Consider the following 72,089-nt stretch of genomic DNA (forward strand, 5'->3'; position numbering starts at 1 on the left):
TCCAATGAATCAGATTGACTTTTAAAAACTTTATTTTTATTAGTATTTAAGACATTTTTATACATAGAGGGCTGTAAAACAACAGATAAAGTGAGCGATGTTTATGATTAATTGAAATGTTTTAACCATGCCAGAGAATATTTCAACATACATTTTTAAACAAAAGAACTTGGTATCTAGAAAGCCTTCATGGCCAAACACAAAACTCTTAGGGCCGGATTCACAAAAGGATTTAGGTACTTCATTGACCCTGTAGGGGCCTAAATCCCAGTATCAGGTCCCACTGGAATTCACAAACCCCCCACTCAGCTGCCTCCAAACACTAGGCATCTAAACTCACTTAGCACCTATATTTTTGCAGTAAAAGTTCCGTAGGCACCTATGTTTCTACAGACTGCAGCCCCACTCCAGGCATCAAGATGCCCAAGCCCCAGAGCAAACCACAAACTGGAAGAACATTGTGTTCCTCTATCTAAATTGCCTCTGGGGCCCAATCTGGTAAGCATGCTCAGAGCTCACCTACCAGATTGGACCATATAGACAAGCTTACCCCAAATAGCAAGGGCGGGGAGGACAACCTCCCTCATAACCTTGAGCTCAGCTTAGGGTACTTTCCTGGGATGTGCAAGACCCCCAGTTCAAGTCCCTTTTTTGCTTGAGGAAGAAAAGGGATTTGAACAGGGATTTCAGTTACATGCCCTAGCTACTGAGCTACGGGATATTCTGATATGGGGCTCCTTCAGTCTCTCCTGTTGAAGTTGTTTCACTGTGAATAAATAAAAAGTCACTGAAGCAGAGTGACTGGACCCTGGATCTCTCACCTCCCAAGCAAATGCGCTGATCACTAGGCTACAGAGTCATTCTCATACTTGCTTGCTGTCTCTCTCTCGCCCAGTGATTCTTTCACTATTTATCCATAATACCAAGAGAGGGTTTTCAACTGGGAATCCCAAGCAGAGGGAAGTGCCTCTCTGCAACTGGATTTAGATGACTCGCTTTGAGAGAGTGGGTGAGTCTTAGCACATACCCACTTGGCTTGGCGTCTCCCTTAGCTATATTAGGTGAGCATACTGGCTTATGTGAATCCCATTCTCAGGTTTGGCTTACACTATGTAAAACCCCTAGCCACCCAGTTAGCTCCTGTGACCGAGTGCATCCCTGGAGCTCGAGGCCATGAGCAGATACACCAGCCCGGTGAACCCGGCTGTGTTCCCACACCTCACCATGGTGGCTGCTGGCCATTGGCATGTTCTTCACTGCCTGGTTCTTTGTCTATGAAGTGACTTCCACTACACACTATTGTAATAATCTTTGTTCAAAACATGCCTTGTGAGGTATCATCTGAAAACTAATAACTTGCTGGTCAATATCATTGTGAAATGTATATAGCAACATTATATGTAAAGTTATAAACATAATATATGAATATAAGCTGAATTCATGACAGAAGTGTGTTTACCAGATAAGTCTGGGGAGTGAGTAAACCTATTTCTCAAAGACAAACGATAAGTTGACATCTCTAGCCAACAGTCATTGAAGCTGATGGGCAATCACCTGTCAAGTGGCCATCCTTTGGCAAAGAAGTGGGGGTGGATGTCACGGAGCCCCCGGGCAATGCTCTGGAACTGCTCCCCACAAAGCCAGTCAGGACTTTAGGGAGCCTCCTCTCCCTTGGAGCAGACTGTCTTCAGGGCAAGAAGCTCACACGGCTTCTCCTCCTGGGTCTCTCCTTGGAGCATTCAGCATATGCCCCTATGTGCGCTTCCCACAGCAAGTCCGCCCAGGCGGGGTCCTGGGGAAGCCACAGGGTCCTGCACCCCCAATTCACAGTCAGAAGTGACTCTTAGCCAGCCAGTAAAATAGAGGTTTATTAGATGATTGGAACACGGTCTAAAACAGAGCCTGTAGGTACAAAGAACAAGACCCCTCCACCGGGTCCATTCTGGGGCCCAGCGAGGCAGACCCCCACATCTGCACTTCACTCCTCATCCCCAGCGAGCCGCAAATTGAAACCCCCTCCAGCCCCTCCTTTCTGGCCTTTGTCTCTTTCCCGGGCCAGGAGGTCACCTGATCTCTTTGTCTCTAACACCTTCAGTTGACACCTTTGCAGAGGAGAGGCCCAGGCCATCAGTTGCTAGGAGACAAGAGTGTCGGGCACTTATGTACACTGGCCCTTTGCTCTGCAGCAACCATACACCCTTATCCCACCACCTAGATACTTAAGAACTGCATAGGGGAAACTGAGGCACCCACACAGTATTCAGAGAAAACATTAAGAACATTCCCAGTTTGTCACAAACCAGATCTGCATCTTTGAAAACAACAGAATGGGACCTCTTTCATCACCAGACTCTATGTGTCCATCCTCAAAGTAAGAATGAACTTTATCTAGGGGTAACCCTCAGGAAAATGCATTTCAAATGATGACTGAATATAAAAGGGAGTGGTAAAACCCCCAAGTTTTCCCTCCCTAGCCATCTCTCTCTTTTTCACCTAAGATGACAAAATAAACAGCCTATGCACTTCAAGAGCAGATCCTCATCTGAGAATTTGTTCAGCAATGTTACTGGGAACCTCTAGCAAGAATTTCACCTTGAATTAAGTCTAGTTTGTTAAGTTTAAAAAGCATTTTATCTTTTTTCTCTTGTAACCATTTCTGACTTTAATGCTTGTACTCACTTAAAATCTCTTTGTAGTTAGATGAACTTGTTTTATTCTTTAATCAAAATTAATCCAGTGTTGTGAGCTGTGTGGGTAACTCCATTTAGGGTAGCAAACTGTTGCATATTGATCCCTTTAGAGGGGCAAAAGACCTAATATACCTGGACTGTCCAGGAGAGGGCTGGGCAGTGCAGAACACATTTTTAGGTGGAAATTCAGGATTGGGAGTATGTTGGGGTCACCCTGCAAGTGGTGGAAGCCAAAGTGTGACTAGTGTTTGCTAACAGGCTGCTGAGGTCAGAGTTGCTGGACCCCTGTGAGATGTAGTTAAGCCAACCTAAGCTCAGGTGTAGACACTACTAGGTGGACAAGAATTCTTCCATCCACCTAGTTATTGCCTCTCAAGGGGGTAGATTTACTGCAGCAACAGAAAACCCCCTTCTGTCAATGTAATAAGGGTCTACACTGCAGTGCTTCAACGGCATAGCTGTGCCAATGTAGTGCCTGTAATGTAGACATACCATCAGGCTCCCATCTCTCCCAATTCATTGTATAGGAAGCCTCGGTAGCCAACCCAGGCTTAGTGAATCACAGTGATTTTCTAGGTGCCTAAATTTCTTTGTGAATCTATCCCTTAGTAACAATTGCAGGTACACCATTATTGCATAGGAGAGGGGAAGCAACTAGTTTACTTGATACTAGAGATCACAGGCCTGGTCCAGAAAGTTTGCTATATCTGGATATAGGGTTTTGGTTTAAGCCCATTTCTCTTTAATATGACTAGCATTCTTGGAGTTTGAACAAAAGTGCTCTGTAATAATGTGCATGCAGGTTACACACCGATGGTTATCACTGGATTTACATAAATGTCTGTGCTTGTTTGCAATATACAATTATCAGAAATTCCTGAGTTACATCTTGTGTTAAGGAAAAGAATATTGACCCAAAAAAGTGGGGAGGCAAAGGGAAACAAAAATAATCTTCTTGCTCGTTGTTTGAGTCCTTAGTAAGATTTTTATTATCCGCTGATCTTTTGCAGAAGTTAAGTAGGCAGCTTTAAATCTCAAAAGGCTTTGTTATCATGATTCACTCACTGCTGGGTAGTAAACAGGGGCACCATCTCTGCTCCTTCATCCATATTGTTTTTCAACCGGAAAGTCCTCAATTCTACTTAAAGTTCTGGCACTCAAACCAATAAAATGAAGATTCCCCCCCTTCAGATTCAAGGGTTGTTTTTGTTCTGGTAGCTCAAGGAATCTGTGCTTTATCCATCACATTAGATACAGTCACTATTATAGTCCTCCCTGGTGTGCCACGGCCATTCCTATTGTGCAGTAGAATTCTGCACCATTTTTCTGTGCATTGGGGATCTCCTTCGATATTTAGTTATAGCAATAGAATAAGCAAGGTTTCCACAAATTTTAATAGTTCTGGGAGCTCTCTTGCTGCTGGTATGCCTAGGAATCTCAGATTCTATGACACTGTGACCTGATTTGGTTTTCCAAAGTTTCTATTCAACGTTCTAAAAAAATCCTACTTTCAGTTAAGATTTGAGGCTTGGAAGTATTCTCTTTCAATGTATTAAAACAGTCTTTACCTCCTCCTCTAGCCCTGTAATGCAGTGCTTTGTTCCAAAAACTTTCCCATCCAGGTTTTGTATGCAAGAGGTAAAGGCTTCAATCTTCCTTCTCAGGGATATCAGAGGTCTGCAAAGCATGAAGTCTTGCTAATATTTGCTTAAATAACACATGCATTAGTTTGTCCTGCTCCAGGACAGGAATCAAGTTACACATCACTTACATAAATGGCACCAACAGCTCACTTGACAAATTATCTATATGTTTTAGACTTAAGCATTTTCAAAACACCCTCCAAACAGTTTCTATTTCAGTGCGGCAAAATCTCTGTGTTTGTTCCAGTTCAGCAGTTGATTTAACTGCAATAAAACTGTTGTAACTGGAGAAGCTGATGGAGCAGTCTGAATATAAGTCATTCAGTAACTAATGATTAATTATTTGCTAACAAATTCACAAATAGATAACTAATGATAATTAATCCTTGAATTATCAGGGTGAAGTTCTCTTCTACATTTCAGAGTGGTAGCTGTGTTAGTCTGTATCAGCAAAAAAAAACAAGGAGTACTTGTGGCACCTTAGAGACTAACAAATTTATTTGGGCATAAGCTTTCATGGCCTAAAACCCACTTCAACAGATGCATGCAGTGGAATATACAGTAGGAAGATATATATACACAGAAAACATGAAAAAATGGGTATTGCCATTCCAACTCTAACAAAACTAATCAATTAAGGTGGGCTATTATCAGCAGGAGGGGAAAAAAATTGTGATAAGCAGGATGGCCCATTTCCAACAGTTGACATGAAGGTGTGAGTAACAGTAGGGGGAAAATTAGCATGGGGAAATAGTTTTTACTTTGTGTAATGACCCATCCACTCCTAGTCTTTATTCAAGCCTAATTTAATGGTGTCCAGTTTGCAAATTAATTCCAATTCTGCAGTTTCTCATTAGAGTCTGTTTCTGAAGTTTTTTTGTTGGAGAATTGTGACTTTTAGGTCTGTAATTGAGTGACCAGGGAGATTGAAGTGTTCTCCGACTGGTTTTTGAATGTTATAATTCTTGACGTCTAATTTGTGCCCATTTATTCTTTTGTGGAGAGACTGGTTTGGCCAACGTACATGGCAGAGGGGCATTGCTGGCATATAGCACATTGGTAGATGTGCAGGTGAATGAGCCTCTGATGGTGTGGCTGATGTGATTAGGTCTTATGATGGTGCATTTGCGCCAATCCCTCAGACAGAGACAAACATCTACAAGATCTCTATCAAGCAGTCATAAAACTACAATACCCACCTGCTGAAGTGAAGAAACACATTGACAGAGCCAGAAGAATACCCCAAAGTCACCAACTACAAGACAGGCCCAACAAAGAAAGTAACAGAACCTGAGCATCTGAATCTTAGGGTATGTCTACACTACAAGAGTAGTTCGATTTAACTTAGGTCGAATTTGTGGATTCGACCTTATGAATTCGAATTTGTGTATCCATACTAAGGACACTAATTCGACTTTGTGAGTCCACACTAACGGGGCAAGCGTCGACATTGGAAGTGGTGCATTCTGGGCAGCTATCCCACAGTTCCCGCAGTCCCCGCTTCCCATTGGAATGCTGGGTAGAGCCCCCAATGCCTGCTGGGGGAAAAATGTGTCAAGGGTGGTTTTGGGTAACTGTTGTCATTCAACCGTCAGTCCCGCCCTCTCTCCCTGAAAGCGCCGGCGGGAAATCTGTTACCGCACTTTTCTGGTCAGTGACAGCGCGGACGCCACAGCACTGCGAGCATGGAGCCCGCTGCGATCATCGCTGCACTTATGGCCGTTGTCAACTCCTCGCACCTTATCGTCCACCTCTTCCACAGTCAGCTGCTGAGAAATCGGGTGAGGAGGCTCCGGCAGCGCGGTGAGGACATGAAGTGTCAGAGTGGCACAGACCTCTCACAAAGCACGGGATCCCGTGCCGCGGAGATCATGGTGGCAATGGGTCACGTTCATGCTATGGGACGGCGATTCTGGGTCCGGGAAACAAGCACGGACTGGTGGGACCGCATAGTGCTGCAGGTCTGGGATGAATCACAGTGGCTGCGAAACTTCAGGATGCGTAAGGGCACTTTCCTTGAACTGTGTGACTTGCTGGCCCCTGCCCTGAAGTGCCAGGACACCCGGATGCGAGCAGCCCTGACTGTGCAGAAGCGAGTGGCCATAGCCCTCTGGAAACTTGCCACGCCAGACAGCTACCAGTCAGTAGCGAACCACTTTGGCGTGGGCAAATCTACCGTGGGGGTTGCTGTGATGCAAGTAGCCCACGCAATCGTTGACCTACTGCTCTCAAAGGTAGTGACCCTGGGAAACGTCCAGGTCGTCATAGATGGCTTCGCCGCGATGGGATTCCCAAACTGCGGTGGGGCTATAGATGGCACTCACATCCCTATCCTGGGACCGGCCCACCAGGCCAGCCAGTATATTAGCCGAAAGGGCTACTTTTCAATGGTGCTGCAAGCACTGGTGGACCATAGGGGACGTTTTACCAACATCTACGTCGGGTGGCCGGGCAAGGTTCATGACGCGCGTGTTTTCAGGAACTCTGGTCTGTTTAGACGCCTGCAGGAAGGTAGTTTCTTCCCGGACCACAAAATAACTGTTGGGGATGTGGAGATGCCTACAGTGATCCTCGGGGACCCAGCCTACCCGCTAATGCCCTAGCTCATGAAGCCCTATACAGGCGCCCTGGACAGTGACAAGGAGCTCTTCAACTACCGGCTGAGCAAGTGCAGAATGGTGGTGGAGTGTGCTTTCGGACGTCTCAAGGGGAGATGGAGAAGCTTAATGACTCGCTCGGATCTCAGCGAAACCAATATCCCCATTGTTATTGCAGCTTGCTGTGTGCTCCACAATCTCTGTGAGAGCAAGGGGGAGACCTTTATGGCGGGATGGGAGGTTGAGGCAAATCGCCTGGCTGCTGATTACGCTCAGCCAGACACCCGTGCGATTAGAAGAGCCCAGCGGGAAGCACTGTGCATCCGGGAGGCTTTGAAAGCTAGGTTCCTCAGAGAGCAGGGTAACCTATGACTGTCCAGTCTCTTTACAGAGAAGCTGAACCTGTCCCTGTTTCAGTTACTATTCACTTTTTTCAGCGGTTACATACCCCGTTCACCAGGTTTCCCCCCTTCCAACAGACGTTTAAAAATAAAGTTATTGGAACATTTTTAATTAACAAAGTTTTCTTTACTAACGAATTTGCGTTCAAGGGTTCAAACAGGGACACAGACTGTGGTGGGTACAGTGTGCAGTGATGTACAGACCGCTTCTACACTCGAGGACTGACAGGCTCCTGCTCCTACAGTGGTCTCTGGGGGGAGGACGGTTACAGGAGGGTGTGCAGGAAGGGGTGGGTTTGCAGGAAGGGGTGAGGGGTGTGTGGGAAGGATGAGTAGGTGTGGGGGGATGATGGCTCTGGCTGGGGCTCAGGGCATCGGAGAGGTTCATGGCTAGGGTGGAAGGGCATGGTAAGGGCAGCCTGCCTTGCCATTTGTGGATGCCAGGCGCTCGGACCCTGGGGCAACATACACCTCCCAGACTGACCTGGGGCAGCAGACACCTCCCAGAGTGACCCGGGTGCCTAGTGACTGCACTCTGTGTGTGACCTGCTGTTGATCCTGCCCCCATGTCTGTACCCTGTTAATGGTGGCTGTCCTATGCAATTAACAAACCCCTCCCCCCCTTCACACAAAGAAACATGACAGAAACAGTAATGAACAGCAAACTATTTTTAATACTCAACTACACAGTTGGGGGATGAAACTGGGATTTGGGATTGGGTGAGCCAGGAAGGGAAGCAATTCTCATACTTTAGGGAATGAGAGCTGTTTGGTACATGAGCGCTCTGCTGGGGTGGAGTGACAGTTTTCACGGCCCCTAGCGCCCCTCCTTCTTGTGATTTTGGGTGAGGGGGGGACAGGACTTTGTGGCGGGGGAGGGCGGTTGCAGATACAGTTCAGGGGGGCTCTCTGCTCCTGCCTGTGGTCCTGCAGAACATCCACAAGGCGCCGGAGCGTGTCCGTTTGCTCCCTCATTAGTCCAAGCAGCGTTTGAGTCGCCTGCTGGTCTTCCTGCCGCCACCTGTCCTCCCGTTCGCTGTGTGAGCGCTGCTGCTGAGAGAGGGTCTCCCTCCACTGGCTCTGCTGGGCCGCCTCGGCTCTGGAGCAGGCCATCAGTTCAGCGAACATCTCGTCCCGAGTCTTTTTCTTTCGCCGCCTAATGTGCGCCAGCCTCTGTGAGGGGGATGCCGGGGCAGTTCGGGAAAGAGCCGCAGCTGTGTGATGGGAAAAAGGAAGTGATTTCCTTGCAAAGATACATGTTTGCGAACACTGAACACAGTCTAGTCTGTTTCTGTGAACAAGACCATACAGGGCACCTAATCTCATGTGCTCTCAGGACAAGTTCGAATTTTCGGCATTCGCTTTCATTGCCTGGGGTCTTGCACTGGAGATCGGACAAGCGGAGCAGGACAACAGAATCCGTGTAGCAGCCAGGCCTGGTAAGCCGTAAACTTTAGGCTGCTTAACAGTTAATGGATAGCAGTGCCCTCCTGCTGCAGGCAATCTGGAAAGCATAAAGTCTGACCCTGTTCCAGCCCCTCGCAGCTGTCCCCGGGAAAGATCCCTGTATGCTTTTCCTCTGCAGCCTCCACCACGTGGCTGTTAAACGACGGTCATTGTTATGCAAAGGAAAAGTCAAGCATTCACAATAGTAACATTACAGTAATTCCCCTAATTAGATGCAGCAGTCGCGGAGCGAGATCACCCTGAGGCGGGTCAGCAGGAGAAACAGAGAGCGCATGCTGTATGAATCCCTATGCTCCCATGCTGGTCGAGGCAATGCTCCCACTATACCTCAGGATGGCCTGGCGCGGAAGAGTGTGCTTCCACGGAGCACCCAATAAGGCACCTCTCCCCAGGAACCTCCTGCGGAGGCTTTTTGAGTACCTCTATGAGAGCTTCGTGGAACTGTCCCAAGAGGATTTCTGTTCGATCCCTATATGCATTGACCTTCTTTTCATATAGTTTTTATTCCTGTTTTTTAAAAAATAAATGTTTACATGTTTATAGCACTTACCGACTGATCCTTCCCCTGATTCAGAGTCTGGGTTAACGGCCGGGGAGGGTTGGTAGGGGATCTCTGTGAGGGTGATGAAGAGATCCTGGCTGTCGGGGAAAGCAGTATTGTAAGCGCTGTCGCCTGCCTCGTCCTCCACAAACCCTTCCTCATCTTCCCCATCCGCGAACATCGCCGAAGAACTGCCCGTCGACACTATCCCATCCTCAGAGTCCACGGTCACTGGTGGGGCAGTGGTGGCAGACCCACCGAGAATGGCATGCAGTGCCTCGTAGAAGCGGCATGTCTGGGGCTGGGCTCCGGAGCACCCGTTTGCCGCTTTGATTTTTTGGTAGCCTTGTCTCAGGTCCTTGATTTTCACGCGGCACTGCATTGCATCCCGGCTGTATCCTCTGAGTGCCATGGCTTTGGAGACCTTCTCGTAGGTCTTTGCATTCCGTTTTTTGGAGCGCAGCTCCGAAAGCACAGACTCATCGCCCCACACAGTGATCAGATCCAAGACTTCCCGGTCAGTCCATGCTGGGGCCCTCTTTCTACTCTGAGATTGCATGGACTCCTCTGCTGGAGAGCTCTGCATCGCTGCCAGTGCTGCTGAGCTCGCCACGATGTCCAACCAGGAATTGAGATTCAAACTGGCCAGACAGGAAAAGGAATTCAAATTTTCCCGGGGCTTTTCCTGTATGGCTGATCAGAACATCTGAGCTCGGACTGCTGTCCAGAGCGTCAACACAGTGGTGCACTGTAGGATAGCTCCCGGAGCTACTAAGTTCGATTTGCATCCACACCTAGCCTAATTCGACATAGCCATGTCGAATTTAGCGCTACTCCCCTCGTCGGGGTGGAGTACCGAATTCGAACTAAAGAGCCCTCTAGGTCGAATTAAATGGCTTCCTGGTGTGGACGGGTGCGCGGTTAATTCGAATTAACGCTGCTAAATTCGAATTAAAGTCCTAGTGTAGACCAGGCCTTAGTGCTTTTGTGGGGAAGGGCCTGTGTGACTTGGTGCAGGAACCTGGACACCAAATAAGGGTCAGCTATTCTCTTAACATAGGGGAAGACTGAGGACTCGGCATTGTCCAGGGTAGGTGTTGGGCTTTTACCCCAGAGGGGGTGGTCTGCAGGCCAGGTGGGGGCTGATCACACTGGGCAGGTCACCCCAAAGGCTGTACTGGTGGGTCATGTCTTTCAGTCTGGCTTGTCTGCGGGGGGGCGGGCGCTGCTGTAGCCATGGTGCAGGGGGCAAGACTGGCAGGGGGGCTCCAGGACACCGCACTCGGCGGAGCGGGTCGCAACGGACTCCTGGTCCCGGCCCGGCCTCGCCTCAGCTTCCCCTCCCCGGCCTTGCGCCCCCTCTTCTTCCCCTTCCCGTTAAGGCTGGAGCTCACACTGCGAGGCTCTTGCACACTAGCCAATCAGCAGCCCCCTTGCGCAGCCCCCACAAACCCCCGGCCAATAGGAGGGACGCCTTCCACTCGCCCCGAAGCCAATCAGGAGCAGGAACTGGCTCTGCGCTGTTGATTTGGCAGGACGGGCAGTCAATGGGTGGCTTCACATCCCGCTGCCCGCCCCGCCCATTCCCCGCCTCCCTCCTTGCCCCGTTGCCCTGGAACCCGCTGTAAATATCCCGAGACGGGCGGCGGCCCCTTTAAGCGCCGCGCAGCCCGGGCCCGCCAACCGCCTGGGGGGTCGGCTTGGGAGGGGCTGCGGCGCGGAGGCGGCGGCACTAGGTACCGGGCGGGGGCCGGGCAGCGCCGCGTATGGACCCGGCTTCATTGCAAGGGGCGGGGGCTGGGATGGGGGGGTGATAGGGGAGGGCTGGGAGTGTGGCGAGGGTGGGGGTCGGCGAAGGGGGTGTGGGGGATGGGAAGGGCCGGAAGCGGTGGGGAGGGAGTTAGGATTGGGGAGGGGCTTGAGGGGCTGGTTGTGGGGAGGAGGAGTAAGGGGGCTTGAGGGGAAGAGGGAGGGGGCTGGGAATGGATGTGGGGAGGGGGGTTGAGGAGAGGGGGCTGGGAGTGGGGAGGAGGGGTAAGGGGGCTTGAGGGGAGAAGGGAGGGGCTTGGGGGTCAAGGCTGCTGATTTTCCATCAGCACCGTCACTAGCTGGGATAACAACCGCTTCCTTGTGTTTCATGTCTGTCTGTCCCTTGCTGTGCCCAGAACTCTTCAGGCCTAGGTCGGCATTTACTAGTCATCAACTATTTACAGGGTGTCTCCTCACTAATTTTTTGTGCCTAACATTAGTCTTGCAGAGAGTTCCTATGAAAACAAAATAGCCCAAAGCCTGTGATCCTCAACTCTGGGTCCAAATTTTAAGAATACTGTCATCAGTTTTGTGGTCCAAATATTACCTCTTTATAACTTTTTATAATGTGGAATGATGTAATGCTTAAATTCACCATTTCATTGTTTTGGGTGGTGGGGAAGGGTGTTTTTGTGTGCAATACCCAGAAAGGCTATTGAGCAATTCCCAGAGATACCTATTCCTGTTGACGTAATTGACGAGGCTGATACACAGACATGTTTGGCATGAGACTGTGGGAATCCTGAATTATCTTGCCCTTTCTGGGGGGGTTTCTGTGTGAAATCTAAAAGCTGAACCACTAAAATATTCTCAGTTCCTTTTTTTTTAACTGTTGTAGAAAAATGCATTATGAATGATGGCCCCTGCTTGCTAAAAATGAATGCCAAGAGCTCATGCTCTGAACATGAGGATAAAAAAGATTTGGAAAGGAGCCAACAGTTTTACCTCTAACTACCAAAAAGTTCTTCCCTGTTAAAATGAACATTCTTTGAGAAAAATCTGAAGAACAACTGTGATTTGAGAAATGGGAGAAAGAACAAGGAGCTTGGATTCTGACCATGACAGAACGTCAGATGGTGATAAAAATAGCAACTCCTACTATTCAGATGAAGATAATGCATCTCATGCCTCTGACCGATCACTTACACTAAGCTCTCAGTCTACAAGCCATGGGAAAAAAGATCACAAAACGGAGACTTTGAGTAGCCTTGTGCATTACCAGAGTAAGTAGATCACAAAACATGGCACCCTGAAACAGTCTACTAGTGTCAGTTGTATTTTAAACTTTGAGGGAAGAAAATATAAATTGTTTTATGTTTGATAAGTGGTCTGTAACTTTTAGTTTGATAACTGAAATGAGCCTTTGTCTATAAAATTCTGCTAAACTTAATTTTAGAATTATTTATTTTTTCTGACAAGAAATAAAAAGACAAGTGAATTCTGCCCTGGTCCCATCCTCTAATTGCAACAGAACTTCAGATCTGCTTATGTTCCAAAGGTTGTCATTGGATTTCTTGAAGCAAACCCTTGTTATACAGTATATATAATACTTAAATCCAGGGAAGAATATTTATAATTTCTTAGACAAAATGTCCCAAGATCTTTATTATGGATATCTGTTTTACTAGACTTTCCACTGTAGTTGTATACAGTGTGTTCTTTCTCAAAAGAAATATTCATATTCCCATCCTTGGAGCTTCAAAAACAAAAGTGCTTTATCTGATTACTCTCCAAAGTTAAAATTCATTCCACTCCCATCTCCCTTACCAACACATCCCCCACCTCAATCCCCTTGGGTAAACTGCTTTGCTGACTGGGATTGTGGAGGTAATGGAACTTCCTCCCCACTAGGCTGACCAGACAGCAAGTGTGAAAAATCAGGACGGGGGTGGGGTAATAGGAGCCTATATAAGAAAAAGACCCCAAAAATCGGGACTGTCTCTATAAAATCGGGACATCTGGTCACGCTACTCCCCACCCAGCAAGAAGTGAGAATAGTTCTGTGACTCCTAAGGTGGATAATGACTGAACAGCCTCTATGCTGAGTTTTGGCTGCTTATACTGAGCCATCACACACAATTTCCAGTTTAAGTTATAATATATCCTGTCTTTCTAAAAGATATACTCTATCTCAACCAGAATTTGAGTCTGACAGTTTCTTTGACCCCCCTGGTCTGCTCAAGGAGTGCCCTCTTAAGTCTCAGGACTCTAGCCTTTGCGTCTCTCTGGGCAGAGACCTGCATCCCTCTCCCTTCTGACTGGGGTTTTAGGCTGCAGCCCCCTGCACTTTACTGTGATTATTCCAGCAGGCCTGACTGGAATCCAGCACCTGTGCTTTGCTTTCTCTCAAAGGGGCTATGGACGGTGTATGCAAGTGGCTGCAAATAATGAAAGCAAAGTACTTTTATTTAAGGACAAAAGCAATGCAGAGAAAACACACAAAAAATAAAAGGTCTAAACACATACTTAAGCCTGCCTCAGTCATGTGCAGACCCTTGTCTCTCCAGCCTTTCAGCAAGGTTTGGACAAAGGTTCATGTCTGTTGATTGGAACAAAATGAGGGCCTCCAGTTAGTTCACGCGTTGTCTTTATACCCTAGACTGTCTTTTGAATTCTCAATTCTCCCTAGCTGTGATACTTCTTTCAAGTTGTTTACTTGTCCCAGGATTTGTATTAATCACCCTCCGACACACTGATTTTTAGTTTCTTGCTTTCGCAGATAAGTTTTTATGAGTGATACGATAGTATCACAAAGATACAGATAACATTCATAAAGTCTGTATAACAGTTACCAAATATATTGTATGTGGTACTATTTGTCACAATGGGCTTGATGCAGGAATCACTCGGTGAAATTCTGTGACCTTTGTTATGCAAGAGGTCTGACTAGATCATAATGAGGCCTCAAATCAATGAAATGCCCATGGATCATGGCTTCAACCCCTCTTTCTTTGTTGGCCTATTTGGCGCTGACATGGTGCTCAATACAGTTGTGCTAAGGAGTGTCAAGTCCCCCTGCCTGTTTGTATGTTAGCTTCGCATGTAGGTCTCTGGGAAACAAAATTGCCATGGTTTTGTTGCAATGGAGAAAAGAGGGTGGATGTTCGGGTTTTGTGGCAAAAACTGAATGTATCTGTTGACATGAAGACATACATGTCAAATGTCTTTCAGAAATGGCAGGATCACCACACCAACCTTTCGTTCCCAGTTTTATACAGATGGTCAGAAGTGCAAAACCATATGTGAGACTCTTGAGTGCTTCATATGGATTGGAAAATAAAATCTATATTGGTAGATTTATCTGAACCATTAAATAGGTTGAAGCGGGGGGGGGGAGGGGTAGCCCTGTGGTATAATTATTACCTAACCCTTTTGTAGCTGAATGTAATGTGCCAAATCCTCTCCATTAAAGGAAAACTGAGTATTGTATATGATTAAGCTATGGAAAACTGAGTTTCAGATAGACTCATCCAATAATATTTCTCTGTGTGTGAAATGCTTAGTGGAAACTAAGAAAAGATTTAAAAGCTGCTGTTTTGCCATAGAATGCTATCTGTAGAATAGAGGAGATACAATAAGTGCCAAAAGGAAAATAGAGGAGCTAGTGCATGCTCCCTCTTAGCTAATACCTGATTTGTGTACTGTAGTGTTTCTGTTGTATACCAGTCTCATGATTCCGAAGCTGCAATGGCAGGTATAAGATGGCATCCAATATGTTGCTTCTAAAGGCTATTCTGCATTAGTTCAGTAATAACTGCATATATTCAGTTCTCTAAATGACAGTTTTTCTATGAGTTATTTGCCTTATGCAGTATGATTATGGTTTGAGCTATGCAAAAAGACCAAAGCTAAGCTTTTTATATATGTGTGTGTGTGTATATATGTGTGTATATGTATGTGTGTGTATATATATTTATATATACTAATTGTATTTTGTATATATTAAAATTTATATATATATATATATACCTACACTAATCCCAAATCACTTTAAAATATTATCTGTATGTTGTATATATGAAACACGCATACAAATAATATTTTAAATTAATTGGGTTTAGTATCTATTAATACTAAAATGAGAATGCTCCTTGGAAAATAACATGTGACAGAACTAAAATTTATCAGGGAAGAACAAATTTTCATAAGATTTAGAACTTTTTTTTCTAACTGCAATGAACCCATTGTTATCGTCTTTATGGCAAGTACAGTAACAGGTTTCCAGAAATACTATATATGTATCTAATAAAATTTGAATGTATCTAATAAAATTGCTGCATGCCTGCTACAAAACTAGCTGAAGCTCTAGTGATCACCATTTTAAATGTGTACAGAGATACAGTATTTCTATTTAAACACTTATAATGAAATCTGAAATTAATGAACAAAAATATAACTACAACAGATGATTACTTTATAATTTCATTCTGATGGTTGCAAGAAGCATAATTGGTTTCAAAGTCAGAGTAAGAAGAAAATCAAAGTATATAGCAGCTTTGCAGTGTATCGTAAGCATAAATCTCTATTTTGTAGCTATGAAAATGAGAATAAACATTTTTGTGTTTGATTTCTCTAAAGAAAACCACCATGACGTAGGTACTGTACAAAAATCTCTCAGACGAAAAGGGCTTTATTTCAAGGAAGATGCCTGCTTAAATAGAAAAAAATAACAATGGGCTTTGCTGAGTTCCTTACAGTAAAATCTGCTTTTTTTTTAAGCCACTAAGAAACCAGTTTCCAAATATGCACCAGCCAAAAGAGGGAGAAGGTGGGGTTTTCGCTCCCAGAGCCTCAGTAGGGATTCTCCTGCAAAAGATATAGATCTTGTTACAAAAAGGGTTCTTTCTGCCAGACTGCTAAAAATCAATGAGCTTCGGAACGAACTAACTGAACTCCACATCAAACTAGATGAGCTGCAGAAAGAAAACAGGGCACTGAAGAGGCTTCAGTACAGGCAGGAGAAAGCCTTGAATAAGTTTGAAGATACAGAAAATGAAATCTCTCAGCTCCTCGCTCGACATAACAATGAGATTAGAATATTAAGGGAGCGCTTACGAAAATCTCAAGAGAGAGAACGCACAACTGAAAGAAGACTGAAAGATTCAGAGGATGAACTGTACAGGACAAAAAATTCTTTGCAAAAATTGAAAAAGCTTTCTGAAGATAAGCACTTAGCTGAACGAGATGAACTGGCAAAGAAGCTAGCCTCAGCAGAGAACAGACTGGATGAGAGTGAGAAAAGAATTAAGGTGAGAAAACGTTCCTGACCTCCCCCACCCACTTTTTTTTTTTAATTTAACAATTTAATTTAACAAATTGAGTAGGAATGTTTCTTTCCAGTATGAGCGTCATACATTAACTTGTATTATCCATTTTATAGCAGTAGGGTGAATGGAAAATAGTTTCTATTGCAAATAAGTAACACCATGTAAATTTTGTACATGACTATGCACAATCATTTTACAATCTGTGCAGTACACTGTATGTGTTTATTAATAATGTTGTTTACTGGTATGTTTTATCTTGTGTGTTTTATATTATAGACTTGGCATTTTTAACCTAGATGCTAATCAATTTAGCAATAACTTCCAGAAAGTTATGCAGCTAATTTAATTTTTCATAATCTAGTTTATGCTGCTTGACTAGGTAGCGTGTGTAAGAGGAGGATCCTCACGGATTTTAGAGGATATTATGCTGAAGTTCTACAAAATACATTATATTTTTTTAAAACAAATCCTCTTGAAAACTAATACAACTCAGCATCCATGCAATGTTTGGTTATTCTGTATAGGCTGGCTGTGGAGTCAGCCTCAAAAAGTTATCATAATTTTGTTCAAAGTTATCTCATGGTATAGATACATGTATAGTAGGTATTTATTTTAGGAATTTTGTGCATAATGTTTGCATCCTAGTCAGCAAAACTATATAGCCATGGGAAAGAAAAAGAGCCCTTTTAAGTCAAAACTATTTTTATATTGGGCCTGTAACATTATAAGAGTAACGTAACTGTCTGCCAGTTGTGTGTGTGGTGTTCGTTTTTGCCTGGTATTTATACTCATATTTGACTGTGTTAAGATGGAGTTAAGGTTGAGTGCCTATGTAGGAAATTTAAGGTAAAAAAAATTACAGAGATGGTATAATTTATTTTTAAAATAAAACAACCCAAGCAGCATAAACCTAGGAAATTCAAGACTTAGGTTAAATTTAAGTGAAATCCAAATATGTCAAGGTATGGAAATGTAGAGTTGGGAACCCAAACAACATTAGTTCTGCACTGTAATGTTACCATACTATAACCAGATATTTTCCAGTTCTGGGCACCACATTTCAGGAAAGATGTGGACAAATTGGCGAAAGTCCACAGATAAAAGATAAATACAAATGATTAAACTTGACCTGTGATGGAAAATTGAAAAAAACTGTGTTTGTTTAGGCTGGAGAAGAGAAAGGGGGGACATAACAGTTTTCAAGTACAGAAAAGGTGGTTACAAGGAGAAGGGAGAAAAATTCTTCTTGTTAACCTCTGAGAACAGGACAAGACCGAATGGGCTTAAATTGCAGCAAGGGAGGTTTAGGTTGGACATTAGGAAAAACTTCCTAACTGTCAGGGTAGTTAGGCAATTCATTCCAGTGCTTAGGGAGGTTGTGGAATTTCCATCATTAGAGGTTTTTAAGAGCAGGTTAGACAAACACCTGTCAAGGTGGTCTACATAATACTTAGTCCTGCCTTGAGTGCAGGGGACTGGACAAGATGACCTCTAGAGGTCCCTACCAGTCCAATGATTCTATGGTTTACAATTAAGGCATTTTAGCACTTGTGATCCCATATGAGATAAGTGATTTTTTTTTCTTAAAAGGCACTCTGGATATTTTTCTACTTCCTCACAGTGTCATCATATGCTGTTCATGTTAAACAGCTATCACAAGGACAGGGTCCCCAAAAATTAAACCTTCACTAAAAATGGTTAAAGGAAGGTTGAGAAATCTCTGTGAGGATGTCGTCTCCTCCTCCCCCTCCTTATTCCTATCCCAGTTTTTCATGGGGATGTTCTTTTATTTCTAATATGCCAGTTTGAGAGCCCTCTGTTGGGTCACCTGGCCTCTGTGTCCAATAGCATACAGAATCTGGGAGGTATTGTGAATGCCCAGTGCCTCCTCAGAGTTATCTCCCTGTATGTGGGTGAAGTGAGGTTGGGCACCAACCAAAGCTGGTGTGGCTGTCCCCTCTGGTTAACATCTGGATTTTATCAAGTTGCTGTGGACACAAAGTTAAATGGCCTCTGTACCACACTAGAGGCAGAGTCAGGTTTGACCCTCAAATAGTATTTTTATATATTTTGTTTATTTTAAAAAATTGGTGCTTTTTTAAACATTCCATTATCATATGAACTGCAGGATTTGGAGAAAAGCCTTGAGCTGAATAACAGCAGTTTCCAGCGACAACTGCAATCTGAGAAAAAAAAGGTACATGAGGCCCAAGAAGAAAATAAAGCTCTCCAAGAAGAGCTTCAACAACTAAATCAAAAGCTAAAGGTAAAAATTATGTACTGTAGTATTAAAATCCAGCCATTTTAAGGCATTTTTAGCTGTGAGAGTACTTTATTATTGAAATATTTCAAGTTTATTTTAATCATTCCTTGCAAAATTAACTTCATTTTTCTCCATATGGGTTCACTCTCTCTTTTTAAACTTAATCTCCTAAACTCTGATTCTGGAATACCTGTATGAAAGGGAATGTGCTGATGTCAGTCATCCTCATGTATCATTTGCATTAGGTAGGAAAAGGATAGGTCAGGTACACAATCAGAAATCACTGCTACACTGTAAGCTGTACAGAAAACTAAGGGCTGGATTTTTAAAATTATACCTGCAAATAAGTACATGCAATTTAATATGCCTAAATTGCATATGCAATTACTGTAGCTGTGCACATAGATTAATTGCATATGCATACTGGCAATGGGCATGCATTGTTACTTTATCTGCACAAGCAATTATTTGCTCATTTTAGGCGTACAAGTTCTAAAATTAGGCTATAAGAATCATTGTTTTAAAAATCATAATGCCCGGTGTTATTTAGTACTTCCTTAGTCATACTTCCTGAAAGAGAAGCTGCAAGTTCAGATTTGGACCAAAATATAGATTGTGTAGAAAGGTTTCATGAAACCTATGGTTGATAGAAATGTTTCCATGACTTGTAGTTCAACTGGAAGAAGTTGTTTTTAAATAGCTAAACACCATGGGAGGATATAAAAGTGAAATTGATTTAAGTAATGTTAACTGCCCAGTCTGAGAGAAATTCAAAGTAACTGGCATGTACTGTGAAAAGTAAATAGGATTTTTAAAACTTTCATTTTCAGTAATATAAAGTGCTACCAGTAAAGTTAAACTTGCTAGTTTCAAATAAATGGGTCTTAAGTTGACAGTGTTCCTTTAAAGAAGACTAGGATACCTTGAAAAATACATTCATGAACAGAAGAATCCCAGCACTATTTATTAACTAAATTCAGTATTCCTGGTTAGGCAACATTTATTTCTATGTTCTTTTTAGTAAGAGCCATGTGAGGGGAATATATCCCTGTATTGTATGTGGCTTAAGGCAAAAAAAATGGCATTTTTCTCACAATTGCATCAATTTTAATCTCTGCATTGCTCCAAAGATAATCTTTATGGCTCCAGTTCAGCAAGATATTTAAGCACTGAAGTCAAAGGGACTACTCATATACTTACATAAGCATGTACTATCTACCTTGTTGAAACAGGGCCTATATCCCCAAGGCTGACCATCACACAAATTATGGTACGGTAACTCCTCACTTAAAGTCATCCCAGTTAATGTTTCGTTGTTACATTGCTGATCAATTAGAGAACATCCTCATTTAAAGTTGCACAATGCTCCCGTATAACGTTGTTTGGCAGCTGCCTGCATTGTCCACTGCTTGCAGAAAGAGTAGCCCGTTGGAGCTAGCTGGTGAGGGCTTGGAACCAGGGTGGACTGAGAGCCCCCCCATCAGCTTCCTGCTCCCCTAAGTTCCCTGTGCGGCAGCTGCCCAGCAGGCTATCAATTGCCAGCAGTTCAGGTGTCCCTGCTCCCACTGCCATGTGCTGCTCCTGCCCTTTGCCTTGGAGCTGCTCTTGGGATCCTCCTGCTTGCTGTGCTGGGTGTGGGGGGGAATATCAGGGTGTTCGCCCCCCCCCACTCCTGCCCCCTGCTAACTGCATTTCCATAGAGTGGGGGTGGCGGGACACAACAGGGCTCAGGATGGAGGGAGCGTGCTCGCAGCAGCTTCTGTCTCAACTTCCTAACCTACTTAAAAAGGCAATCTACTTAGAGTGGTTCAACGTACTTAAAGGGGTAATGCATATATCTCTCTCTCACACAGGGTGTGTGTGTCTGTCTCTGTCTGCCATGCTGTCTCCCCTCCCTCCATTTGTGCTGCCTTGTAGAGTATAAGGCTACATTAACAACAATGTGCTAACCCTTGAGGGCTCAGCCAAGTTCTAGTTTATCATTTAGCAGTAAGGCAGTCCCTGGGAAATATCCCACCTTCTTCCACCCTCTGACTTCACCACCTCAACCAAGCTTCATAATCATCATTGCTGTGTACAGTATTAAATTGTTTGTTTAAAACTTATACTGTGTGTGTGTATGGATGGATAGATATAAAAATAGTCTTTTGTCTGGTAAAAAAAAATCCCTGGAACCTAGCCCCGCCCCCCCCATTTACATTAATTCTTATGGGGAAATTGGATTCGCTTAACATCATTTCACTTAAAGTCGCATTTTTCAGGAACATAACAACGTTAAGCGGGGAGTCACTGTACTTGCATTTTCCATATCCTCTGCTGTGTTCTCTTTCTGAACAATACACCCAGGGCCAATTCTGACAATGCTGCCAAAGCTGTAATGTAGCGGATCCTGCTTTTCAGAGTTACTGCCCGGTCCACTAGCAGGTAGTAATGCTAATGTGATTTTTTTTTTTTTTTACTTAGTATAATACAAAAAATTAACATGGTAGGCACATGCATCTGTAATTTAGCTTTCTAAAATGTTAAGCACCTTTGTATGAACATATTGGCCTTCAGTTTTATCTTAGCTAAGTTCAAAGATACAGTACTAAATGTGAGAGAGTATTTCGGCAATTAGTTGATTTTTGAGAGGGGAGGAAACCATGTACTAGAAATGTGATTTAAAGAATTGAACGGTCTCTTTAAACATTGTGCTGAATAATCAAGGACCTTATTCAATCAATGAAGAATGAACTATATATATAATTTTCCCTTAAACTGCATAGTTGCTTAGCCTTGCCACAATTTATTTCAATGGCTGTTAAATATAAGTTGATGTAACTTTATTAATTTAACTCTACTGTCTCTACCTCATTCATTATCAGGAAAAAGAGAGAGAACTTGATGCAAAAAATATATATGCTAACCGTATGTTGAAGCCATCACCTAAAAAAGAAACGGATGTTACACAAAGAAAAAAAGGTAATTTTAAAAAAAGGATATAAACAGAAAAGCTACTACCAAATAGACTATTATTTTTTCAGTGTTCAAGCCATTAAATGTTTGTTTCATTTTGACCCTTTCAGGTCCTGTCCCAGGCTGTGGAGTTCTTTACTTTCTGTAAAACACAGCAGTCAAAACAACCAATGACATGCATTGTAATTTTTATTTGACTGTCCCTCTAATAATAGTACAATGAAGCCACCTTACCCCCAACAAAAGAACTAGGGATGTCTGCTCTCAATTCAGCAGTTTACATTTATCCCAAATGTTCATGGGGGGAGGGGAAAAGGGCTTTGTTTAGAAATAGTTTGCTATTAAATCACAACTAGTAATCAAGCAGGTAGCTTGATTATAATTAGACCCACTGGAAGTATGTACCATTGTCATTCCACATGACTGTGTGGATTTAGGGGTTTCTCTGAATTTTTGCTAATTCCAGTTTGTAGAGCAGAATTTAAGTATGCATTGAAAAAAGTAGTACAGTCCATCTGACTGAAGATAATTTTTCAAATGCAAATCAGTGTACTGATATCTTCCTGAATCTGCTGGCAGACTGAAAACTTGTTTTACTTGTGTATATAGGGCCAGATGCACTCATACTGAATCAGTAAGATTACTCACCAGGAGTAAGGCAAGCAGTCTTTTCTGTGTCATTTTAAGCAGGTTTTGATGTCAATACTTTTAAACTATTTTATGGCTGATCCCTTTAATGGAAATATCCTGCTATTACGCATCATCCAGTGTACTTAAGTTAATCTGAAAGGTTATTCCACAGAGACAAGGTTGCAAGTCTCAAAAATGCAAGCAATAGACTATGCTGTAATATTAAAATTGATCCTTCTAGAGAAACAAAAAGACCATCTGTGAGGGAGGGGAAATAGACAAAATTTAGACCATTGGCAGATTGTGGGGGGAAAGTATCCAAGGGGGATATTTTTAGACAATTTAGTAGATTTAAATAACTCATTATTTGTGGATATATTAAAATATCTTCAGACTTTTCCAAACACTTTCCCAGAATCTCGGGAAAGCTCCTTAGAATTTGGCAGTATTTCCCACAGGTTCCCATTGGCCCTAATTATGAAGTACTTTGACGTTAAGATACTTCCAGAAACATGTAACTCTTTGTTTTGTGTTGATTTATTTTTTGTCCTTTCATGTAATTGTTTTTTGCTCCAAAATTTCACCAAAATGGATATAGAATTTTCTTTCTTTCTTTCTTTTTTTCTTAGAGATCAGCCACAATAAAAACAAAAACAAACAAACAAAAAAACCCTGCTGATCCTCACTAGATCAGGGTGCTTTTATGTATTCTTCTAAGTTATAGGAATACTATTAGCTCCTAGGTATAAATTCATAAGAAGCAAAGATGACAATTTTTTTCTTTAATTTTGGGTTTCTTTTTATTTGTGAATATTCTGAATTACAAAAAAATATAAAATTTGACTTGCTTTGTTTTTGTATATATTTATTACAGCCACTAGCCAGAATACTAAAAAAGGAATCCAGACTACAAAAGGAGTACAGACTAGTGGGTATTTCTCACCAATAGAATTTCCTCCACCACCAGAGTTTGTTTCTGTTTATGTAACAGATCAGAAAGAAGAGGAGACACTTCTCAGACTGGTGAGTTATTTTATAGTTCCAAATAATCCACTTAAGAAGCCAAATTTCCTAAGGTCTAATTTATATTTTAGGAAAGACATCCTCATATCTTAGGAAAATGATTAGACTCTCAGATAGACAAAATTACGGTTTTCCATGACCCTGTTTACATTTCACTTTCCTCTGAATCCTGTTGACTATCGTTAACTTGCTCTGCTTCTTTTATTACCTTTTATCACTTCACTGTAATCCCTACTGATTTGACATTTTGGTTTCTTTCTCCTTCTCCGTTTCTAGTCTAGATATTTGAGCAGTCTCTTGTTCTCAGTATTTTTGCTGAGCCGTAATTATGGTTTACTTTTAAGTTCCAGCCTTCTTCCACAATCATGGATTTTAGTGCTTCGTCCCATTGCACTAGTGTCCAAATCCTGCTCCCCTATGTAAAGCATGAAATATATTTGTTATCTTTATCCCAATGTTTTTTGCTGTTAACATCTTCATTATAAAATAGTATCTCACTGATTTTTTAATACTTTTGAGCCATAAGACTAAAATTCAAGTGAAGTGTAAGGTGATATTAGTTCACCTCCTCAGATCTACTTGCACTCACTGTACAAATGTTTAAAGGGTATGAGAATTGTAACTTATGCACAGAGGAGCTGCAAGAAGGTGTACGTTAAGTAAGGTAGAGACTACCAAGTCTGCTGTAAATTCCATAGCTGTAGAATCATGGAATATATTGGACTTGCTTAAAAGTGAAATATCCACAAGGCTCTCCTGTTTGTTTCCCTCCCTACATTTGTAATATGTTCTTTCTAATTGTGGGAAGCTAAGTTTAAAAAAAGTGTAACTTTTAGCTTAGGAAGCATTGAGATTCATGGTCATTCTGATCTCTTCCTGAAGGAAATTCCATATTTGGAAAGCCTTGTTTCCTCATTCACAGGTTTTTATCCTTGTGGTTAACCATTCTGTTAGTTCAGAAGAAAGTAATGATTTAAAAAGTCATGATGTCAGAGAGAGAAGTGGTTCCCTAAAGTTGCTTGGATCAATTTCAAGGAGTTTTGATTACCAGGACTGAAATCTTGAATATGTCTCTCTGTACAGCTGGGAATCAGTTCAGCAGGTAGCACATTAGGCTGGTGCTCTTGGGAGGCCTATGTTGCTGTTTTCTATAACAGCTGAAGCTTTTTCAGAGTTGGCAGTTTGATTCCTAGGTCTTTAGTTCTAAAATCTTCTTCTCCGTTATCTATAATCTTTGGTGTAAGAGTCCTTTAAAATGTGCATCCGATGAAGTGGGTATTCACCCACAAGCTTCCGACAAAGTGGGTATTCACCCACGAAAGCTCATGCTCCAATATGTCAGTTAGTCTATAAGGTGCCACAGGACTCTTTGCTGCTTTTACAGATCCAGACTAACACGGCTACCCCTCTGATACTTTAAAATGTAGTAGATTTGGGTGATCTGCCTTGGCCAGGGGTTGGCAACCTTCGGCACGCGGCCCATCAGGATAATCCGCTGGCAGGCCGCGAGACATTTTGTTTGCATTGACCGTCTGTAGGCACAGCCCCCCCAGCTTCCAGTGACCAGGGTTTGCCGTTCCCAGCCAATGGACCAGAACTTCATTGTGCTAGGCGCTATACAAACACAGAACAAATAAATTTTAGTATGAAGCATTACAGGATGCAGGTTCTATTAAAGATGTCATACAAAATCAAGTTGATGATTTGCAAGTACTTAAGACCATGTTAGGTCTGATAAGAGTTTTAGGGCCATTTCCCCAGCTGAGGTAAACTGGAGTGGCTTCATTGAAGTCCTTAATATCATTCCAATTCAGAAGATTTTGTGTTTAACAATAAACAAAAAAAGCTGTTGCAGAAATTTTCTATCACGCTTTCTTTTATCAATTTACATCAGGAACAGGAAACTCAGAAAAAAGGATGGAAAGAACAAGCAGAGCATCTAAGTCAAGAACGGAACAGGGAGAGAGAGGAGAAAATGAAACATGACCAAGAACTGCAGGCTTTAGAGGAGAAAGCCCAGAAACTATGTGACGGTAAGAAAACTGTGGCTACTGCCAAGCTGGAAAATCTAGACAAAACAAAATACCAATCAAACGAGGCCTATAACACTTCTCTTGAAAACAACAAATTGATTCTGGAAAAGGAAAACCACTAAAAAGGATAAATGATTTAACATGAACAAGGTCAAAACAGAAAATATTAAGGGATACAAAGTAACCTCTTTCCTGTGCCCTGCTATTGCTGCCCCAAGACAAGGCTTCAAAGCCAAATACCAACTGTGGAGAATCAGAGCTGAAAAAAATATCCATGAAAAAAGTCAGTGGACAGTTTGCACTGACTGAGAATCTGCCCCCTGGTGTCTTGGGGTAAAATAGTCCTAATAGTAGCACTCTCGTCCACCTTACTGTAAAAATAAGATTATTTTTTTCACTAGCATTCCCCATTGAAATTCAGCTTCCTACTTCTCTTTCATAGTGGAGATGCTATGCCATATATAGATGAAAAATATTAACTGTTGCAGTTTGTTTTCATAAGCTTGGTATAAAGTACAGTACAAGTTAGTGCTGTCACCACTGAGGTCCATGTCCCAGCTCTTCAGAGAGGATTCCTGATCAGGGGGATCTGTTCTGTACACGTGTATCAGGTTGTTCTTGTTACAATCTGAACCTACCTTAAATCTTCATATTCAGACAGGACAATTATTTTTTGGACGGGTAAATATTCAGAAAATTGCCTTTTTGTGTGTGCATGCAACTTTGTGTGTACAATCACTTGGCCACAAACTCTTATATCCATTGTGTATGCAGTTCATATGCGGAAGGACCTGATTTCCCCCCCCCCCCCCCCTTACACCTCATGTAGCCATTTATACCTGTGAAAAGTGGTGTGTGCTGTTTTTGTAAATAATCGTTTATGTTCACTTGATGGTGCACAGAAAGCTTGTGCAGAGGTGTTTTCAACACACACTATGGCCTGTAGACACGCAAGTGAGGAAGAGGTAATATTTTAAATTGCTCCCTACTGTAGGAAAATTTAAAAACAAACAATTGAAAATTATTACTTATTTTGTATTTTGTTATCCAGTTGGCTTTGCAGTAGCACTTCAGAAAACAAGTACCGGTATATTCCAAAGTTGTCTTGAAGTCAGTGATGTTAACAGAGAAATATAAAGCACTCTGTCAATTAGAGTTATTAAAATCAATGATGTTATATTCATCTCTGTACAAACACAGGACAAGGATAAAATCAGTAGAATATGAAACTACTAAAAGAGATGAATAATGCAACTACACTACAAAATTGGCATGTTGTTTTAAGTTAGGATAGAAGATTTAGCCTGTGTCTAATTGTAAATATGTTTATGAAAAATGACTTCTTTAAAAAATAAACCAGTGCTGGTTGCAAGAATTATAAAAGCTCTGTTTTTATATATTACTTAAAAAAATAAAAATTCCTTTTAAGTATTAGAAAATGTCAAATAACTTTTTAAAAAATTGCATGCAGAGTGGGAAAAAGAAGAATTTGACAGAAGGAAAAAAGAAAATAACTTTTTATTGGCTAAAGAAGAGGAGGCAAGAATTGAGTCAGAAATATATAAAACTGAAAATGAGACATACAACACTGAAAAACTAGAAGAAGACCGACAAAAAAAAGAGTTGCTGCTGGCTAAAATGTATAAAATTGACAGAGAAACTCAAAGCACTATTAGTATGAAACTTGCTTCGCAAGCACACCTCACAGATACAGCATCAAAATCTGACTCCCTAGAGAAAAAGGAGAAAACCTACCAGTTCTTAGAGACCACAGAGAAATTATTTAATGGACTTCCAGTATATGACAGTCATGATGTTATTACAAAAGCAGGAGGACAGAAGCGGCAAAATGTTAGAACCACAGATTCAAGTAATGATTTGACATTTGGTAGTTACGTACCTTCCTTTGGGAAAGGATCCGGGAGGCCAAGTTGGCTTAATCAAAAAAGTGTTGTCTTAGAAGAAAATACTAAAGAAAATACAGATTTCAATACTAAGAAAAAGTCTAATTTAATGGAGCAACTTTTTGGAACTAGTGCCAACACCATCGCTCCACCTAAAAGCAGTGACTCAAGTCCTTTGGAAGCTGACTATGATTCAGGCAGTGCTCTTCCTCCAGGCAAAAGCAATAAAGTTATAGTTAAAGATGATTTTTTTTTCAGTGAAGGAAGAAATTTTAACCCAGATAGGCACCATTTACAGCATACAACAAGCCGGCCAGCAGTTAAGGCTGTTGATTCTTTCGAAGATGAAATTGAAGAAGTAATCCTGTGATGACCACCTTTTATATAACTTGTGTGTGAAAATGCTATCCAAATATTTTAATACAGTATTTATTATATACAGATTTTAAAAGTTTCAGATATTAAAAAGCCTTATGAAGGGATGATTTCAATAGAAAAATATATAGAGAGAGGAAATATACACTGCATATTCAGATAGACCGGTCTGGCCTACTCTAACCAGTCTGGCTCCTTGTGCAGTTATATTTTTAATGCATCTTTCCTAATACAGTCCATGAAAATAAGGAGTTGCAGTGATTATTTTTTACATACCACAGCCAATAATCTTGAGGGAATTTCCTGACAGATTTCCATATAATGCAACTGAGTTTGGGTATTTGCTCACTTCTTCATTCAGGAGGTGATATTATTTCTACCTTACTCATATTCCAGTCTACTCTCTGTATGTGCATTTGCCACCATCAAATCTGTGCAACTGCCAGGGCAAATTGGTGGTTATTCCAAAAGGCCACCACTAATGCTCTTCTATGGATTTTAATGGAAGGGAAAGTAGTTGGGGAACACTTATACCTGCTTTTCTAGAGCCAAACATGACCTGTGTCACTTTTCTCACTAGTCTCTGCCTGTGGCTATGTAAAGGTCCCATGATACTTTCCACACTCTTGTCTCCTGCCAGGCTGTGCAATGCCATTATTCCACTGGGATGTTCAAACACTTCAAAGCAGATTCAGTGCAGTTAATGCAGGTCCTATATATAGCTGCTGGGTTTTGGTTGGTTGTTTGCTTTCCCCAATTGGATTAAAAATAATAACAGATAATGAGGGGAGGAAGGATAATTCAGCCTACAGTTTGGAAGGCCATGAGTTATGGCCCCATCAACCTTTTTGTTATAAGCTAGTTTTGCATGGCACATTTAAATACTGTTCTGGGAAAACCTATGCCATAGTCACACTACTCTTAATTGAAGTGGGTTTGGACTCCTGACTGAAAATAAAACATATGAACTGCTGAGAATTTAAATAATGAGTTAGGAGGAAGTTAATCAGTACATTTTAAAATAATTTCCAGAAATATTGCAAAATCTGACTATCTCCAAGTCATACAAACTTTTTTTTAAAACTGAGATGAGAACAGTGTGCATTGCTAAATATAACCTACCCAAATATTTGTGTGAGATGGCAGAAACCTTAAATTCTATAAATCCATGCTATCGGTTGACTGATTTCAGAATCTGAGAAAGTGCTCTGATATATTGGGACAAATGTGCTATAAATGAGATCTGGAATGCCTTAAATATAGAAGATTCTTATAATTTGGAGTTGTTGCTCATTCTCCCTTCATAGAAACATGTTGCCTACTGCCTATTAGAGAACTGATGCTGGAGAAACCCATAGAAGTTCTCAGTTAGCCCATTGCCTCTCCCTCTCTCCAGCCTAATTCAATCATTCCAGTTGGGTTTACAATGTGATTTAGCCCTCTGTTGTATGTACTAGTACAGTGTATACTTGTTTTATGTTCCAGGCCAGACCCCTGCTGTTGATCTAGTTTCCATGTTAAAAAAAATTATAATTGGACGGAAATAATTTCTTGAAAATTATAAATATTCAGAACTGCTAATGGGTCATCTTGTGAGTTTGTATACTTGGCTTTGTGTTTTTTCTTAATTTTTTTCAACTCTAGTAATGGACTCTGTAGTTTGATGCATAAAGCACAGTACTGTACTGTTCACAGGGAGCTTTATTATTTAATGTAAAATGCATACAAATATAAGCACAGGAGTTGGCTAATGGTGCAATGTGCTGTTATGTGAGAGAGCCTGCATTCGGGAGCAACCACTGGACTCCCACGTCAGGCAGCTGACTTAGGAAAATGGTGTGGAATATGGTGTTTTATCTGAAGGCAGCTAGTAGTGTGTTACCCTTGATGTGGAGTACCTCCCTTTGGCTATTGACATCTGCTGTCTGTGATGCATTCAGAGTGCCTCCTTGTGATGTTAGGGGAAGGCACATGTAATTTCATCTTTATGAAAAGGAACATGTAGTAAGCAGGGAATGACAGGCCATCACCTAGAATAAAGGAATAGGTGAAAAGAGAATGTAAAAGGAACTCATGCCATAGTGAGTCACAGAAGACCCTACATAGAAAACAAGTATCTCAGGATCAGCATCTTTTTCCACATCTTAACAGAATTTCTTGTCATGCAAGAAGTTGTTTGGTCCCAGATAGATCAGGCTAGAATAGATCTCTAATTGTGTCAGACTTGTGCTCAGCATAGCTGAGGAGAGAGGGAGGCAAAGGTGGCTTTAAGCCACCTTTATGTTTCCCTCATCCTCTTGGCAGCCTGGGATCACAGGAGCAAAGTGTACTCTGGTCATCCTATCTCCTTCAACCATGCGCCTAGCACGCCCCCTTCCCAAGGTGAGCCAGGAGGGTGTATCGAGGAGTCAGCTATGCTGTCTCAGCACCAGGCTAGCATTCTTCATGCCAGTGGAACTCTGACCTGCCCATTCAGAATAACTTCACAACCCTTTTTCAATACTGCAACAACACAAAGGGCTGTAACATGGGCCAGAATCTGGCCTGTCATCTCCAGCTGTGCATACATAGGGCTGATGATTTATAATCTTCAGTTCCAGCTGCCATACATAATTTTGGAGAGAACAACATTTCTTCATGAATGTCTCCAACCAAACACTTACAAAAGGTCCATGATGGATGATGAGCACATCTTCCAGTGTCTTGCGGCATTCTCAGAGGGCTGATGGAGAGGGCCATGCTCAGATGCCTGGACCCTCCTACCATGAAAAAGCAGCTTTTAACATTTTTAGTGCGAGAATAAATAATTAGTATGTGTTCGTTTAATACAAAGCAAAGAGAATTTTATAATTGAGATGTTAAATTAACATGCCATAGAGAGAGTCATTTTTAATGTTTATAAAGAGATGCTGTAGTACTGTTCTCGTGTGTATTAATTCCAGTTATATTTATTATGTAATGTCAGTTGCTTTTGTAACTTCTGATTCATTTTCTGTATAAAAATTCCAATCATAACAATCTTGATTTTTAACAAAATGGTTTTTATTAAAGAATTTGAGTAAAGTTTTTGTATGGAGATCACCTTTAGCAAACCAGTTTTCTTGACTTGTGATTTTCATGAATCTTTACGCCGATTTTCTTTGTAGCAAAATTACCAGTCATGCTTATTTACTGCATAATGTGTGTGTTTTTCAAATCTAAAGCACACACTTTACCGAATGAAACACAAAGCTAAGTAACATATACCTGAAAACAAACCAAAGGTCAAAACTTACATTGAAATCCAGGGAAAGATTCCTATTATTTCAGTGAGCTTTGGATCAGGACCTATATGAACAATTCTCTGTGCAGGGTGGCTTTTTTGAAAACAGAATCTGGTATTGAGTTATGAAATAACTATTTTTTTTCATTTCCCATTTAGAAAGTAAATTACCCACAGAGCTAGACCATGCTTGATTTCCTTCTCACTAACCAACTACCTTAGGGCCCAAATCTGCTCCATTGACTTTAATGGTGTAGGATCAGGCCTTTAGTTTGCACATCCCTTTACGCAGCTGCTCAGAATGTCAGGAAAATTCTAACTGGCTGATAGAGGTAGTCAATTTCTGTCCTGAATAACATTCCATTGTGGTGTGTGCATTGGAATCTTGTCAGGTCTTATGAGAGTTGGTTCTTCTCAGTAGCTGGATGGGAGTTACAAGAAATGGTGTTGGAGAGTAAATAGGAGTATCTCTTACCTCTAGGTGAGTACTGATGGTATCTGCATGCTGTCAGAAGGCACTGTGCTGCAGATGTTGGTTTACAACTAAGACCTAAAACAATGATGTAACTGCTGTGAGCATTAAAGAGCATATGGAACTTTTTGCTAATCCTTGGCCAATTCTAAGTCTGTAATTATATGCTGCTGAACTGAATTTGCCTGCCATTTCAGTTGGATATCCATGGTTCCTTTTCATGTTGGAGATCACTTCTTAAGATTGTGAACCTTTCATAGACATTCCCCTCTCTATTCTGAGACAAAACTCGGGCTTGATTACACTAAAAAGTATTTTACATCTGTTTTAAGAAGATGAAAATACTGTACCCTGTACACTAAAGTGAGTCGCTTAATAACATTTCCCTCCTTCCTCCTGCCCACTTTGTAGCTACAGTTCCTTGCTACACCTTCCAATTTTAGTGTTACCAGCAAACAGATTTGATTACAGTTGAAAGGAAGCAGCTACTAAGGGTGCAGAGAGGGCTCTTATTTCAAATTGACCAAAAATGTCTCTGGAAATCCTAAAGGGTGCCTTGGCTACCACCAAGCAAGAAGTATCATTGTTTATCATATAATCTACTACTGTAACAGAAACAGCTCTGCAGGGTCTGTAGAAGGGCTTTATGGAACATAATATTGTGCCCCAGTGGTTCTCATTCTCATCTTCCCTTTATGGTTCATCTACTGCGTAATGTTGCTGTGCTGTCCTAAGCAGAAACTGGGTGGCACTTTAGAGATGGCTGCATTTCACTGGTGGTGATGTGATTGCTCTTCATATTATTTTAAGTTTGTAAAGCATTCTGATGTATTTGGGGATAAAAACCACGATATCAATGTAAGTTGTTAGTAGGACAGGGGATAGCCTTTGTTTAAATAAACAAAAAACAATACAGAGATAAACACACAATGTAAATGATTGTGGACAAATTGGAGAGAGTCCAGTGGAGGGCAATGAAAATGATCAGGGGGCTGGGGCACATGACTTATGAGGAGAGACTGAGGGAACTGGGCTTGTTTAGTCTGCAGAAGAGAAGAGTGAGGGGGGATTTGATAGCAGCCTTCAACTACCTGAAGGGGGGTTCCAAAGAGGATGGAGCTCGGCTGTTCTCAGTGGTGCCAGATGACAGAACAAGGAGCAATGGCCTCAAGTTGCAGGGGGGGAGGTCTAGGTTGGATATTATGAAACACAATTTCACTAGGAGGGTGGTGAAGCACTGGAATGGGTTACCTAGGGAGGTGGTGGAATCTCCATCCTTAGAGGTTTTCAAGGCCCGGCTTGACAAAGCCCTGGCTGGGATGATTTAGTTGGGGTTGGTCCTGCTTTGAGCAGTGGGTTGGACTAGATGACCTCCTGAGGTCTCTTCCAACCCTAATCGTCTATGATTCTTCTATCAGAGGGGTAGCCGTGTTAGTCTGGATCTGTAAAAGCAACAAAGAATCCTGTGGCACCTTATAGACTAACAGACGTTTTGCAGCATGAGCTTTCGTGGGTGAATACCCACTTCTTCGGATTCTTCTATAATTTCAGATAGGTCTTTGGTGGTACCTGTCTTTCAGAGTGAGGCTTGGGTCGTCCTGTGTTTAAAAAATAATAAATTTTAAAAATTACTCTCTCATATTCTGCAGCAAAGTTCTAAAATGGAGAGCTGGCAATGTGGAATCATAGAGTTTTACACAGTACAATTGTTCTGTCTATTTTTATAATGGTAGGTTTTGTTGCCAGAATTATCTGACCTTCACTTTGTGCTGTTCCGACCTGTTCCTGTCCTGGGATGATGGCTCTGACCATAAGAAGTGTCCTGGTGATGTAATTCACATAAAATTCCCCTTTGTTAGCTCAAATTTAACTCGGTCTCATGTTTCAAATTCTCTTCTTGATTAACTGCAAAGTTTTGATGACTGCATGAATCGAACAATCACATCAGTGTACATTGTCAGCTGGGACTTTCCCGGGCTGTTGGGAAGTTGCTAGGATACTCTTAAAGTTACAATTCACTTGATTAACTGCAAACCCAGTTTGCATAAGAAATGCTTTTATATATTGTTTTGTGCCAACATAGCTCAGCTATTTACATTCAGAGCAAGCTACAGGTTAACTTCAAACTAGTTTTGCCCATTTTTGGTATGCTATTCAGCTCACATTTTTGCAAATATAGCAGCAAAAATTATGGTAACTTATCTGATGAGCACTAGTCCTTGTTTGCAATAGGAAGAGGCTGTTCCCAGTTCTTCACTGTAGCCAAGCTGTGTTTTGATATAGCAGAGAGGAGCAGCTGTAGAGAAGTGGTTGAGTTTCTCTGAACCTTGTCTGCCTATCCCCAGGATACACTAGAGCAGGAGGGAGCCTACGCCAACTTCTGCCACTGACCTAAGGTCTGTGGAGATGCAGTGGAACTCTGCTTCACTATACCTATGTTCTGCCCCTCAAAGACCACTGACATACCGGCTCCATCCCCTTATGCCGGCCATTTTGTGCTACTTGCTCAGCAGAAAGTGATCTTAATGGAGTGGAGAATCCAGTCTTCTCTTTGGGTCATACTCTGCTTCATATTCCTCCTTAAAATTAACTTTATCCCTAAATGCCTCCTATGTTTATTTCCTCATCATTAAGCTCTCTACACCCTCCCCGTCCCAGTTTTGTTTTGCTGTGCTTCTCATCCATGTTATATTGTAAGGCTTTGGGGGGGATTGATAATGTGCTGTTCTGTGTTCTGCAAATTTCATAAAAACTGGTGGCACTATGTTTGCTTAATAATAACCCTCATAATTTCACATGAGGACATATAACAGTTGCTGTTCTTCATTAGAGATCAGCTAATTGTTAGTTCTGAGTGTGCAGAAATTGTGTCTGGATTGGCAAGTGTCTGAGCTTCCTATCCTCATATAACAACCGCCAGAATCCAAACTCTCAAATGACTTAAATGAGTGCACAACTGAGGCTAAATTGGCTGAGTAGGGATGGGTCTAACTTCCAGGACTTCAGGTTTAGGCCCTTGTGGAGGAGTTTTTATTTGACTGACAATTGTCACTTTGGTGGCTTCTAATTTTGCTGCTTTAATGATTGTATGCTGGGGACATATTTTCCATACCTAAATAATCTGTCCCAAGGTCACCACAACTTTAAATAAATAATAATACTTAGGTTTTATAGAGCCTGTTTCATCTCCAAGTGCTTGGTAAATGATTTCCCCATTTCACTGCAGGCTATTTTGAAGCACAGAGCGGTGCAGTGACTTACCTCATAGTGAAACGTGGGAATAGAACCCTCTTGATTCCTAGTCCAGAGTTCCATCCACTGGAGAACATGCTTTCCTGTGAAAATATATTCGATATCCCAGTGGGGAATTCATTCAACCAATCTTAAATCCCATAATACACTGCAATTTGCAGTATTGCCTCTAGAGGAGAGAAGCTTCTTAAGAAAAAGCATGCATGAAAACAGTATGCATTTATCAGTACTTAAAGCAAACCAGACTCTTTAGCAGAAAATAAATACTGTAATTATAAAATACATCCCAATTTTTGGTAGAGATTTCATATTAAAATTGATATGGCATATCTCCCTAAGAATGCCTTACTATTTCTAACCACTGTTTTCTAAAAGCCATGTCTCTTTTAATTTGTTCAGATTGATAAGCTATATCTAGTTACGCTGGCACAGGGTCTAACCTTGCTTTGAGCAATATGCCACTTTAGCTGATAAAACATGTCATCTTGATGATACTATACCGGCAGTCAGGGGAATATTAAAAGGGCACAGGTTACTAAAAACAACATTAAAAATTCATCTTTTAGTCAAAGTGTTTAAAATGTTATAAACTTTTGTAAGTGTTAAAGTTCTTTTTGCTTTCTTTTTAACTATTCTGTCTCTTTCAGAAATCTGTATTTCCAAATATCAGTACATAAATTAGACACCAAAATCCAGACCTGATGCAAGCCCTGTCAAGTCAGTGGTAGGACTCCCCACTGGGGATTGGATCAGGCCCTCTATACCAAAATAATTGGCCTCAGCAGCACCCACCACAGCTCCTATTGAGATTAGGAGAAGAATAATCTGTATGAGTAGCAGAGCTATTTGTAAGACTCCTGCTAAAATGAATATACATGCTTGTTAGTGCTGCTTTGGTGGGGTAAATGTGCACCTACAGTGTATTTCAAGGATTTGGCCCAGTGTCTGCAATTTGGCAAATGGAATCAATGACAGCTCACACCTCTAGGGAACAGGCCCTTAAGTATACAATATAGGAGTACTTTTAAAACTTGTTAATGTAAGAGTAGATCATTCTATCAATTTTTCAAGCAGAACTCCAACTGAAGTTAATGGGGAGTTCTGCTTAAAAACAAACTGTGTGGTTGGGATCTATGATACCTTAAGTGACATTTCTCAAAAGAAAATATGCTGAAGTATATTAATGCATTGTAAAGTAACTGCAGCCTTTTGTTATGTCAGAACTGTTCCTTTTGAGACAAGAGACAAAATAGTTATAAATAAATGATTAGATTAGTATGTATTCATTCATCCATTATTCTTTTTGAGGCTGGTATATTATGATTTGCCAATCTATTTATACCTCATACAAGTTATGTATTATCTAGCTCTGGGATATAGTTTTATGAAAGATGTCGTACAAAGTAAGGGCCTAACAATGCTTCATGTGTGTAGTCCTTTAGGTTGATAATATTGCAGTTTGTCTATATCACAATTAAGTATTTAAATGATCTTTCATGACAAAAATGCAGTATAGTTTGGGGTAGGAATATTTTATTACCTAACCAATAATTTTTTGACAAAATCTATGTAGAGCTCAGATATTCTTTCTCAAATTTGGATGAAGAGTAAATCGTCTATATTTTACACACTAACTAATTATCTAAATGATTTTTCATAGATCAGGTTCTTTTGAGGAGGCTAATTTTAAGCAAAACAATCTGGAATAATTTTCCATAATGGAGTCTCTCTTTCAGTATTAGTTTATGGGCTGTATAGTATCTTGACAGTAGGAACAATATCTGTCAAGGGTCCTGTATAACATACTAGTTTCCTTTAGAGGGCACCATTGATTTCCTTGAAAACTCTTTAACCATTTGATCTTGTGGTAAAGTTTACTATCCTCATCTTGCTATTTTAAATGTGTTTATTTTAAGTTGTGTCAAAAAGCTATAGTGCTTTGGGTTAATGTGCATTCTATATTGTATGCAGGTACTTCCCATACCTCTTACACTGTGTATCAGGGTGGCCAGCCTGTGGCTCCAGAGCCACATGCGGCTTTTCAGAAGTTAATATGTGGCTCCTTTATAGGCACCGACTCTGGAAAGTTGGCGCCTGTAGCTTCAGCCCCAATGTGCTGGTGGGTACTCACTGCTCAATCCCGGGCTTTGCCACAGGCTCAGGTTGGCCACTCCTGCTGTATATGATCTCTTGGGGATTAGTTGCAATGACATTCTTTCCCATCACATGCTCCAAGGGCCAAACCCTCGGAAAAAGTGGACAGGCTACATCACTGGGCTGTGCACTCAGATAAAAGATTTCAAAAGGATTAGAAGGCTCAACTTCAAACTGTAAAAGTGGTGTGCGCCTGGGCCCTTATTTCCACTACAAAATATGGGGGAATTGCAGGTTCTTCCACCCTACCTGGAGGGCTAGTGACTCCATACAGTGCACAGACACACGGGACAACCCCTATCACTTCCCCAACCTGTGCACTATGGATACAGCTATGGGGTGGGAGGGGAATAAAGGGATCTGTTCCCCTGCCTTCTCTCTCCCCTCACCCCCCCCCTTTTTTTTTTTAAAAGTGTTGCACCACTGCTGATCACACTATTTCCCCATGCACGGAGGGCTGCCATGGAGCTTGTGCAGAGTCCTTCTGCATGGACTTTCTCCTCTCTGTCTGGGCCCAAATAGAATCATAGGACTGGAAGGGACCTCGGGAGGTCATCTAGTCCACTCCCCTGCACTCATGGCAGGACTAAGTATTACCTAGACTATCCCTCATACGTGTTTATTTAACCTGCTCTTAAAAATCTCCAGTGATGGAGATTCCACAACCTTCCTAGGCAACCTCGCTAGGCCATAGTATTTCCCCCAGTGGTCTTGGGTTTGCCTCCAAATTAGAGACGAGCAAAATGGTTAGGATGCATTAAAAAGCTTCCCTTATCCTGAGCCCTTGTTCAAAATTCACATTGAGCCTGAACTGAACTATCTCTGAGATCTGAAAACTTTGAATTTTTTTTTTCACTTCTACATGCTGCTGTATTTCCAGGTGCTGGACACAGGGCCGGATCTACATATTCCGCCGTCCCAAGCAGTCATGCGCGGGAGGCGCCCCGGAGCCCCGGGAGCAGCGGACCTCCCGCGGGCTTGACTGGTGAGGGTCCGCTAGTCGCGCGGCTCGGCTGGACCTCCCGCAGCTGCGGGCGGTTCGCTGGTCCGGCGGCTGCAGTTGAGCTGCCGCAGTCATGCCTGCGGGAGGTCCAGCCGAGCCGCGCCACCAGCGAACCATCTGCAGTGACGCCTGCGGGAGGTCCACTGGAGCCGCGGGAGGAGCGCCCCCTCCGCAGTCATGCCTGCGGCAGGTCCAGGCATCCCGGGGCTCCGGTGGACCTCCCGCAGGCGTGACTGCGGCAGGTCCGCCAGCCCAATCTGCCGCCCCTGCCGGCAAGTGCCACCCCACGCGCGTGCTTGTCGCGCTGGGGTCTGGAGCCGGCCCTGGCTAGACAGGCCCAGTGGAAATCTTGTGAGAGATCTAGTCCTGCCTGCAAGATTAATAGGCGCCCAACACTTTGAATCTGAACTATCCCAACCTCTTGTTCCCCTGCACACCAAGATTAAGAGCATTTAACGTCACTTTGCCTTTCTAAAAGAGCAGCTTTGGCAGGAGAATGGGCAAAACGAGATTGTTTTCAAAAGTGAGTAGAAACTCTTTTTGAATCCCTGAGTCTAATTATTTTTTCATTTTTCAAATTCTATTCTTTTCATGTGGTGATGTAACTAATATATTGCTGTAGCTGTGCACAGTACTCTGGCTATAAGAAACATGGACCAGGTTTTCAGAAGAGAATGCACAAAATTGTGTGCCCATTTATTAATCTAATTTGTCCATACAGTTATTGCCACTGACATCTGATAAAATAATGTTCAAGAAAAAGTCCAGTTAGATGTCTGTCACTTACTTCACATTCATCATGGTTGCTCGTGCATTTTCCTATATGCAGCTGCATAGATAAATTGCTTATAATCTGGATTTATATTTTAAACACCTATTTTACTGACTGTAATGTTGTCTTACTAGATCCAATACTCCATGCAGGGAGGGACAGTTCAGCACATCTGCGCCCCATAGCCCACCTAGTAGAACCGCTTGTTTGTAATTAAAATGGCATGTTTTATTATTTTGTTTTGAAAAATCTATACCACACCGAGTTAGGACAGGATGAGATGGGACAGGCAAAGGGGATATGGGACAGGTGGGGAAGGAAGATAGAGATGGGCACAGCCTAGTTGAGGGCTAGGGAAAAGGGATGCAGCATGAAGCAACCCAGAGGAAGCCCTGGGAGGGAGAAACCACAGCTAGAAGGGGAAGAGACCTAGTGGAAGCTCCCAACTGGGAAGGTAGGAGAACACTGACTCCCACCAAACCAAACCATCAGCTATCCCCTGCCCCGCCCTGGCTTCCTCATGTCTGCTGAGGGAGGTTTTCACCACTTTCAAATTTATCTAAATAGACCTAAAATATTGGCATGGGGGTAGCAATAGACTTTGATTCCATGAGTACGGTACAGGCTTTTCTCACACTTGTGTATGGCCTGGATGTTCCCTTTAGATCTCTGTCTCCCAAAGCTTACATTCCCATTAATGCAATATATTAAGATACAGATGCTATTTCTTCTAGAACCTTGCCTACAGACAGTTAACTTGGCTTGATTTTAAAGTCTCAGTTAAAAAAGCCAGGTTTGAAGAAAATTGGTTTAATGGTATTTTAAGGTATGAATGTTTACATTTGCATCACCCTGAACCTCAGGAAGTTGCAAATTTGAGACAATCTCAGTGTTGCCAACGCCCACAATATTTGTCATTTTTCTTAAAGTTTCAGCCCCTCCAGTCATGGGATTACATAAAAGGTTTTAGTACTCATGGAAGTGGAGAAAAGCTTGAAAATGTAAAATTTCTAAAGGCTCAAAACCCAGAGGGCAAACAAAACCCCCCAAATATATATTTTTGAATTCTTATGTTTTTTTAAAGCAATCTTGTGATTTTTGTGGGTCCTGCCTCGTGATTTTGGAATACTTGAGGTTGCCAGTAATGTGATTCTTAACTTCTAGATGATGATGAGCTTGAGACTGGCCTGTTTGTAAACTGAACACCTTATTTTGATTTAACAAAACATCTGTGGGGTGGGTACTCCAGAGGAGTGGACAAATATTATTATCCTCCTTTATCAGATAGAAAAAATAACATACAGGGCCTGATTTCTTCACTAATGCTGAGCATTTCTAGCTCCGAGAGACCTCACTGGGAGTTGTGGGTGCTACGTTGTCAGAACAACTTATCCAGAAGAGATGTAGAGCTGTACTCTAGGGGCATTCGGAATAGGATTAGGAGACGTGAGTTCCAGTCTTAGTTCCGATGCTGACCTGCTGTGTGATCTTAGACAAATGTCTCTGTACCCCAGTTTCTCCATCTGTTAAAGTGGTGATGACACTGACCTACTGCACAGAAGTGTTGGTTACCTTGTTAATATTTGTTAAGCACTCAGAGATTCTCAAGTGGAAGAAACTAAATGAATATCATTCTTTTAATAAAGACCCCTCAGAATTAAGGTAATTCCAGCTGAAGACAAGCCACGATAGAAGAAAATCAGTTCAATTATGGACAATTAGGGCCTCCAAGCTAAAATGTTTTCATTCAGTCTGTTTCAGATCCACTTAGTAAACCATGTTGCTCAGAGGCTCTTAGCACTTTCTCAGGGGAGAAGGGACAGGGCTGGCGGGAGTCGGATCTGGAACAGGGCACACTTTGGCCACTGACATCATACCCATACTGAATGCTTACCTGACATGTTCATTGCCTGTGGTGCTGCTTCAGGAGAGCAGCAGTAGCCCGTGCCTACTGTAGAGAACCAAGCCCAGCAAAGGGGATGCCAAGGGTCAGATGTGAATTAAACTTGCTTCCAGGTTCCTGCTGAGCCTTGGGCTAGTCCCCAGACTGCCTCTATGTTAATAGCAGAAATGTTATATTCCTGAGCTACAGGTGGGGGACCTAGCACAAAGGAGAGGAAATCCGATGAACGGGACCTATAGCCACAGCACAAAGGAGAAGAGAGAGGGCTGTAGGCAAGGGCAGCACTGAGCAGAGCCTTAGCCCAGGCTTGTCACCTAATTGCTGATGAGAGAGAGGCCTTCAGAAGGAAGAGGAGCAAACTTTTCTTTACTAGGTGCAGTCATGCTCTGGTCTCTTCTCCTGCTGGAAGATTGTCCAAAATATAGTGACACTTCATCTGCTGCAGTCCCCAGGCAGCTCCATTCCAATATGTCACAGGCTCTAAGGGACAGTCTGTTCTCTGTCCTTGCTACACATTTTGTCAGCCACTGGTATGTGTTGCTAATACACAGAACTGTAAATGACACTCAGTCCTGTGATTGTTGCCTAAGACTCCTGATGTCTTTCTTTTGAAATGCTGGCATTAACCAGCAGTGGGCTGTGATCCACTCAGGTTCAATGCTTTGAAACTGTTTTCCTGTCACTGTGGCCACTGCAAACTCCAGAATATTCATAATTTTATTTTTAAAGCTGACTTTCCCTACCCGAAATACAAAATCCCTGCCCTGCAACCATTCAAACACATTTCAGCCTTTAAAGGTAAGATTTAGCTGATTCAGCATCAGACACGGCAGAGGGAGTACATTGAGTGAGCACCTAATGTTACCAGCCCCTGATTAATCCAACTTGCTTTCTGCTTATTCTAATATTTTGTCTTGATGTTTTTGTCAGTTATTACAATTATTAAATGTTAACAGTTAGTGAAGAGCCCTGACTGCTTATAATGGGGCTTATGTATAATATTAAAAAAAAAGTGATCTTCTCTTGTCTGAGCCCTCTACTCCACCTGTAATGGCCAATTTATCTTGTTCACCCACTACTGTCTGGTGCCTTTTTCCTCCTTTCACTGTACTCAGGGAAAGTCCTCCCGCTCCTAATTCACCAAACCGCCACCCTTCCCACTATCAAACATAGAAATAAGTTAGTTCTCTGTACTGCCACTCTCTTCAGTTGCTGTGGCAGAGTTTAGCTGATGTAGTTAGGCCTGTGCTGGGTAGTATTCTGTACACTTTTCTGAGGACTGAAATTCTTTCCAACACATTTATGTTGTGACACTTTGCTTCTGGTATGTATAACTATTTATGTTAAGAGACAAACTCCAGTTGAATGTGTCTGTACCTTTAAAAGGTTCACCGTTTACTGGGTGTATTTCCAGTATCCCATCCTTTTCTCTTTGCAGATTCTTCTTTTCCTTCTCTCTCTTCATCACTTTGGAAATCTTCCAATGAACCTCAGTCCTAATCTGGATCACCCTGCTACTCTAGACTTGAGCCCTAACACAGCCAAGTAATGCACCTCACTCAGGACTTGCAAAACCTCATGATATTCCAGTCTCCTGGCCTTACACAGCTCTTTCAATGCACTTCCTTCCAATCTATTTCTAGGCCCATCTATAACTCTCAAATACACCTCAACCCTAACCTGTAACATCCCCTATTATTTCAGTACTTGTACCCTCCCAGTTTGTATGTGGCCTTGTTCAAGCCTCTGTAGTTGCTAAGTCACACACAAGTCAAATGATTTGTTAGAATCATTACTAAAGATTGGGCTGAGCTACTGAGTTCAAATACAGATCTGGATCGGAGATCCCCAAAGTTCAGTGGGCTAGGACCCAGTGTTCTGGTTTGTGCCATCTCAATTACACCTCTACCTTGATATAACGCTGTCCTCAGGAGCCAAAAAATCTTACCGCATTATAGGTGAAACCGTGTTATATCGAACTTGATTTGATCCGCTGTAGCGCACAGCCCCACCCCCACAGAGCACTACTTTACCGTGTTATATCCAAATTTGTGTTATATCGGGTGGCGTTATATCAGGGTAGAGGTGTATTTACTATTGATGACTGCCAGTGTGCTCAAAACATACATGAAAATGTGGTCACAGTTCTAAGTACCTGACAAATTGATGGGATCGTCCTTAAATTTTTATGACAATTAAAAAAATATTTCAAAATGAAATTTGTCATCAAACTTATAGCTGCTAACTAACAGGACCTATGAGTAAAAATGTGTGCATATATAGGAACTCTCCTAGAATTCCTCACATTCACGAACTAACTTCTCCTGAGATTTGTAATCCAAGGTTTTTCCTATTAATTACTTTAAAAATCCTTCAGGTCTACTCAACATGGAAAAAAAAATGAACTGATTTGCAGATGGGACAAATTCCCATTACTTCTCTTAGGTGGATGTGACTGGGTCCTGGCCGAAGTGTTAATTACCTGAGAGAGGTGTGAATTGGCTGTGTGTGCAGGGTATAAACAAACTCAGTGTTGCAGTTGAGAGAGAGTTGTTTTATTACACCTACCCCCACCATTGGATTATGCTCCTGTACTTGGCAGTGGGTGAGACAATTTATTTTTAATCCTTGGGATTTCTCTTCCAGTTGGAGTGTAGTTCCCTTGCTAAGGGCACACAGTAGCCACAGCTACTAATTGAGATTAAAGCCCACCCAATGATTGTTAACTAGGGGGAAGATGCCATGGTCCTTGGGACAGATCAAGGGATAGTCTCAGTTTCCTGTCCACTACTACTGCTCATGTGCAACCAATTTTAATTTCTTCCTGAGAACCATTATTGAGCACACATGGGCTGCTGCCTGCCAAAATGATCTCTTGGTAGCTAATTCACTGACAAAAGGCACTTCAGAAAACCAAATTCTGATTCTACCTCAACTACCAGTGATCCCCAATTCCCAACTATGAGCAGAGTCTGTTTCAGATGGATATACTGAGGCTGTGCTCAAACACATCAAGTGTGTCTAAAAGAGGGACTGCTAAATGTATCCTAATGAGAGGTATCCCACCTCTAGCCTTACCAATGTACCAATTTGACAAGAAATGGCTGTAGATGCAGCTTTCTAACCAGCCAGTATTCCTTCAGGGTCCCTACTGAATAAAGAGTCATCCATCACTTAAGCTACAAATCAAAAGATGTTTTGCGCCAGTAAAGGCATGTGGCTGCTGAACTACAGCAGAGAGCCTGCAATACACTGATGACAGAACAGCCTGATGAATATGTGTATTAAAAGTTTTAGCAAAGTTTCTGATACGGTCTCCCACAGTATTCTTGCCAGCAAGTTAAAGTAGTATGGATTGGATGAATGGACTTTAAGGTGGATAGAAAGCTGGCTAGATCATCGGGCTCAATGGGTAGTGATCAATGGCTCAATGTCTAGTTGGCAGCCGGTATCCAGTGGAGTGCCCCAGGGGCTGGTCCTGGGGCCAGTTTTGTTCAACATCTTCATTAATGATCTGGATGATGGGATGGATTGCACCCTCAGCAAGTTTGCAGATGACACTAAGATGTGGGGAGAGGTAGATACACTGGAGAGTAGGGATAGGGTCCAGAGTGATCTAGACAAATTAGAGGATTGGGCCAAAAGAAATCTGATGAGGTTCAACAGGGACAAGTGCAGAGTTCTGCACTTAGGACGGAAGAATCCCATGCACTGCTATAGGCTGGGGACTGACTGGCTAAGTGGCAGTTCTGCAGAAAAGGACCTGGGGATTACAGTGGATGAGAAGCTGGATATGAGTCAGCAGTGTGCCCTTGTTGCCAAGAAGGCTAACGGCATATTGGGCTGCATTAGTAGGAGCATTGCCAGCAGATCAAGGAAAGTGATTATTCCCCTCTGTTCGGCACTGGTGAGGCCACAGCTGGAGTATTGCATCCAGTTTTGGGGCCCCCACTACAGAAAGGATGTGGACAAATTGGAGAGAGTCCAGCGGAGGGCAATAAAAATTATTAGGGGTTGGGGCACATGACTTATGAGGAGAGACTGAGGGAACTGGGCTTGTTTAATCTGTGAAGAGAATAGTGAGGTGGGATTTAATAGCAACCTTCAACTACCTGAAGCGGGGTTCCAAAGAGGATGGAGCTAGGCTGTTCTCAGTGGTGGCAGATAACAGAACAAGGAGCAATGGTCTCAAGTTGCAGTGGGGGCGGTCTAGGAAAAACTATTTCACCAGGAGGGTAGTGAAGCACTGGAATGTGTTACCTACGGAGGTGGTGGAATCTCCATCCTTAGAGGTTTTTAAGGCCCAACTTAACAAAGCCCTGGCTGGGATGATTTAGGTGGGGTTGGTCCTGCTTTGAGCAGGGGGTTGGACTAGATGACCTCCTGAGGTCTCTTCCAACCCTAATCTTCTATGATTCTATGTGATCCTGATAGTGTACAAAAAATGTGAGCACACATTTCTGCACTGAATCCTGGGTATGTTTCGTTCCTTTTGTTTAAGGACCACCGGGCATGTTAATCTGTGCAGAAAGGTCTAAAAGAGTGAGACCACATCCTTGTTGCTGGATGGAGAGAGGATCCTCCAGGAACTGAGAAAGGGGGAGGGCTCAACAGCATCTGATACGGCATTTCCACATAAATTCTTCCTCTATAATTCTTCCCCTTTTCTTAACCTTAAGGGTAAGGCTCAGAGAGAGTTCAGACAAAACAAGAGCCAACCTGAACCGTCATGCTTTGAAAGGATTTAATTATACATTAACTCATGTTATTTGTTGTTGAGGAAGTGTTCAAACATTGTTTTCATGCTATTGCTAGCTGTTCAGAAATTGTATGAAAGCCTGTTTTCAGGAGAGTTCTAACTTTTGTCTTTAAAAAAAAAAAGAGAGAGAGAGGTTTGGACAATCATTTGTATCTATCACAGCCATTTGAAGTTTTCACCATAATTTCTGTTGGTTACTTCCATAGTCCTGGGTCATAACTTACCATGTGATCCACTAGTTCATAGCTATTCTCAGGGATTCTGTGGGATATGTCTCAAAGTCTGGGTCTATAGGACTATATTAGAACTCAGTTAACTTTTTGAGGGATCTGTGCAGCTGAGGATCAGAAAATTCTGGTATGATGTGACAGCCATGGAATTTTGAAGTGTGTATAATGCCTCTGGTGATATTTTAAGGCAGTGGTTCCAGTAGTAGCCCATTCAGGAGCTGTAACCTATTCCTGGCACCTATTATACCATGAACCTTCCCTCTCCCAAGGGATATGGTACAGTTCATTATGTGAAGATCAGCAGAAACATACTCCCACACCTAAATTTGTGTGTTTCCTCATGGTGGGGTCAGACTTTTCCTCACTTACTCCTCTGCCTGCCTACTTGGAAGCTAATGCCTGAGCTGGGCAGTGTAGGTTAGTATGCTTTGAGTTCTCCTCTAATGAAGCCTACCTCTCTGGTTTCATCCCACATCCCCACTTCAGCCTCCTTTTATTCATGCCCCTCAGTACACAGAGGCACATTGTCTGAGTCTGTATTACTGTTATGTTTTTAATCACTCAGAGTGGGCATATGAGTGACATGGCCACTCAACCTTTTTCTTTTCTTCCCACTCCTCTTCCTTAAACTAATCCTCTGAGCTCCCGAAAGCAAAGTGATAAAAGACTATCTCTATTGCTGTAAATCTGTTTTCTGCCATCCTTCCAGTTTGGATTGGGATGAGACTAGCAAACTCCTATTCTCAATGGATCCTCAATGGTATTTAGGTGCCTACTTCCCCTTGACTCATTGACCTCAATGGGAGGTAGAAGCCTAAATACTTTTGAGGAGCTGAGCTTAGGATACGTCTATACTGCAGTTAGACACTCATGGCTGGCCCATGCCAGCTGACTGAGGCTCCTGGGACTCAGATTCACTGGACTATTTAATTGTGGTATAGATGTTTGGGCTCAGGCTGGAGGAACCTATAAGGTGGGAGGGTCAGTGCTTAGGCTGCAGCCAGAACTGGTATGTCTATACCACAATCAAACAGTCCCTTGCCCACGCTGGCGAGCCTGAGTCAGCTGGCATGTATCAGCCGCGGGTGTCTAATTGCAGTGTAGACATACCCTTAGAGGGATCTCTAGCCAGGACTGAACTATTCACATGCATCTGGTTTATCCACTTCCAAAAGTGTCCTTTCAACACTATCTTATTTTCATTTGACCACTTCATTATGATCTTTGTGACCTCCCTCTCGGGCTGATCCTTCTCCATACAGAGGGTCTCTTCTTTTTCATTGGTTCTGACTTGCAGATGAGCTCGCCTCCTAAACCAGTTCTCAGCGGGCTTCTCACTCATGACAGAGTGGGGGAGTTGGTTCACTCTCTTGAGGCCTTGTTTATTTTGGCAAGATCCATATGGTTTATTTGAGAATAGATCTGGGCTCCCTTTGCTTTTCTCAGTGACCCAAAATGAGGTTCTGCTAAGGCCATTAGAGTATAAGTACAACAACCTGATACCTTGGAGCTATTGTAACTTCAGTGTTCTTGGCCTGATGCTGCTCTAACACTGCCTGCACCAGTGAGAGTGCTTTAAGCTTCTTCCTCTTCAGCCAGCAGCCTAGCTTTATGGCATGTGAGGTTAATGAGGTAGGTTAACACTCACACACCAAGCTATATGCTCAGAGGTGATGTGGCCCTACATTTGTGTGAAATACTGGCCCAATCTGTCTCTGATTTTAGCTCCTGGAGTTGGGCCAGTTGCTAAGCATGGCCGAGAGCGAGACAGGTCAGTGCTCTCTGAATCCATTATCCATGCCCTTCCATAGAACAGTGCTCAGGCATGTGCAGGCAATAATCAGCACTTAACCTCTCTGAAAAAAGAAGGCCTCCAGCTGGGTTAAGAGAGTTGAGGTGAGTCTTCTGTGGCACATGTGTGTGCTGTCAAAGCACTAATGAAGGCTCTCTTTGAATAAAGTTGTGAAACTCCCCACCCATGTGAAGGTTACAGCTACTTGTCTGGAATCTTTCTGCTGCTATATATGGTCAGAAGGGTATATAGATAGCTTCATACCTTTGCTATATGTGTAGACCTCTTCCCTCTGTTTACAGTCAACTGACCTTCTCATTGAAATCCCCTTTCTGCTTTCAAATCCTGCTTTATTTATTAACATTACTTCTAAAATTCCAGCCTATGTATACTAGTTTTAAATCTCTTCCATTAATGCTACTAAGTACATTTTAAAAAAACCTTCTTTTTACCATGTTTCCTGGCATCATTTTTGGAGATAATCCACTACCCCTGAGTTTAGTTCTTTAATCATAGCAAGAGTATATTAACTTCTTGCTAGGACTAACAGCATTTTTCCTTTAACACTCTAAAATGCACAAGTGGTCTTAGCCACAGTATCCCCTCTGTGATGCTGTCATAAAATGGCTGTTCTGTTTCCCTATCAACTGATTAAAAACAAACACTCAGAAGAGAGCTAGAAGGTTCTGCGCTCTTCCTCCTCAGCACTCCCTCACATCCTACTGATGTGGGTCTGGTAGGTGAGTTTCCCACATCCTAGCTGTCCTCAGGCCTAGATATTTGTCAGGGTGCATCTTTCTTTCCCTTGGGGCAATGAGGAGACTTAGGGTAAAAATGTCAAAGATATTTTTATTACCAACTAAGCTAGCTTTGTATACCCTGCCTCCCTGACTGGGAATTACAGTTCTGTCTGAGAAGCTGTTGCCCTAGTCATCGTTGTTACTGTGGAGCTCCTGCTCTCTACAGCCCAAGGTTTCATTTTTCAGTGTTCAATGTTTGGCATACATTTTTGTTCATCTTTCCATGTCAATGCCCTCAACAAATCCAGAGTTCCTACATTTAAGAGTATTTCCATGAGGCTATTGACTCATGAACCTAAGTAATTTATTTATCCTAATAATGAATATTATTGTGCCATTTAAACATTCCCAACTTGTTCTCTTTTCTTCTTTCCTTTTATTAAGAATTTTTATTAAAGAATTGGGCCTAAGAAGTCTGTGAGGTAACACCCCAGTAACTCACTTACCAAGTAATAGGTGACTCTTAGAGACTCCTAGAAGCCACTGGATGGGTGTACCTGAAAAGGGATTAGGATGGACTTTTCTTCATGTGCATATGTGACTTATGAGAATGATTAGAACTAGGCACTCTCTTTTGGCTCAGGGATGCCTATAGCACAGTAATGTAACTTTGGCATTTTTTCATTTCGTTGACACAGAACACTGTGGTCTAAGAGCACTGCCTTTGAAACTGACACCAGCTGATTTTGTTGCCATTGTTTTCATGTGTTTCCTGCTCTCATTTCATTTATACTGTGTCCTAAGGGCAACTGCTGTCGGAGTTGTGCTCTTTGTGGAGTCTGTACGCAATGAAAAGAATGCAATAGCAGTCCAGATGCATTGACAAAAGCCAGAGTTATTGTGTTGTCAGAACAAACATACATATCAAACAGGTTGTTTTAGCAGTCGCAGATCTCCTCAGACCCTCTTCCTGCATCTATTTCTGTCTCTGCACAGGATCTTGCAGATTTTTGACTACAGAAAACTGGCAAAATATGACTCAACCTTCCCACATCTCACCTTCTCTTCCCTTCCTATAGTTCTCTGCTCCTTCTCCCAGTCACGGACACATGTTTTTTCTACTATTCTCCTCCTCCTCTAACTTCTCCACTTGCCCCAGTGACCCCATTCCAACCCATCTTCTGACCTCCCTCATACCTACTCTTATGTGCTCCCTTACCCCTCACAATACAAACCTGCTTTAGTGTCTATCATTTAAAAAAAAAAGCCACCCTTGATCCACAACCTCCCCCACTACTCCCCAATCCTCCTTTTATCGCTAATATCATTGATTGATTGCATTGTCTACCATCTCTTTCTGGAGTTCCTCTCCTCTAATTCCATCCTAGATCCTGTCCAATCCAGCTTCAAATCCATGCACTCCATCTAAACTGCTTTTATCAAAGTCTCTAATGACCTCTGTTATGCTGTCGGGAGTGGCTCATGACTGAGTGCGCCAACCTCAGGGCAGTCTGTCAAGAAGTAGGGCAAAAGCCCCAAACTGATTGTATGATCTAGAATTAGATGGTCCCTTTACACCACAGATCACAACCATAGTCAGGTTACCCCCAGTCCCAAAGGACTAGTCACTTACCCCATGTCAATTGTATTCAATTCTCAAACCAAAGACAACACTTCTAGCCAATCCAGTGACCAACTAACTAACGGTTTATTAAGCAGGAAAAAAGAAATGAGAGATTTCTAAAGTTAAAGCAGGTAAACATACTGTAGTGAGGCGGCCTGGGGAGCCGCTGTGTTCGCGCCCCGGGAGTCAAGGGGCGGGACAGCACTGACATGCCCATGTCAGTGTGTTGCGGCCAGGATCCCCACTGACTGCAGCGGATCCACGCCGCTGTTAGGGCCCCGGCTGGGACACAGAGGAGTGGGTGGGCCTGTGTCCCCTGCCACCCCACTCACGGGTGGCAGCCTCGCTGCTCTGCTCCTGCTACAAGGACCTGAGCCTTGGACTGTGTGTTGCCCCCCACCTGGGCTTACTGACTCTTGTGGCTCAGCCCCTGAGACAAGGACCTGGGACCTGAGCCCTGAACTGTTATTGATACTCAGCTCCTGCTACCAGGACCTGAGCCTTGAACTATTTTGTGTATTGCCGCCTGATTAAGGGCCTGGGCTTCCTAAGACTATTATTGTTGCTCAGCTCCTGAGACAAGGACTGCCTGAGGGTCTGAGCTAGAACTGCTGTGTTGTTGCCTGCCCCGCCCCTAGGGGGGGGCTGGACTCTACTCTGTTGCTGCTCAGCCCGCCCCAGGACCGGAGCCTAGACCTAGTGTCTGCTGTCCCGCCCTGACTGAGCTGGGGACTCTAGCAGGAACTGTGTGCCTTCTGTTCTGCCCCTGCTTGAGGGGAACCCCAAAACCCTTCAGAACCCGGAGACTGATAGGCCCAGAATGTGGGCACGAACTCTAGACACAGAGAGATCTCCAAGAGAGATGGACCTATCCCAGCTCCTGACCCTCATCACTGAGAGCCAGGAACAGCAGGCGGCCCAGGCGCGACACCAACAGGAGCACCAGACCAGCTGCAGCAGCAGCAACTCAGAGCAGGCTGGGGTCCAACAACGGCAGCTGATTGCGGACCTGGTTACCCAACACCAGGACTTCCAGCAGAAATGTGTTCAGCAGCTGGCAGCTCTAGCCCCGGGAAGGGAACCCCCGGGCGGACCGCAGGAGCCCCGCCCCCCCCCCCCCGGTTGTTGAAGATGGGGGGGAGGATGATGATCGCTTTTTTTCGTCACCTTTGAGAGTTCTGGCGCGGACGTGCGTGAGCCCCGAGACCTACCAACAACGCTTTGAGCCTGTCCTATTCCTCGGGGCCGGCCGAGGATGGTGGCTCAGAGACCTGCAAAGTGGCTACAGCCCCACGCCCGACACCGGAAGAGCTGATGGAACAAATTGTATTGGAACAATTTGCCCATACTCCGCCCAGGGGAAGATCGCGAGCCACCTTGGGGGCCTGCTTCTCCTGGCGAAAACACGGCCATTTGCAGCGCAGGGAGGCCGTGTTCGACGTCCGCAAGTGGCCAAGATCACCGTGCCCGTGGTCATTGAGGCAGGCTGTGGCCAAACGCTGGTCTGGGTCACCTTGAGAAGATTCCACTGCAGTGTATCTGATCCTGGGCGGGACTGGCCCATTAGAAGGGACCCCCCCTCCACCAGTTCCACGGAGGACGTGAAAGACCCTCCCACAGACTTTGCCGGGACCAACGGGCCCCCCACCTTTAAACAGATCCTGGCACGTCGTCCCCGGCTGGGGCACCTCGGCACGACAAGACGCTGGGCCCGGATCCCAAGTAAAGACTATTGCAATTCGTGTCCGGACTGCCCCGTGATGATACCGCCCTTTTTAATGACCCCCCTTTGAACGCTGCGTGGGACTGGGTGGGGGCCTCCCGAAGAGCGCCATTCCTCTCGGAACATCTCAGCCCGCACCATTGCCATGGAACTGGTGCACGTCGGCTGCTCAAACAAGTTTAGGTCAAGCAACTCCGCACCTCTGCTGGGGTCAAGCAACTCCGCACCTCTGTCTACCATCCCCAGACTGATGGATTAGTGGAGGGATGCGCGCCGGTTTCCCCAAGAGGGTGGTCAGAAAGGTGGGCGGTCACGTATGAAATCAATCAGCCGGATCGGAAGAAGAAGATCCAACGCTACCACATCAACCTCCTCAAACCCTGGAAGGACACACCTCCCTGGTATACCATCGGATCCAGACAGAGCCGGGGTGGTGATCCGGGGCGACCCGACCCTGCCCTACCAAGTGGCGCAGCCCGGTAGTGTTGGTACCCAAACCTGACGGCTCAACGCTCTGTATCGACTTCCCGACGCCGTTAACGCCATCTCCAAATTATCCCATGCCCCGGATAGATGAGCTGTTGGCCCGCCTGGGAGTGCCCACTACATCACCACCCTAGACCTAAGTAGGGATATTGGCAGATCCTCTGGAGCCTCTCTACCACTTCACCAGGATGCAGCCCTATCAGGACTATGCCACCGCCCAGTCCACAGTGGGAGCATCACCTGTGTCCTGAGGTCCCTGAGTATGCTATCGGGCATGGGCAGGTAAAACCCTGATTGGCAAGGTCCAGGCCATCACAAACTGCCCCTTCATTCCCAATTTAGCGATTACAGCCCCTTAACGGGCTCTCTGCAGCGAGGGTCTTGTATAGCCCCGACTTTAACCAGCCATCCTGGGAGTCCCTTCACCTTGGTCACCGACCATTCCGCCCTTCAGTGGTTGGGATGAAGGACCACAACATGCGGGTGCAGCGCTGGTACCTGGCCCTCCAGCCATTTGCCTTCACGGTCCACCATAGAGCTGGTAAGGACCATAACCAGCCTGGGGGGGTGTAGTGAGAGAGGAACCAGAACAGCCACCTCAGTGGACAGGAATATAAAAGCCCGGCCTCAACTCTCAGTTAGAGCCCAGCGCCTGTTCAGGCTCCTGACTGGCCGAGCCTGCCCAGAGCCAGGTACCCGGACGGACCAAGCCTCCCTCAAGCAAGGTACCGGGACGCGACGGACCGAGCCTCGAGGAGCTGCCGTGACCCAAGTCCAGAGGAGCAGCCCGACGGGCCGCTTTCAGCGCACCGAGGAGCCCATGGTATGGGACCAGCAGGTACCCGAGGAGGAGATGGAATGCGCTGAGGATCCCCACTGACTGCAGCGGATCCACGCCTGGGACACAGAGGAGTGGGTGGGCGTCCCCTGCCACCCCACTCACGGGTGGCAGCCTCCTCCTACCAGCGTTCAGGCAGAGAAGCCTGCACTTACCTGGGCTTCTTGAACTGCTGCCACAGCTCAGTTCCTGTTACAAGGCCCTGAGCCTTGAGCTATTGTTTGTTGCCCTGCCCTGACTGAGGGCCTGGGCCTCCTGAGACTGATGCGCTGCTGGACCTGAGCCTTGAACTATAGTTTATTGCCCCACCCTGGGGCTTACTGACTCTTGCTGCTTAGCTCCTGCTACAAGGACCTGAGCCTTGAACTATAGTTTATTGCCCCACCCTGGGGCTTACTGACTCTTGCTGCTCTGCTCCTGCTACAAGGACCTGAGCCTTGGTGGCTCAGCCCCTGAGACAAGGACCTGAGCCCCTGGGACTATTGTTTGTTGCCCCACCTGACCTAGGGCTGGGGATTACTGAACTATTGTTATTACTCAGCTCCTGATGCAAGGACCTGAGCCCTGAACTGTTATTGATACTCAGCTCCTGCTACCAGGACCTGAGCCTTGAACTATTTTGTATTGCCCTAAGACTATTATTGTTGCTCAGCTCCTGAGACAAGGACCTGAGCCCCTGGGACTATTGGTTGGTGCTCCACCCTGACCTAGGGCTGGGGCTTACTGACCATTGTTGCTCAGCCCTGCTGTGAGGAGCTGAGCTAGAACTGCTGTGTTGCTGCCCCGCCGTGACTGAGGGCTTGGGCTTAAACTAGTGACTTTGTGTGCTCAGACCCTGCCTGAGGGTCTGAGCTAGAACTGCTGTGTTGTTGACACGCCCTGAGCTAGACAGACGTAGACTGCTGCTCAGCCCTGTAGTGGGATCTGAGCTCCCTGGATTCTGGTGTGCTGCCCCGCCCTGACCTAGGGCTTGGGGCTTACTGACTCTGTAATTGCTCAGCTCCGGCTGCCAGGACCGGAGCCTAGACCTAGTGTCTGCTGTCCCGCCCTGACTGAGGGCTGGGACTCATAGCAGGAACTGTGTGCCTTCTGTTCTGCCCCTGCTTGAGGGGCAGAACCCCAAAACCCTTCAGAACCCGGAGACTGATAGGGCCGTGTAGTGAGGCGGCCTGGCTCCCGACGGCCCCTGAGACGGCACGGCCCCTACCTCGGACTATTACACATACATACACACAAATGAGTTGAGTTTCAAAAGGTAGTAGAAACATCTATAGTAAGCAGGCTCTGTATATCCTTTAGGACGAACCCCGGCAAAACAGCTGGAGACTCCTTGCTTATGCTTGGAAATACACACACTTCAAGCAGCATAGGAATAAAACAGTCTCCTTAACAAGCATTTTTATTCCCTTCCCCCAGTGTTCAAGCTGTGATGTGACAAAGGTTTAGGCACTACCCTCTTCAGGGATGGGGGAGAAGAAATCAACAAAGTCTTCTGTCCACAATGGCTTGTCTGATGGCTGTAGACCTTCTTTTGTCTGGGAGGAGATAACACCTCTTGTGGTGAACTAGTATTTCATACCAGATGATGCTTCTCTCCTGACTATGGGGGATTTACAGCCTTAGCAAACATTTTTATAGTTCCAAAGCAAACATTTAAACACTACCTTGTAACATGGGGTACAGATACTATAAGTAGGATTAATTCATGTAGCATTCTACAAACATTCTATACAGTCTAAACACATTCTTATAACTCTAATATCTATTTTAACTGTACTAACACACAAGTGAGCCAGACTAGTTTCCAGCTATGTATTTGTCAGTGTTCGGTGAGGCCCAGGACCTTAGCATGAGCTGGACCCTGGGCTGCCAGCATCATAACCTCTTCCTAGCCATGGACCAGGACCAGTACACTCTGTCATGATGCCTACAGAAAAATTGACAATGGTAGGCTGCTGGTGTGTTGAGTCTGATGTTGGTCGAAATATATTGTGTATCTTGCACGAGCAAATTCCCATATGAGCAGTTACCTTCTGTGAGAATATTTAGTGTCTGAATGCAATTGGAAAATGCAGTGCAAATGACAGGGTAATAAGCCAAGGAACTTTATCACCACCTAATTGAAATTAATTAGAAACTGATCCACCATGTGTGTTGCATAACAGAAGAGATCTTTCCCTAGCCATTACAGCAATTGGCTCAGGGATGTTTTAATTGAAAACAGGTTTGGTTGGACTCCTTTTAAAAATCTCATCTTTTCCCACTCCAGACACCCATGTTTATTGCACAAAAATATTCTCTCTTCACCCATACAACAATGCTAGCCTTTCCCCAGCACCACTCCAGAAGTAGTTTTCCTTACTGTATATCATACCCACAGGCAGGATGTTCTTCAATACTTGTTGGGAAGGAGCATTCAGAACAGATTCCTCCTCCGTGACACCATTTCCAGCAGTATGTATTACCACTTGGCATTCATGCATCAAGGAGAGGAGCTCACATAAGGTTTTATCAGATGAGATGTTGGGTCTTCTGATTTTCAGTTATGCTGAGGCCATTTTATGCCATTCTGACTGCACAGAGGGACCCCAAGTGAGGTGAAAATGGTATCATGGGGATTGTCCCTGTGCAATGGGCCTCACACACCAATGTAGAGCTGGTGTAAGGGCTCTGCTCTCCACCCCTAGCATGGGAGGAGAATCATGGGCATAGCTAAAGTGCACTACACTATGATTATTCTCTGATATGTGGGGCCATGGGAAGTGGAGCAGAAGTTACAGTAGCCCCGGAGCTGCTCTGATTTACTAGAGAGGCCAGGCAGGCTTTTGTCTGATCCCAGAATGTGAGGAGCAGATGGGGGGGCTGTGATGCTTTGGGGTTCACCCAGACCAGTAAGGGGTTCTGTCAATGCCTGCCTGTAGCCCTGGATGCCCCTCTGCTTTGCAGGTTTGTCTCAGAGCCCTGACACCAGCACCATGCACACAACATAATGGTCTCACCCGGGCTTCCTTCAGTCTAGTTACTGCTTGCAGGGTGACCCCACAACCCTTCCAGTCCCAAGTCTCACCAAAACCATCTCCCTTGTAGCAACCAGCCCCTCTTCCTGGACACTCACAGAGGTAACAAAGTTCACTCTCCAAAGAGTCAGTACACACAACAGCTTGTTAGCCAGTTGGGGTTAGACATCCCACACACAACACTGAGAAGGTTTGTAGTAAAACTAAAGAGTAAGTTTATTAACGAAGTTCATAGCTGTAAGTGATTTCAAGCAAGAGGAAAAGCGATATCAAAGGGTTACAAAACAAAACAATAAGCCACTTTCTATTGTCTAACACTTAATTGCAGCGAGATCTAGCTTGGCCTAATGTAATTTCTTACTCACACCAAGCTGTCAGCATGCTCCAGGTTGTTTAGTAGGATGAGCCATCTACAGACTCCAAAATGTGAGGTCAGAGAGGATCCACAATTTCTCATGCAGTGTTGTTGCATTTATTTCACACTGATATTAGTGACCAGTGTGGCAATAGTTTTCCAATGATGCATTACAAGACACCTTTTAAATAAATATCATGACAACAGTGCGTGAAGTGTACTGAGCTGGTCAGGCCAGCTGAGATGTACAGTTACGTACCAGGGAGCCTCTTGCAATCTGGCATTGGGGTGCTCTTAGGGCTATGGGGGCTTAACAAGGAGTTTTATTAGATTGCCATAAAACAAGGAATGATTACATTTTCAGTTTGACCCTCAAAGGAATGGGATTCTCTTAGACCCCAGCCATTGTGTAAACAACAAGAAAGCCTCCCCTACCCAGGTTGTGGAGTACTTACCTGGGGCATTGGTGGCTCTTTGTCCTCCCTGTATAGATCCCTTCACTGTAAAGGAATGGTCAGCATATAATGGTACCTAGTCACAGATTTTACTTTTATTCTTTTAGATCCAGTGACAGTTTTCATCTGCACCAACCACTCTCCACTCCAATATGATGTCATAGACACCATATGACCACAGTAAGAGCATGAATTCAAAGCCATAGGGCATTCGGTAATTTAAAATAGTCTGCATTCTTCAAAGTTTATATTTTACTCTTGCTATTTAACTATAAAATGAGTTACAGTAAAAAAAACTCAGTTTTACTGTATTTCATGGTTTAAAAAAAATCTTTAACTTAATTAAAATCTTTTACCTGGTCAATTGGGTCATTCAACATGTTATATTACAGCTGTTTGCATTTTAGACTATATATTTATTTGCAGATAATCTTGTAAGAGGAATAGTTATGAAGTACTGTACTTCCCTAAAGAAGACAAATCAGGGGAATTATATTTTGGAGATATGTTGTTAAATGCAGGAAATAGATTTACAGGAGAAATTATTCTTCATATGTGAGATCAGTAAAGCATGACAATGTAGATAAGTAGCTTTTCATTCAGGTCTTTTATAGTTTAAGATCATTGGAAGCCAGTAGATAAGGCCTAATAGTCTTTTTCTGTTCCTTTGTTTCTTATTTTCCTATTTAATAATTCTTCATTTTTACCATCTTTTGGTTCCAGCAGGTGTTGTGACAGGGCAAGGCCAGATGGCTATAGAAAAGTAGTGGGAGATAGATATATTAGCCCCAGGTTAAACAAATCCCTGGTACCAGGATAAGTAAACTGACCTGGAGCAGCTGCCATTAAGACACCTGGGGCTACTTAAAAGCTTTCCAGAAGGCAGGGAGGATGCTAGGTTGATTGGGACACCTGAAGCCAATCAGGGGCTGGCTGAAACCAGTTAAAAGCCTCCCAGTTAGTCAGGTGGACACGCATGTCAGGAGCTGAGAGAAGTTGCATTGTTGGAGAGACTGAGCTGTACATAGGGTGACCAGATGTCCCGATTTTATAGGGACAGTCCTGATTTTTGGATCTTTTTCTTATATAGGCTTATATATCCCCAACCCCCATCCTGATTTTTCACACTTGCTGTCTGGTCACCCTAGTTGTACACACCATATCAGGCACAAGGAAGGAGGCCTTGAAGTAAGTGGAGCTTGAGGATATGGGGGGCTGCTTTGGGGGAAGTAGCCCAGGGAATTATGTGTCCTGTTCCTAAAAGGTCAGCTACCATAGCTGACCTTATTAGGGTCCCTGGGTTGGAGCCCAGAGTAGAGGTGGGCCTGGTCTCCCCTGCTTTGCCCCCCGATCAATCACTGTGACTGGGAGACAACAGAGAGTGTGCAAGGGAGGATTGCATCTCCTCACCTCCCTCTCTGGCTTATGATGAAAATGGCTCAGTAGACTGTGACCCTTGTCTCTCGAGAGAGATGGGTTAAGTGGAGGGTCACAGTGAGCCTCTGAGGCTAGCGAAATCAGTCAGGAAACGCAGGACCCACGGAGACAAGGACAGAGCTTTGTCACAGTGTTTAGTGAGGAAAAACTACTTCTAAGATAGCTGGGGAAATATGATATTTAAATACTGTTAATACTTTGTAGAAATGTACTTCCAAAGATCTCAAAACACTTGAAACTTTAAAGCTATCATAAGGCAACTGTGTAACTTGGAGTATGTCATTGTGAGCCATCATGATGTTGGGGCTGAAGAATGGATTTCAGTCCCCTCATCCATTGCTGGTGTTCTCATTCTTTTTCATAGCAATTCAGTACAATATTTCTTGTCACATTGCATCTCCACAGTCTGGTACTGTTCTGGGCTTTCTGTCTATCTTTATGACCTCCGGTAAGCATGAGGTGAGCCATTTAGTAGGCAGTATTTAAAAACAAAGTGGGGTAGAAATTGTGACATTTTCTACACTGTATCGCCATTTGAGCACATAAAGAATGAGGTTCTCAAAGCTTTTAAGGGATCTGTTAAGTAAGTACAATTTCTAAAGTGTGATACGGCTTAATTTCCTAGAATGTCCCCAGATATTATTTATTTTTTCCCAAAGTATTTGCCATCTTGGTTCTGAAAATTTCTTAGCAAAGGCATCAATTATGATGTAATTTACTGTACAGTAGAGAAATATAGTCTGAGGCAATATTGTTTCCTTTTTTATAGTAAGTGTGAACAAACTAGGAACTAATCAATTTACATTGTAAGCTTTCTTAGAAATACAGGAGAGACAAACGTCAATATCAGCAAACGAGATATTGATGAAAACCTTTTACTTTATCAGGGGTGATTGGGCAGTTCCCAAAGGACTATTTCTACTGCCATATTCCCCTCTTGCATGATATCTAGTGAGTCTTTAGCCTCTGCGGAAATAAGGAAACAATTCTTCTTAAATGGTACTAGATTCATTACTGATGAAACCTGTTTTGCTATATGAAATTCCAAATTGAGAAGGTAGGTTTATTTTAAGCCTTTAACAGACTGTTGCACTTAATCATGAACATCAGGCAAGAGACTTGGTTGCTAAGAAAATCTTTGGCCTATCTCCATAGAGTTTGTGTTATTGACAGAAAAAGTACCAAATGGTGTGGAGTATATCTGTTAATATGAAGAGTGGAACTTTCTGAGTTAAATATTTTTCTACAGAACTTTTGAGTCACTGCAAGCTTGGGACAAAAAGAATATGCTTGCTGTCAGTTTGAGGCAGGGATGTTTCACTTTGGGAAGGCCACAGCCTGTGTAAGGCAAACTAAGTATAAGGGATTATTTGGTTCTTAATACACAGCTACTGCCAATATCATTACATTAGAGAGCTAAGATGGGGGGTGTGGGGGAGTAATATCTTTTTATTGAACCAACTTCTGTTGGTGCGAGAGACAAGCTTTCAAGTTCATACAGAGCTCTTCTTCAGGTCTGGGAAACATACTCTGAGCATCACAGCTAAATGCAAAGTGGAACAGACTGCTTAGTATAAGTAGTTAGCACAATATTCTAAGGGACCATTCTGGCTAGAAGAGCTCCGTGTAGCTCAAAACCTTGTCTTACTCATGAACAGAAGTTGGTTCAATAAAAGATATTACCTCACCTACCTTGTGTCTCTCATATCCTGGGGCACAGTGACAACAACACTGCATAGTATCCTTACCTGTGACAGATCCTTAAATACAGGAGGAGTTAAAGGCCACAATTTATAGCACTGGATGTCTAAAGTCAGGGCCTTCTAAGTCCATATTTAGTGCACTTTTGAAAGTCAGGCCACTTATTTAGGTGCTTAAATTTGGTCATATGTAGCCTGACTTTCAAAAGTCCTGGGCATCCAGAAGCTTTGTGGGGAGCTTATTTAGGTGTCAAAAACTGGACTTAGGAGCTACTAACTTTAGGCACCTAGTTTTGAAAATCTTGACCAAATTCCATGACAAATAAGTGATCACATTATCACAATTTTTAAAAATCCAGAGATCCTGCAGGTCTCCAGTCAAAACAGGAGGACATAGTACTTACTGAAATTTGCCGTCCAGCTGCAGTGAAATGCTGACCAATGAGTCTATGCATAGCACATATTTTTCAGAAACAATTGCATGAAAATATCAATCTACAACTTATATTTCAGAAAATTCCATGGAAAGAGAGTAGTACTTTTCCTGTGAGCGTGAATGACCATTTCAAACCAATTGTATTGTTTTGTTTAGAAGCATTTCTGCTGCTTCTTTAAAATTATATTTAAGAATCAGAGTGGATTATATCTGGAGAAGGAAAATCAGTATGGGCTCACAATACAGCTGGAGACCATATGCATATATGGCGCACATGTCAAGCATCAATTGTCTCCTGCAGTGTTTTTCTGTGGCACAAAACTTGGAATTTGGCTATCTTTCACTCATAGTCCTTTATAATTACAACCTTACTATGGGAAAGTCAATAAGTGGCTCCTGCAGAACATTGAATAGTATTTACTGGGAATGAAACAGAGCTCTCAAAGCATATTGGGCATAACACTAAAATGAAATGCTATTGCATACAAAAAAGTTTAGAACCAGACTATCTTCATATCCTTGCAATATGAACACAGTACAACATAAGGAAAGTGTTATGAACCTGACAGATACATCCTCCCATCGATTAATCTGTAGAGAGTCTATTCAACCCTAAACTGCTGCTAAATCCCCTTTAGCCTCCCTGAGAGAGGTTTCCTCACCCTTTAGAGATGGCTGTGTAAAACTCAGAGCTTGTTTACATACAAAATGGAAGACCAACAAATTATGAAGTGTTTACCAATGAATGCTGCTACATGGCCAGCAATCACATGGTCACCAAAATCTTTGGTGGGGCAATAAGATTGCCAATGATAGACATAAACTGAATATCCAGTCAGACTGCTGTAAGGATCCAGCTAGAGATGGATTCAGGTAGCACTTGATCTGCAAGGAGGATACATCCATTTGGAATTTGCCATGATGGTGGTGAAGATGATGGATAGTTTAAGTGGTACAACACCCCCCTACTGCGGAAGCTGTTATTCTGGTATACATGTGCTTACGCTGGTATAGTTATGCTCATATGGAAAAGGGAACAAACTATACCTTTGCAAAGCATATCTGGGTCAACACTAGGAGTTTTCTGGTTATAACTATATCAGTAAAATAATTGCACTGCTAACCAACACAGTTAGACTTTTACAAAATCTGGATAAACCAGCTTGGTTTAGCCTCACATGGCTGACTTTGTCTCTGACTAGGCTGGCCTTGTGTGCAGCAGGGTTACAGCTTTGTGTGTCTGCTGCATGCCAGAAAGCCATACAAATGTTCTGTTGAGTGAGACCATAAAGAATTCATAGTAAACTCTAAAGGGATCTCAAAATGTCCTGAAATTAGCCAGCCCTTTGTGGGAGGTTTGATGGCATTCACTCAGCTGCTGAGACATCCCATGGAAACCTGTGCCAGGATATGAACTAGCTTTGCAGCAATTTGTAACTGCATATTGAACAGCCAAACTACATTAATATCAGCTCTGGCATGGATTTGAGTCCAGGAATACCTGGCTCAGTTGCTATCTGTCCTGAAACAGGACAGCCAGCCTCTGCTGTTGTATACAGTAGTCTCTGGATAGTTCTTATGTGGGCTCTTAACCTCAGCAAGCATCTGAGCACCTACACCAGAGGCCAGGGCATCCCTAGGGGTATGTGGGGTCTGGGGTGGAAGTGACAAACCCATCGCTTCCAGGACCAACTATGCTGGCCAATCATGCCGGCCTGTGGGGGCCCCCCAAAGTGCAGGGTCCAGAGCGGTTGCCCCGATTTGCTGTACCCTAGGGATGGCTCTGCCAGAGGCTAATATGGACAATGCAAGATCATAGATAAGAGCAGGTGAACCTGTTTGGATATGTCTACACTGCAATGTAAGCTCAGGGATAGTGGCACTCGAGTCATCTGACCCTGGGTTAGAGAACCCAGGGCTTGAGTGTCCACACTGATTGTTAACCCTATGTTAAGACTTGTCTAACCCAAGCTTGAGCCTGGGGCTATGGTGTACACGCAGACCTGAATCAAACCAACTATATCCCAGACTCCCTAGCGCTCACTTGAAATGTGGCTGCTCTGGACTTTTGGACGTGATGTTCTGTGGGAAAACTTGACTGTCCATAGTGTACATTATGGAAAGTTTGAACTGCCTGCTGAGCAGTCATTTTGGCCCGTGCACTCCCAGCTACAAGAGCCAGCCACAGAGGAGGCATTTTAAAGAACTTCTCTTGCTTGCACTTTCACTCCTGTGTCAGGAAATGAGCAGAGATTCCATGAGATGCTATTTCAAAGTAGCAGCCGTGTTAGTCTGTATCCACAAAAAGAACAGGAGTACTTGTGGCACCTTAGAGACTAACAAATTTATTTGAGCATAAGCTTTTGTGGGCTACAGCCCACTTCATCAGATGCATAGAATGGAACATATAGTGAGGAGATATACATACATACCTGTGACAAAGTTCCTCCTCTACCTTGGTGGGTCCTGTGCTTATTGGCATATTTGCTCACCTCAGTGATCATCACCTCTGGTGGAACCCACAGTCTGGGTCAACTCCTCCTGTGTCTGATCAGGAGTTGGGAGGTTTGGGGGGAATCCAGGCCCTCCCTCTACTCCGGGTTCCAGCCCAGAGCCCTGTGGCTCACAGCTGTCCATAGTGCCTCCTGTAACAGCTGTATGACAGCTACAACTCCCTGGGCTACTTCCCCATGGCCTCCTCCAAACGCCTTTTTTATCCTCACCACAGGACCTTCCTCTTGGTGTCTGATAATGCTTGTACTTCTCAATCCTCCAGCAGCTCACTCTCACCTCTTGCTCCCAGCTCCTCACACGCCCACCTCACTGACTAACTGGGAGGCTTTTAACGAGTTCCAGCCAGCCCTTGATTGGCTTCAGGTGTTCCAATCAATCTAGCTATCTCCACTGCCTTCTAGAAAGATCTTAATTGGCCCCAGGTGTCTTGATTTAACCTGGAGCAACTGCCATTTGGTTATCATGGTACCAGGGATTTGTTTAGCCTGGGGCTAACATACCTGTTCCTCACTACTTTACTGTAGCCATCTGGCCTTGCCCCATCACAATACATAGAACATGAACAGGTGGAAGTTGTCCTACCAACTCTATGGGTATGTCTACACTACGAAATTAGGTCGATTTTATAGAAGTCGATTTTTAGAAACCAATTTTATACAGTCGATTGTGTATGTCCACACTAAGCGCATTAAGTCGGCAGAGTGTGTCCTCACTACCGTGGCTAACATTGACTTACAGAGTGGCGCACTGTGGGTAGCTATCCCACAGTTCCCGCAGTCTCCGCTGCCCATTGGAATTCTGGGTTAAGCTCCCAATGCCCGATGGGGCAAAAACATTGTCACAGGTGGTTTTGGGTACATGTCGTCAGGCTCCCCTCCCTTCCTCCCTCCCTCCGTGAAAGCAATGGCATACAATCGTTTCACGCCTCTTTTTCCTGGGTTACCCGTGCAGATGCCATACCATGGCAAGCATGGAGCCCGCTCAGCTCACCGTCATCATACGTCTCCTGGGTGCTGCTGGCAGATGCAGTACAGCATTGCTACACAGCAGCAGCTCCTTGCCTTTGCGGCAGACGGTGCAGTAGGACTGATAGCCATTGTATGTCTCCTGGGTGCTCCTGGCAGACCTCGGTGACCTGGACAGATATGGCTATCCTCCTCCTACAGCACCGAATGCGAGCCAGAGATTCCAGGTCATTCTCTTCTTTAAGTTTTGTCTAAGATTCAGTCCTGCCTGGAATATCACATGGGCTGGAGGCTTCTGCCTCAGGCTTCTCTCCCAGCTGGCAGCACCGTGTGGTTGCGCCTACCACTTGCTCCCATGGCTCATGAAGCCATACACAGGCAGCCTGGACAGTAGTAAGGAGCAGTTCAACTATAAGCTGACCAAGTGCAGAATGGTGGTAGAATGGGCCTTTGGACATTTAAAAGCTTTCTGGCCATGTTTGCTGACTAGGTCAGACCTCAGTGCAACCAACATTCCCATTGTTATTGCTGCTTGCTGTGTGCTCCATAATATCTGTGAGAGTAAGGGGGAGACGTTTATGGCAGGGTGGGAGGTTGAGGCAAATCGCCTGGTGTCCAATTTTTGAGCAGCCAGACACCAGGGCAATTAGAAGAGCACAGCAAGGCATGCTGCACATCAGAGAGGCTTTGAAAACCAGTTTCATGACTGCCCAGGCTTCGGTGTGACACTTGTGTGTGTTTCTCTTTGATGCAAACCCACCCCCTTTGTTAATTTTAATTCTCTGTAAGCCAATCACCCTCCCTCCTTCGAAATAAAGTAACTATTGTTTTGAAACCAGGCATTCTTTCTTTATTAATTTAAAAAAATGAGATAACGGACAAGGTAGCCCAGGTGGGGTGGGGAAGGAGGGAAGGACAAGGCCACATTGCTTATTATAGCCACACTAAAATCAAACTGTTTGAATGACAGCCTTCTGTTGCTTTGGCCATCCTCTGGAGTGGAGTGGCTGGGTGCTCAGAGCCTCCCCTCCCCTCCGCATCTGGGTGAGGAGGCTATGGAGCATGAGGAGGAGGGTAGGCAGTTATACAGTGGATGCAGCAGGCGTCTGTACTCTTGTTGGATTTTCTGCAGCTCCAACAGACACTTCATCATGTCCGTTTGCTCCCCCAACAGATGCTTCATCATGTCCGTTTGCTCCCCCATTAGCCTCAGCATCATGTCCTGCCTCCACTCTTTGCACTCACTTAATTCTTTCCTGGCCTCTGCCACTGAATGCCTCCATGCATTAAGCTGTGCCCTATCAGTGTGGGTGGACTGCATGAGCGTGGAAAACATGTCATCGCGAGTGCATTTTTCTCACCTTCTAATCTGTGATAACCTCAGAGACGGAGATGATGGAGGTAGTGTAGAAACATTCTATGCTCTATGATTCTGGGGGGACTGCATGGTCACCTGTGCTGCTGAGTTCGTCACGCTGACCAAACAGGAAATGAAATTCAAAAGTTCCCGGGGATTTTCCTGTGTACCTGGTTAGTGCATCGGAGTTCAAAGCACTGTCCAGAGCAGTCACAATGGAGGACTCTGGGATAGCTCCCAGAGGCCAATACTGTTGATTTGAATCCACACTATCCCAAATTTGACCCAGAAAGGTTGATTTTAGCACTACTCCCCTAGCCGGGGAGGAGTACAGAAGTTGATTTTAAGATCCCTTTAAGTCGATGGAATGGGGTTGGTTGTGTGGATGCATTCATATTAAAATCGACCTAATGTGGCTAAATTTGACCTAACCCCTAGTGTAGACCAGGGCTAAGAGGCTAATTAATTAAGAGAAAAAACTTTTGTAGTGATAATCAAGATAGCCCATTACAGACAGTTTGACAAGAGGTGTGAGAATACTTAACATTGCGAACATTGAATCTATTTCCCCATGTTAAGTATTCTCACACCTTTTGTCAAACTATCTGTAATGGGCTATCTTGATTATCACTACAAAAGTTTTATCTCTTAATTAGCCTCTTAGAGTTGGTAGGACAACTCCCACCATTTCATGTTCTCTGTATGCATATACAATCTCCTCACTATATGTTCTATTCTATGCATCCAATGAAGTGGGCTGTAGCCCACGAAAGCTTATGCTCAAATAAATTTGTTAGTCTCTAAGGTGCCACAAGTACTCCTGTTCTTCATGAGACACTAGTGAGCATTTCAGTGGCATTTTCTGACCCATCAAAGGTAGCTAACACAGCTTAGGATGGAGCAGGAGGAGGCAGAGGAGGAGGAGTATCCAGGCACGGCAGACTCAAACTGGCAGCTGCTTCTCAGTGCACTTGGTACAGCCTCCAATTCTCTCTATGTGGACTGGTGCTTCTGGAGCAGGGCCACAAGCACAGGCTGATGGGATCACATCTTCCCGCAGACCTGAGATGACCAGTAGTGAGTCCAGAACTTTTGCATGAAGAGAGCTACATTTCTGGAGCTTTGTGAGCAGCTCTTCCAGACCCTCCAGCATAAAGACAAACAAACTGAGGCCAGCCCTGCCAGTCAAGAAGTGGCAAGGCTGCAAGCTGGCTACCCCAAATTACTACAGGTCTGCTGCAAACCAAATTGGTGTTGGAAAGCCAATTGTGAGTAAAGTGGTGGTGGAGGTATCTGAGGCAATCAGGGATGTGATTTACCCCAAAGTGGCAGGCATGAAAGAGATTCTGTAGGTAATTACTGGCTTTGAGAGAATGGGGTTTCCACTGTGCTGAGGCTATTGATAGAACTCGTGCCCATAGTTTGCCTTTCTCGGGGAGCAAGTGTACATAAACCACAAAGGGTACTACTCCACCTTCTGTGGTCCATGAGGACCTGCATAACAATGATTTGCACTGGAAAAGTTCATGATGCCAGGGTTTTCCACCGATCAGGAGTCTATGTTCATGGACAAGCTGGAACTCTATTCCCACCAAATGATATTGTCATAAATGGAGTTACTGTCCCCACCATTATTCTGGGGAAACCTGCCTACATCCTTTTGCTTTGGCTTATGACACCATACCCTGATTTCAGAGGCCCTGGCAAAAGGCTGTTTAATTACACTCTCAGCAGGTGCCGAATGGTTGTTGAATGTGCTTTTGGCGGATTGAAATCCCATTGGAGATGTTTGCAGGCCCGCTTGGTGTCAGTGTCCTCAATACTGTGGCTTGCTGTGTATTTCATGATCTTTTTGAAGCTGGAGGTGAGCCATTTCTCCCTGACTGGCCTTAGAACAGCGAGGGGCGACTGAATCGGTACACTAAGCCAGAAAGCGCACTGACCACAGCTGGATGCACCTGGGCAACAGAAGTGGGAGCACACAGCATCCCTGACATTATGGATTTGCATGGCCCAACGGAAAAGAGCAAAGAGTACCTTTTTGACTATGCTGGGGTGGGGGGTGGTAATATGGAGGCTCATTGAATGTGAGGAGGGCTGGGGTGCTTGGGGAAGGGTATGGAATTTTAGTGCCATGCAATGTACTTATGAATAACATGACTACTTACGAAATGTGGAGAGGGGGTTATTCATGGAATGGATTGTTGTAAGGAAGTGACTGTAGTATGAATGGCTGTAGATAGCTATATTGAGGGATAGTCTTTGCATACTAATTCCTAAGTGTCCCCTATCATGTGTTGTATTATTTTGAATACACTTTGTATGAAGTGAAGCAATAGTAGAAATAAACTTTCTTGATGAAGTAAACTGTGTTTATAAAGCTATATTGGAAAAGTACAACATTCACCCATTCGTAGGCAGGCCAGCTGCCATTACCTCACCAAAACCCCAGTATCAACAGAACCTTCCAGGGAAAAAAACCAATAAAACCAAAGTGCATGAACAAGTGCAGACAGTAGAAACCATGAACAAGACAGAAACCCCCTACCGTTGCATGTGCCTTGGACACTTGCTCTCCTTTCCCTGTTTGCTGTCCATGTGAGCTGTGGGAGGGAGGTAGAAGCATCCAAAGAGGAGGGAATCAGTATGGAGGACTGCACGGGGCAAGGTTGCCCTGTCCAGCTGCTCATGGAGCCCAATTGCATGGGCCAGCCAGCCACGGAGTCTTCCAAGCTGCTTCTGAACTGCAGCACAGGGTAGCACTCAGGGGACTCAGGCCGTGGAGTGAGTGACACAACAGGAGCCACTAATCTTACAGTCATTAGTGATATAAGCCAAACAAACGGCTCTTTCTGCTGAGCTTTGTCCTCCTTCCTTAGCTGCTATTCCTGTTCCAGGAACTGTGAAGCAAGTGCCTGCTCCTATGTTGAAATCCTGTCCTCAAGCTGTGCAACCAGCCTGAGCCTTTCCTCTGGCCACACGTCCCTCATGTGATGGTACATTGGGCCAGACTGCTGCTGCAGTGTGGGTGAGCTGTGGAGGTACTGCAGTCAGTAGTAGCCAAGCAGCCTGAAACAGGACAAGGCACAGAGGGTTATTGTCTCAAATAGGTCAGTGCAGGAGCACAGAAAAAATCCTTGTGGAATTTAAAGGACATAAAATGTTACTTTTACAAACTGAATGTCAGTATCTTGTGAGAGGGATGCTTCAGACCACAGAACCTCCCTAGTTGCCACTGTGGGTGCAATGGTAAATTAAAAATTCACAACTGCTTGGGTTTGGGTTTGGGTGTGGAGGGGCAGGGCTGCCATCAGTGGCCTTGCTACAAAAGTTTTTTGTCTGCGTGGTAGGGCGACGACTCACTGACACAGCGCCTCCTGCTGCTTGTCTAGGGAATTAGCTCTTTTCCAGCTCCAGAGTACCCTCTAGAGAGGGCATTCCTTTTTTTTTATCATGTGTGTCTATAGCAGGGGTGGGCAAACTTATTGGCCCGAGGGCCACATTGGAGTTGCAAAACTGTATGGAGGGCCATGGAGGGCAGTCTGTGCCTCCCCAAACAGCCTGGTCCCGCCCCCTCCCACTTCCCGTCCCCTGACTGCCCCCCTCAGAACACCTGACCCATCCAACCCCACCCCGCTCCTTGTCCCCTGACCGGCCCCTCCCGGAATCCCCTGCCCCTAACTGCCCCCTGGAACCCCTATCCAACCCATCCCCGCTCCCTGTCCCCTGACTGGCCCGACCCCTATCCACCCCCCCCCCCACTCCCTGACAGGCCCCCCGGGACTGCCGCGCTTATCCAACCCTCCCTGTCCCCTGACTGCCCCCCCGAACCACCGCCCCATCCAACCCTCCCACTCCCTGTCCCCTGACTGCCCCCAGGACTCCTTGCCCCTTATCCAATCCCCCAGCCCTCTTACCATGCCACTCAGAGCAGCATGTCTGGCAGCCGTGCCGCTCAGCTGGAGACAGACACACTGTTATGCTGCATCCCCAGCTGGGAGCTCAAGGGCCGGGCAGGATGGTTCTGCTGGCCACAGTTTTCCCACCTCTGGTCTATAGCATCTAGCACAATTGCTAGGGACTTGACAAATACATAATAATACCAGGGAAGAACATGGCTCTGTGCATTATCTCTGAAGCATCTGGCAGCAGCCACTGTCTGAAGACAGGATACTGGGCTAGATGGACCATTGGTCTGACCTGGCATGGCCATTCTTATGTTCTTACGTTCCTCCAAATAAATGCTTCTATGTTGTCTTTTCTTTAAAAAAATAAAATCAGTGCCAGTAGCACGCACTCATGAGATACCTTAAAATAGTAAGCTAGCTATCTACAGTGATGTGGAAGGAAAAATCAGCAAGGAAATAAACTGAATTCAGTAGAAGCGCTGTGTGCCAATAGCTTGCAGGTTCAAACTGCTAAGCCGTAAATTTTCAATATACTTATAAACAGCTGGTAAAATAACTATTTTAAAAATCTGAAATATATTTTACAATGTGTTTTATTTACTAGTTCTGCTAATTGCTTTACATTTATAGAATAATAATACAAAGGAATTGCTATACTGGATCAGAACAATGGTCCACCTGGTCTGGAGTCTTGTCTCTGACAGTTTATCAGATATGTCACAAGAAGGTGAAGAATTTTGTTAAAACTTCCCCACAGGGGAATTTTTTTCCCCTAGTCCTCATCATTTAACAGTTAGGCACTGCCTGCTGTATTGGTGAAATGTTACAAGCAAAGCTTCACGTCTGTTGTCCCACACGTTCCGTCGCCCTCCAAGAAGTTACTTTTTATTTTTCGCTAGCCAAGACTTCGTTCCACTGCCCACCTCTGTTGTCCTTCTGGTTTTCCTTGATAACTGTGGGGACTCCAGAGCCTCAGTTTATTATTACAGCAGAAAACACTGATGTCTACTGGGAGTTCTAATGCACTATAGTTCTACTCTGCTTAAGCCACCTCACAGAAAGCAGCAAGGGAGTTGGGAACTTAGAAGGGAGAGAAAATGTACTGTGACATTTTTATCATAGCTGTAATGAGGACTGTAGGTATTTGGGATAATGTGGAATTATTGGAGGGTGTATTAGTTATAGAAGGATAATGGCCTTAAATTAGTCAAAGCTTCTGTTCACCTACTGCACTATCAGTATATTCCCAGAGTCTATTTTTTCATTTCTTTTCTTTTCTTTTTTTTACTGAAAGACCCCTGCTGATTACTTGGCAATAACACAATACATCAGATGAAAAATTTTAAAGCTTTTAAGCCTCTGAAAAGGCATCTAGTGTATATTTTGGGCATGTATTTCAGCAGACTTCTTTGATGCATCCTTTTCTCAGCTGGAGAACATGTGACATTTAGTTTAATATATAATGCAATTTCATCATCCTCACAATAAATCTATAACATTAATCAAACTATAAAAGGCAATTGCATCATTTAGTCATGCACATGTGATCTTGAAGTCCCTTAATTCTAGTAACTGGAGTCCCCACGCTCCTGAAATCTATCTCACAGGAGGGAGAACAGAAGTATTGAATAGTCATTACCTATTCCTGAATACTCAGATACATACATACAACAGTAGAAGGCACTTTAATATTGTTGAACAGAAATAATTATTCCATTCCCTTTTTCTGCAAAGCAAACTGATTATTTGTAGCAGGATATTAAAGAAATGCCCATTTTTAATGTTTGTAAAACAATAGTTATTGGCTTTATGCCGGTATTTATTAGGCGTCCATACATCTTGTAATGCTGATTGGTCACTATATCTTCCAGATGTTGCTTTTTTGTTTGTTTCTGGTTTTGTTTTCTTGCAAAAGGATTGTTTATTGGTTACTGCTTGATTTGTCTGTGTTCTGAGTCACACACTGCCCTGTTCAGCAGCGGCAAAGATGCATGGATGTCAGGGTATTAGTTACTGTTGAAAGCTTTCACCAATATTTAATTCTTCGGGGTAAGGGAAGGCTGGTCCTGTGATTGTAAGAAGGGCCTTGGACTCAGGAGATCTGGGTTCATATCCCAGGGTTGCTGCAGATTCCTGTGTTGTTGGAATTATTAATAACTAAGGCTACATTTTGGTCACAGGTATTTTTAGTAAAAGTCATGGACAGGTCACGGGCAATAAACAAAAATTCACAGCTCGTGACCTGTGCATGACTTTTACTATAACCCTCTGACTAAAACTTGGAGGGGGGCTGGGAATGCTTGGGGGGTGCTGCAGGTGCTGCGGGGGAGTTGGTAGGGCTGGGGCAGTCTCCCTGCCCAGCTCCTGGGAAGCAGCAACCTCCAACTCCTAGCTCCATGTGTTGCCTCTGCTCTGCCCTAAGCCCCAGTTCTGAAGTTCCCATTGGCTGGGAACCACAGGCGGTTCCTGCAGGCAGAGGCTGCACATGGAGGTAGGAGCTAAGCACCCCAGGTAAGTACAGCCCTGCACCCCAGCCCACACCCAAACTCCTGCTGCTGGAGGGCAGGGGCCCGAGACTGCCCCAGCAGCGGCCAGTGCACCTGGCCCAGGGGCTGCCCGAGCAGCTCAGGTGGTCCACGGGCCAGGCGCACCGGCTGCTGCAGAAGTCACGGAGGTCACGGAAAGTCACAGAATCCATGACTTCCGTGACCTCCGTGACAAACACAGAGCCTTATTAATAACATTTGAACATATTAATATGGGAAACCACTAAACACTACTTTAACCATAAATTCCTTTAGTAAATCCAAAGGCCACATGGTACTTATACAATTGCTCTAAACATGTCTAAAAAGCCTAAATAATAAGCAATTTACTACATCCAAAAACCCTCAAAACATTTATAAGCATTTGATCAAGATACTTACAAATGGGCTAAACATCTGGGTGCTTAGACCCATATTGGTCAGCTCCAACAAGTATTAGCAATGCCCCCTTTAAGAGTTTATTTTTATACCCTTTAACAAACAAGTGATGTCATTGCCAATTATTGACTTCAGCTAAAAACCAATTGGGGACAGTTCACCCTTATTTCTAGGCTTAATCCAGATAAGATTTACAAACTTCTCTCTTCCCAAGGCCTTTCCTCCCCACTTTCTTGCTGCTCAACAGTTTTCCCATTGCACCTGGGTTCACACAGGCTTTAACACTGGTGTGGTGGTTGGGGAAGGGTCATGTTGGCTCATTTTAAGATGGACTCTCTTGGTTTGATTTAAAACCACCTGCAGTCACCCCTATTAGTAGGAGGCCTTCTTTTTTTAAACTTCCCCAACCTCAT

General features: G+C 43.8%; 1 protein-coding gene across 4 annotated transcripts; it reads left to right on the plus strand.

Moving 5' to 3' along the window:
* Positions 1 to 10,884: 10,884 nt before the first annotated feature.
* Positions 10,885 to 30,945, plus strand: LCA5 (lebercilin LCA5). Of its 4 annotated transcripts, none has more exons than XM_039532337.1 (8): positions 10,885 to 11,075; positions 11,987 to 12,371; positions 15,868 to 16,397; positions 18,544 to 18,681; positions 21,543 to 21,639; positions 23,255 to 23,286; positions 25,181 to 25,319; positions 26,791 to 30,945. In XM_039532337.1, exons 2-8 carry the CDS (start codon positions 12,173 to 12,175, stop codon positions 27,591 to 27,593), a joined length of 1,938 nt encoding a protein of 645 aa, XP_039388271.1. In that variant the 5' UTR covers positions 10,885 to 11,075; positions 11,987 to 12,172; the 3' UTR covers positions 27,594 to 30,945. The 4 variants fall into 4 exon arrangements, with proteins under 4 accessions (XP_039388271.1, XP_039388267.1, XP_039388270.1 ...); XM_039532333.1 differs by having other exon boundaries at positions 10,895 to 11,075; positions 23,138 to 23,286; positions 26,791 to 30,940; XM_039532336.1 differs by lacking the exon at positions 10,885 to 11,075 and adding an exon at positions 11,080 to 11,103 and having other exon boundaries at positions 23,138 to 23,286; positions 26,791 to 30,940.
* Positions 30,946 to 72,089: the final 41,144 nt, after the last annotated feature.

Source organism: Mauremys reevesii, linkage group 3 (genome assembly GCF_016161935.1).
Source record: "Mauremys reevesii isolate NIE-2019 linkage group 3, ASM1616193v1, whole genome shotgun sequence".
Classification (NCBI taxonomy): domain Eukaryota; kingdom Metazoa; phylum Chordata; order Testudines; family Geoemydidae; genus Mauremys; species Mauremys reevesii.

What these genes read in the sequence shown, in the direction of transcription:
- LCA5 (XM_039532333.1), top strand. Translation starts at nt 12,173, where the DNA reads ATGGGAGAAAGAACAAGGAGCTTGGATTCTGACCATGACAGAACGTCA. An exon ending in AACTAAATCAAAAGCTAAAG is followed by an intron (nt 18,682 to 21,542) that starts GTAAAAATTATG and finishes ATTCATTATCAG; the next exon opens with GAAAAAGAGAGAGAACTTGA. An exon ending in AGCCCAGAAACTATGTGACG is followed by an intron (nt 25,320 to 26,790) that starts GTAAGAAAACTG and finishes AATTGCATGCAG; the next exon opens with AGTGGGAAAAAGAAGAATTT.